The sequence below is a fragment of the Triticum urartu genome, chromosome 4A, assembly GCF_056163025.1.
Source record: "Triticum urartu cultivar PI428250 chromosome 4A, HENAU_Tu73, whole genome shotgun sequence".
Taxonomy (NCBI): Eukaryota; Viridiplantae; Streptophyta; class Magnoliopsida; order Poales; family Poaceae; genus Triticum; species Triticum urartu.
Genome location: NC_141876.1, coordinates 296,286,846 through 296,358,934, shown reverse-complemented (window position 1 = coordinate 296,358,934; position 72,089 = coordinate 296,286,846). Strand labels below are relative to the sequence as shown.

At 41.0% G+C, this 72,089-nt stretch overlaps 3 long non-coding RNA genes, 2 other non-coding genes and 1 pseudogene across 20 annotated transcripts in view; 3 read left to right on the top strand and 3 right to left on the bottom strand.

The window, feature by feature from the left end:
* LOC125551250 (uncharacterized) overlaps positions 1-17 on the top strand; it is a 4,735-nt gene extending 4,718 nt beyond the window's left edge. For all 12 annotated transcript variants that reach the window (XR_015600996.1, XR_007302324.2, XR_007302327.2 and 9 more), the window contains one exon: positions 1-17. This exon is cut by the window's left edge. This is a non-coding gene — a transcript (uncharacterized LOC125551250).
* A 5,597-nt stretch (positions 18-5,614) lies between these two features.
* On the bottom strand, positions 5,615-10,191 carry LOC125551253 (uncharacterized). Of its 3 annotated transcripts, XR_015600989.1 has the most exons (4): positions 6,780-7,983; positions 6,342-6,444; positions 6,095-6,179; positions 5,615-5,994 (listed from the first exon to the last, which is right to left on the bottom strand). It is a non-coding gene; the product is annotated as an uncharacterized LOC125551253 (long non-coding RNA). The 3 variants fall into 3 exon arrangements; XR_015600990.1 differs by having other exon boundaries at positions 5,615-6,479; positions 6,780-10,191; XR_007302328.2 differs by having other exon boundaries at positions 5,615-6,444; positions 6,780-10,191.
* Positions 8,964-9,037, bottom strand: TRNAP-UGG (transfer RNA proline (anticodon UGG)). The gene has a single exon. It is a non-coding gene; the product is annotated as a tRNA-Pro (tRNA).
* A 34,461-nt stretch (positions 10,192-44,652) lies between the features above and the next one.
* Positions 44,653-45,479, top strand: LOC147975641 (uncharacterized; annotated as a pseudogene).
* Positions 45,480-45,629: 150 nt separating this feature from the next.
* On the top strand, positions 45,630-48,875 carry LOC147975640 (uncharacterized). Of its 3 annotated transcripts, none has more exons than XR_015600988.1 (3): positions 45,735-46,594; positions 47,497-48,286; positions 48,462-48,875. It is a non-coding gene; the product is annotated as an uncharacterized LOC147975640 (long non-coding RNA). The 3 variants fall into 3 exon arrangements; XR_015600987.1 differs by having other exon boundaries at positions 45,741-46,594; positions 47,632-48,286; XR_015600986.1 differs by having other exon boundaries at positions 45,630-48,286.
* A 7,790-nt stretch (positions 48,876-56,665) lies between these two features.
* On the bottom strand, positions 56,666-57,866 carry LOC125553741 (uncharacterized). Its single transcript, XR_007304177.2, has 2 exons — positions 57,015-57,866; positions 56,666-56,910 (listed from the first exon to the last, which is right to left on the bottom strand). It is a non-coding gene; the product is annotated as an uncharacterized LOC125553741 (long non-coding RNA).
* Between the last annotated feature and the right edge of the window lie 14,223 nt (positions 57,867-72,089).

Here is a 72,089-nt window from a genome sequence, read left to right as displayed (position 1 = left end):
GCATTAGATTCAGTTCTTATTCGGGTAAAAGTTTATTTTAGTTCAGCTACAGAAACCATGCAGGTTCAGTGATGATGATACCATAAGTTCGGACAAGAAAACAAATAAGAATTAAAACAAAAAACTTTAAATTCTATATTGGCATTAGATTCAGTTCTTGTACAAATGTCCCAGTGTTCACATTTATTCGGGTAAAAATTGATTTTAGTTCAGCTACAGAAACCATGCAGGTTCAGTGATGATGATACCATAAGTTCGGACAAGAAAACAAATAAGAATTAAAACAAAAAACTTTAAATTCTATAAGTTCAAGTGCTCATCCACACGGTAATTCAAGATGGTAAAAGTTAAGTTGCAAAACAAGAGAAGTCTAGAACATCGTTGCAAAAGAAATTTGTCTTCCAAAAAAATTAAGAAACACATAAAAACATTTTTCTTAGAAAAAATAGCATTCAGTTCAACGATATAAACCATGCAAAGTTCGGGGTGGGGTGCGAAGGTGCTAGCTAGCCTCTGCTTCCATTTTTCTTTAAAAGCTTTCGTAACCCATTAGCCACTCAGAAGATGACTTTGCTTCCAATTAGCCACTGAAAGTTGTGGCCATTTAATGAAAAATATTTTCTATAGAACCAGTTTCTAAAGTCGTCGCCGCATGGACGCGTCCAACTCCAACGGCATGGCTTATGCTTCAGTGGAAAATGGTGAAACCTGCTGGAGGAGTCACAGGGTTGAGGACCTCCTTCTGAACAGTATAACTTCTTGTTTTGTGGCCGGTCGCTCAAGAAGCTAAGTGTAGGCTGTAGTAAGTACATGAGTACTAATATTAGGATATGTGTGGTCCCAGTAAGTACATGAGTACTCTACTAATGGAAATGTTCACGAATGTCCATGAATAGGTAAACATGAATGGACAAAAATTGTAATGGAGATGTTCTATTATTAGTAGCATATAAGTACAAAAAAAGTTGAACACGACGTCAAGTCTGGAAAAAAATCTCAAACAAAAAAACCATGGAAATTCAAAATGGTAAAAGTTCAAGTGGTAAAATGAAAGAAGTCCAGCATATCATTGCAAAACAATGTTGAGTTCAAAAGAAAACACAAAACATTTTCCTTTTATTAAAAAAATCATTCAGTTTAATTGTATAAACTATGCAAGTTCGGGCATGATGATACCATTGAGAAGTTACGAGAAAAATTATACCAAAAATACAGAGTAAAGTCTAGTATGTGAAAACACGCTCAGTACAAAACCATGCAGACATCCATTCAAGTACTCTTTTTCGGAACCATTCAAAATTATTGTGAAAAAATAGCTCAGTACAAACACACAAATAGATCAGTACGAATACTCAGTTTTTCGACCGTAAAGACAACGTGATGGGTCTCACCATATTAAGAATTACTCTTTAACGGTTGCGGATTTGAGAAAATATTCAACATGACTAAGTTTCGCATTTTCGATATCTTTCCAACGGTATATTATTTGCCCCATTTCGACAAACTTTAAAAAAATCACGTTCGAAATCAAATTTGATTGTATTCGAATTCGAGTTTAAACCGTAAGGAATTAGAAAAACATTTCTATACAAAAAAGTTGCGCATTTTCCATAGCTTTCCAGCGACGTATCATTTGCGTCAATCCAACAAACCATTTGCAAAAAAAGCAAAAATATGTTTCGCCTAGAATTTCACCTTTTCAAATTACTTTTAAATTGTATAAAATTTGAAAAAACAATAGATATATGGAAGAAGCGGATTTTCACCAGCTTTCCAATGCCATCTTATTTGCTCAATTCCAACAAACCATTTGAAAATTCAGTCCAAAATACGATTCGCGTTTTCGGTTTTGCAAAAAAAACATTGTTTTCAAAACTGCTCTTAAACCGTGATGGTTTTGCAAAAAAAAATCTGATATATTTGTAATGTAGATGTCAAGAGCTTTCCAACGATATATTACACGCCCCATTTCGATAAAAAGATGATCAGTTTGACGAGATGAAAATCATTAATACAACCGCCTGAAACCATCAGTTCAAGTAGGGTAACAGAATAATATTCTATTACGTGAAACAGAATAGCCCAGATGTATATATGTGTGTATATATATAGGTAAAAATGTGTCTACCATAGCTTGCCACAGAACTTGTTTAGGCTCGCTAAAATTTTAACGGTTAAAAGTTATAAAAAAAATATGAAATAAATATGGAGCATCGTCTCTCTAATGTAATAAGATGATCCAACGAAGGGATTGTGAAAATATGCAATTATGTGTCTTCGGCAAAAATAACAACCATTTCAACTCACTACCACATAAATATATACTGAACTATTTGTTTTCTTTGTCCAGGACACATGCAGTCGTATTTTTATAATCCATCCGTTGGATCTTGTTATATTATAGATGTGATGTTTCAGTATATTTTTGGGATTTTTGAGAATATTTACACCGTCGAAACCCTTAACTAGTTATGTGGCAAGCTATTGTAGAAAATTCTGCTCATATATATATATATATATATATATATATATATATATATATATATATATATATATATATATATATATATATACACATAAACACTATTTTGATCACGGGATGAGAATAATATTCTGATCACAACCTGACCTGCCCCGCTAGTAGTACGTTGAACTTCCCTGTGAACTAGGTTGAACTTCCGTCAACATTAACCAAATGGGGCTTGCGATATACCGTCGGAAAGCTATGGACACCAGTATCATGACCCAACTTAAATTTTTGGCAAAATGCAAGCGGTTTAAGAGCAGTTTTGAAAACCGTTTTTTCTTCACACAAAAAACGTGAATCATATTTTCGATCGCATTTCAAAACCGTTTATCGGAATGAGGCATATAATATGGCGTTGGAAAGCTTCTGAAAAACCGCTCCTTCCACAATTGAAAGTTTTCTCTAATTCCCTATGGTTAAAGAGTGATTTGAAAAAACGTAAAATTTCACAAAACGAACACCCGAGTCCGTATTTTCGATGCCATTTCTAAACGGCTAAACCAATTGAGGCAAATAATATGGCGTTGGAAAGCTTATGAAAATGCGCTACTTTTTTATGTTAAATGTTTTTTCTAATATTAAACGGTTTAAAAGTAATTTAGAAAACGGTACAAGACCTACCAAGTTCGTATTTTCGAGCTTGTTTTTTTATCGTGCGCCCGAATGCAGCAAATGATATGGCGTTGGAAAGCTTGAACAAATGCGAAACTTTTTTGTATGTATTGTTTCTCCCAATTCCTTACGGTTTTAAGTCAGTTTTGAAAATGGATAAAAACGTATTTTCCCCGTAATTTCTACAAACTTTATCGGAATGAGGCATATAATATACCGCTGAAAAGCTACGCAAAATGCGAAACTTTTTCATGTTGATGGTTTTCTCTGATTCCTAGCCGTTTTCATGTAATTTCAAAAACGGCGAGATCATTTGTTCTGCCTTTATCGCGAAACAGATTTTTCAAAAATGCACCGCGTGAAGAACCTGAACTTCTCGTCGCGTGTACCTGAACTTCACTCTGCTTTTCACGTGCTTTTTTTGCTCGTAGATCTCCATCCACTACTTGTAGCTCTCCATCCACTCATCAAAATTTAGCAAGTGATATACCGGTGGAAAGCTGATGTAAACATGCAACTTTCCCGTGTTGATCGTTTTTTCGTACTCGCGACGATTTTAAAAGTTTTTCATCTCAAATTCATTCACTATAGTAGTCGAACTTCCTGCTATTTTCACATTGAACTTCTGTGGCATATCTTCGTTTGTAATTTTCTTATCCATTTCGTTAGTGTTACACAAATGATATTCTTGTTGTACAAACCTCTCACAATATTTTTTTTAACTTTCTCCGACCGAGGACTTTAACTTACACAAATGATTTTCCTGCTGTTTTGAAATAAATTAGAAAATGACGAGATCATGATTTCTGCCTTCATCGCAAATGGAAATGCATTATGTGAAGTAGATGAACTTCTCGGGCATGTCTGTTTGAACTTCACTTTATTTTTTACGTGCTGTTTTTTGCACTTCGTGAAGTAGTTGAACTTCTGGGGCAAGTCTGTCTGAACTTCACTCTGTTTCACTTTATTGTATTTTTCTTATATGAAATACGCACCATGTAGTACGTGAACTTCTGGCTGTTATCACTTTGAACTTCTCTCTGGTTTGAGATAATTATTCTAAAACACAAAAATAACATTTTTTATGTATTTTGGACATCTAAATACACGGTGAACCTCTCTCACAAGATTTTTTTAACTTTTCCTCGCCGAGTACTTGAATGTCTAGCAACCATTTTTCCGTTTATGAGTTGTTTTTAAAAGTGCAAAAAATGGTGTTGTGTTTTTTATTTTTTGAATAGGTAAATCCTAGGTTTTAATAAACTCCAAACTTCTCTGTTATTTCAATTTGAACTTCACCTTTTCATATTTTTGAGTAAAGAATTGTATTCAATTTTTATACAGAAAAATCAAACATGGAAATATGAGGTGAACCTTTCTCGCAAGAATTTTTGAACTTCCCTGGATAGAGCACTTGAACTTCTTTCAACAAACTTTTTATGCTTTTATTTTTCTATATTTTTATTCTCACCTGAAATGCATTCCTTGCAGTACTTGAACTTCTCGCTGTTTTCACTATGAACTTTTATCACATTTATGTGTATATGTCGAATTACACACAATTGAAGGTCGAACGTCATTTTTTGCCATTTTAAAACATGTAATTAGAGAGGTCGAACGTCCCGCAATATAAATTCTGAACCGTGAGGTGCACATGTACTTCTTGCAACTAGTCTGAGTTTTTTATATACTTTGAACTTCTATGTTATTTTAAATTAAACTTCTTAGTCTTATTTCTTTGCAAAAATATGTTTTTGAATAAGCATCAAACATTTTTTAAAATTGAACCTCACACTTTTATTTTCCCTAGAAATGGAAAGAATTTTAGATTTTCCATATACATTGATATTTTATTTCTTGATTTAAATTTAACTTCATGATTTTATTTCTTTGGTAGCAAGGAAATATATTTTTTATAAATACCGAACTGCTTTATTTTTATAGATTGGACTTCTTGGTTTCCTAGTTTTATAATAAGTATTAAACCGGTTTTGTTATTTAAATTTGAACTTCGAAAGTTTTTTTCTTTAGAAATGGTGAAAATCCTTTTTATGAATTTTGAACTGTTCTATTTTAAGATTTTGAAATACTGCGTTATTTTATTTTAAACTTCTTGTTTTCATTCTTTAATAAGCAGGAAATTTTGAATTTTGTATAAACATCGTACTACTCCATTTTTTCAACCGAACTTCTAGGGTTTTATCTAACGGAGAATATCCCGTCTTTATTTAAAAAAATGAGATGCTTTTTTCATTCTACCTTCTTGGGTTTCTAATAAACTTTGAACTTCTTTGTCTTCTAAATTTGAACCCCAAGGTTTTTTCTTGAAATGGGGAAATCCTTCTTTTTATAGTTTTTGAAACGATCATTTTTTAATTCGAAATTCTAGGTTTTTCACTCGTGTGCCCACATTTTCTAGAGAGAGAATAAAGTATGCGTACATTTTTATGAAGTAAATAGCAAGAGAGAAAAATATAAGGAGTATAACTGTAGGCCAACACACGTCCAGCAATCCTACAAGCGCACACACACGCACACACATGTCCTGTAACCACATAGGAGTATAACTGTAGTACAACTTGGCATGCATCTATAGTAGAATTTTCATGGTCGCGGACATACAACTGTAGTAGAACTTAGCGTATAGCCGTAATAGAACTTCACCACCACCGGCGACTTGCTACTGCAGAAGCAGTCAGCAGAAGGAGGGCTGACTCGGCAACAGAAGGCTTGCGCGTGCGGATTCAGATTGCTTGCGCTGGATACTAAACAAAAGAATTCTGCCAGCGACCGCGTTGGTCCAGCGACGCGAGGTGAGTGGCATCGCGAAGGGAGTCAGAGGAGCCAATCAACACCTGCCAGTTCAGATCAATAATTTTTTGTCAGTTCAAAATTAAGAGTAGATAAGCAGCAAGATTAGCATATTTTCCCTTTTTTTGTTTGTAGAAGATGTACATTGGTGCTGCTGTTTGAAAACGACCTCTGCTGCTGTGTGAAGACTAACACATCTGGTTGAGTATTCTACAAACCTGTCCATCCGCTTCAATAATTCATGGCATTGACCATACAAATTCAGAGTGCATTCAATAGTAGGAATGACATGACACCATCAACTATCGACTAAATCTAACATCCTACCATCAAATTATGAACAAGTGAGGTCGTGATGTAAAACATTGTTGATCTAGAATTATTTTTTCACCTGCTAGTAGCTTTTGCCTGCAGCTGCTCGTTGATGCTTGCTTGCCCGCCAAAACCAGCACCCACGTGCCAAGAAATATTGCTGCTGCCGGCCAAATCGTCAACTGCACAGGCATGTGGCACAAAGGTGTTGGTTTTCCTAAAAAGAGATACAGTGAACGGTCTATACATAGAGGCTCAAAAAGGAATGTACTGAGGAAATATTGTTGAACAATTTGATTGATTACTTCACTACAAATGTTCATCTACAAAAAAAGAAGGATCGATGACTGAGAATTGCTAATCATGGAGCTTTGTTATTGCATTTGTATTCTCACTTATGGCTCTGACATTGCTGTCAATCAATCAACCACACATTTATGCTAGCAGTTTAAACACCTAACACATGGATTTCCTCCTTGTATGTAGCAGTGGCAGGAGCAGACTCCACGTTTCTTACCAGATTCCTCAAGGGGCGCTCCAAAAAGCGTTGAGATGGCGATGTTCGCAACTGTGAACCTCCCTCGGCTCCATTCCTCGTTGATGCCATCTTCTTCTCAAACTTGAAGCCTGAAAAATGCTTCATATTTCACCGATGTACATGCCTTACAGTCCACATGCCTCCTCCGAGGTCTCTGACTTCTTTGGTTACACAGAAAGTGCATGCATGTTGTAGGCATGAAGCAAGCAAGTAAGTAAGCAAAGCTCTCTATTATGAAGATGACGAAGCTTTGCATTTGTTGGGCCTTAGCCACGAAATTGCTTTTGTTCATGGTAGTTCAGGCTTTTCCTAGTGAGCAACCTAGTTGCCTGAACTTCTGAAGAACAAAAACAAGTACGGTGTCAAGTTAGATTTTCTGAGTAGCTAGTTCCTCAAAATTGTCAGCTGAAGGTCGGTGCCTCCTCCAGCTGTAGGTTGACGTCTCCTACAGCTGAAGGTCATGGCCTCCTCCAGCTGCAGGTCGGGGCCAATCCATGCATGGGTTGGTAGTCAACCATTTGGCTTGCTAGACTGAATGTATTCCTTTTGGACTTGTCGTGGCTGGAGGATGGAGGAGCTGGATCGAGGCATCACTCGTCAGCGTGTACGCAACCAGGACGATAAATGACATGGGCCGCCATCGCGCACACGACCTTGGGCAGCAGGGGAGCCAGAGGTAGACAAAGGCCAACGTGTCGTGGAGGCGGTCGGATAGGAAGGCTACAGCAGCAGGTGGAGGATGGCCGCGGCGGTCGCTTGCTGTGGTAGGAGGCCGGTGGCTGCAGGTGGAAGAAGGTGGAGGTGGCCGGCGCCGTCGTCGAAGCAGGTGGAGGAAGGTAGCAGGAGGCGCGTCGGGGCCGGAAGGGCGGCGGCGGGAGGCGCGTCGGGGGTCGGCGGATGGAGGCGCTTCGGGGCCAGGGTGGGCGGAGCAGTGGCGAAGCGCGTCGTGGCCAGGGTGAGCGGCGGCGGGGGCGCACCGGGGCCGAGGAAGCAACGACGGGAAGCACGCCGGGGCCGTGGGGCTAGCGGCGGGAGGCGCGCCGGAGCCAGGGAGGCGGCTGCAGGAGGTTGGCCGGGGAGGATCGTGGGAGGACGCGGGGGGAGTGGATAAGGTGGCCGCCGAGGGAATTTTTTTCTTTTACGGGAAGTTCGGGTGGGCTGGCTTTTTCAGATCCAGGAACATCTCCGCGCCCTCTTATATGCCCGATGGTGATCCGAATAGTTATTCTGATCTTGAGATTAGAATAGTGTAAAATAACTTGGGCATCTAGGTGCCTGGACACCTAATTCGGATCCAAACCATTCATGCATTTCCTATTTAGAAATAATTACTACTATCCTTTTCAAAAATTTATTTTCCTTTTCTGCGTGATGCACATGTATCCTTCATGGCCATTGATTGTAGATTGATTCCCACATGATTTATTCTAGGTATTATAACCTATACCTACAAATGTATATACCCTATGATTTATTCTAGGTATTTTTAGATACCTACAAACATATGCATCGTCGAAAGCCTTAACTAGTTATGTGCCAAGCAATTGTAGGAAATTCTACTCGTATATATATATTTTTTACCTAAGTAGGAAATGCATTAGCAGGTTGGATCCGAACTAGGTGCCCAAGATATTTTACCTATATATATATAGAGAGAGAGAGTACTATTTAGGGATAGATCGTACCTCTTTTTTTTGTCCCCTCGAACAAATCGAAATGATTGAAGTTTTTCTATTTGGAATCGCCTTAGGCCTAATTCCTATTACTTTAGCGGGATTATTCGTGACTGCGTGTTTGCAATACAGGCGTGGGGATCAGTTGGATCTTTGATTGAGTCATTTTTTTTTGATTGACCTCCTCCAGACCAGAGAGGAGGTCAAATTGAAATTAGAGTTACAATTCAATTTTGTTAAGTTATTTTACTCTGCTTTGACATAAAATAGATGGAATTACGCTCTGTAGGACTTGAACCTACGACATCGGGTTTTGGAGACCCGCGTTTTACCGAACTGAACTAAGAGCGCTTTCATTCATTCAAAAAGAAAATCTTTTTCTGTTCCTAATGTATCTCACGTACATATAGTCTCCACAAATTCAAGTTATACCCACTTTACTTTAATTGATCTCGTCGCTACTGCCTATAAAGAAGAAAGAAGTAATAGGTAGGGATGACAGGATTTGAACCTGTGACATTTTGTATCCAAAACAAACGCGCTACCAAGCTGCGCTACATCCCTTTTCCAAATTAAATTGTTGTACAATGTCATTGTACACAATTCCTGTCTTCTTTTCCACATCATAATTTTCTTCTTCTTTCTTTCTCTATCTATATATAGAACCCTCATGTCATTTCTTCTTTTTGGTCTCATATAATTAAGGAATTATATACATATAAAATCCAATATAATTTCGCCTATAAAAGAAGGATTACTTTTCCTTGGTAATATATAGGAAGAAGGGGCCATCTTTTTCTTTTTTAGGGATAGGAAAATTTCGTCGATATGGTTCATTTTATATATAGCATAACAATCTTGGGCAAGAGTTTATGATCATATATGTATTCCAACAAGGAAGGAGGATTTTCAATGCGGGATATAAAAACATATCTCTCTGTAGCACCCGTGCTAAGTACTCTATGGTTTGGTGCTTTAGCAGTTTTATTGATAGAAATTAATCGTTTATTCCCAGATGCTTTGTCATTCCCTTTGTTTTAATTCTAGTTATTGCTATGGGAGGGATAGATTTCTTCGTGATATGACAAAATTTGATCCTTTTCAATCTTTTCTTAGTATCAGAAGGAAAAAGAAAGAAAAGATGGATTGGGTTGAACCTCAGAGTCATTAAAAATTTGGTAAACCCCATTTTTGAAAATAGAAATTCAATTTAAAGGGGTACCCAAGCTAAATAAGGCCTCAGAAATCAGAGCATAGAAAAGGCGGGGCTGGCTAATTAAATGAAAGGATTTCGAACCAAAATCTTTGCTAATTCAACAAGGATTGTATTCTTTAATTATTTCTCTATTTTTTATTACTTAATTAAAGAATAAAAAAATTATTCTAATGAATTTTATTCTTCTTCTTCGGATTCAAAATAGAAGAATAAAAGAATAAGTAGAAGAATTAAGTTAAGTCAATCCAAAAAGAAAAGGAGGTTCATGGCCAAGGGAAAAGATGTTAGAATCAGAGTTATTTTGGAATGCATCAGTTGTGTTCGAAAAGGTGCCAATGAGGAATCGACGGGGATTTCTAGATATAGTACTCAAAAGAATTGCCACAATACACCCGGACAATTAGAATTCAAAATTTTTTGCCGTTATTGTCGCAAGCATATGACTCATCACGAAATAAAGAAATAGGAACATCGTGTGTTTGATCTTTCCAAACAACAGAAAAAGTAAAATAACTTGGGCACCTAGGTGCCTGGGCACTTTGCCTACAAACCGTCAGATTACACTAAGATGCGTGCACCTGTATTAGTACTAGAACTAATGGGCTAAACGTTGCCACTTTAATCAGGAAAGAATTATTGCTTGATCTGGACACTTAATGCCCTCATTAAACAAGAAAGAGAAAATTAACAATTAATGGTCCATGCATGGTACGTGTATTTTATTGATGTGTTATTTTTTTACATACCTGGTCACGTACTAATTCATATACCTATAAAAATTCACATACTAATTCATATACCTATAAAAATTCATATACCTCGTCATGTACTAATTTATATACCTATAAAAATCGTATACCTAGTCACGTACTAACTCATAAACCTAGTCACATACTAATTTATATACCTATAAAAATCGTATACCTAGTCACGTGCTAATTCATATACCTATAAAAATTGTATACCTAATCACGTACTAACTTTTTCATATACCTAGTCAATATCTGTCGTATATGTAAATTGTACCATTTCTGGGTATATCTCCAATATCATTTGCGGGTATGTCTCAAAGTAATTTACATGTATTAAAAATGATGTATCATTTTTTGGGTTATGTATCGTTCAAAGTATATCAGTTTTATGTATATCTTCAAAGCATGCATGTATTGAAAAAGGGTATGCGGGTATGATATGTTAGGTCCATGTACGTACGAAAAATCACGCATGGGTATTGGCATGCAACGTACATTCCTAAAACTAAAAGAATTGTGTGTTGGTATATGTACGTACGAAAAAAATCATTTGTAGATATTCAGCATGCATCATATATATTTCTAAAAGTAAAAAATAATTAGGAATGCATTTTATATTATCTGATGGCCTTATTTTGAATAGAAATATTAGTCGCCAGAAGGTGTGACCCGGCCCTAATTTTTTTAACACTACATACCTTGAAAAATAAAACATCAGAATAATGCATAATATGCTTCGTAATTACACATACAAACATTTGCGACAATATTTCGTATTATTGAGTCATATCTGATACCTTAAAAAATCAGAGTGTATATATACCCTTTTTGTTTGGAAAGGAATATACATACCCTATTTTTTTGGAAAGAAATCATTGCAAGGAAAGTAGTAGCATATTGTTTTTGGAAAGTAATAATTGCCTATTAGAGCTGATAGTGCATGCAAACAAAGTTTGAAAAGTCATATGTCGTGGATTGTACATCATGCATAATGAATAACACTTACTATAACGGGCACCTACGTGTCCCATATATATATCGCAGGATTAGAATAGCTATTTGCATCACGGCACGCTATATAGGGCCGAGGAGGTCCTCCCGAACTTGCCCACTATGCACCTCCTGAACGGCCCATTAGAAAATCCACGACCTTCTCTCCCTGCCTCGACCAAAACAGAAAACACGACCGTGACTGGCCTTCCTCCTGCCGCCGCAGCCAGCCTACAACCCGCCGCCGCCACGCCCAGCCTCCACCCGCCGCCGCGTCCTGCCTCCACCCACCGCCGCGCCCTGCCTCCCCCCTGCCGCCGCCGCTCCCTGCCTCCACCTGCACCTTCAACCTCTTCCCCCGACTCCCCCGCAACCTTCCACATTCGGCAGGAGCTCCGGTCGCCGCGCTGCCCCCGCCCCAAGAACCGGCAGCCGCGCCGCCCCCGCCTAGGGATCTTGCTGCCGCACCGCACCCACCCAGGGATCCATGGTGGGCTGCTGGATCTCGTCCCATCCTCTCCGTGGAGCCCTGCTGGAGGCCCTCCTCCTCGACAGGATGTCGTCCACCTAGGGCCAGTGGGAGCAAGCCGACGTGGCTCTCCGATGCTCCGGTGAGGTACTCCCAATTATCTCTACTGCTCTGGTGAGGCCACCCTCCTCTCCCTACAGTAGCCTCAAACTTTCCCTTGTCACAGAAGAAGTTGGGTAATGTGGTGCTGTTGTTTATTGTCTAGGTTGTAGTCCAGAAAAGTTTTGGACAAAAGTTCAAGTGGTTCTACTTCCTGTAATTTAGAGATATTGATGTTGATGATTATGTAAAAAAATTAACAAAAGTTCAAAGTTTGAATGAAAAGGAAAAAAAGAGCTCCATTTTCAGAAGAAAACTGAAAAAGCCATTGTCACAGGGCCGACCATGAAGGTCTGGTGTTGAGAAGGTCAGGTGCATGATGCATCTCCGGCCATCCCCTTCCCACCTTGGCCTTAGACCAAAAGATCAACTTCTTAGTTGATGATGTTGACCTTCATCATAATTTTTTTTGCTCTCTTGTGCGGTGGAAAATTTAATTTTGTTGTTCTATGAGCAGCAACTTGAGACTCCCAAGCTCTGCAGATGTCTCTTGGATGTGGCGTTCTTCTATGTGTAGCTGATGGGAACTCTCTGCTACTGGAACAATGAAATTAACCACGCAGCTAGATCCCAACCTTTTGCTCATCCCATGCGCGTGAGTACATCTGATCGAAGTTTGCCTTGTTGTTTCTCTGAGACGTTTAAGTATAATTGTTTAAAAGGTTCAGTTATGACCGCAACTATGGGTTCAGATATACTCAACGACTAGGCTACCGCTACCTATAGCAGAACCTTGACTTGTTGCACATGGGCTGCACTTCATGTTCACTTCAAAGACAGGATACCATATGTGCAGTGCCTCATGTGTGTATCAGCTAGCTAATGTTTCTGCAAAAAATAGTTTTTGTATATAGCTTGCATGTACAAACATAGATTTAACCCATTTTGGCACTACAAATACATAGTTTTGGTAGTTCTACTTGTACATAGTTCATAAAATTTGTTTGCTTGTCTACTGGTGGCTGTGGCAGATACGATGCTACATGGGAAATTGTGACACACTTTCGCTTGGTGCCGCCACAGGACCAGTGTGCCCTGCCGTCCTCTGCTTTTATCTGTGCGCAGCTATGTGTCTTGCACCGTGGCTTGCCCCTGCTGCTGCTGGGAACAAGTAGAAAATTCTGTTAAAGTTTGTTCATGGCTTCAATTCGGGTGTTAGAAGTTCAGTTCAACCTTGTGCATAACTGTTGTTCTTGACAATCAAATTTGTGCTTGGCTTCGGAGACGTTCCATGAAGTCCCACTACATCTATACGCCATGTTCTTTGGAGATGTTCCATGAAGTTCTACTACTGTTGTGCGACACTGTGGGCTCGTGTGTGCGGGTGCCAGTATGGTGTGCTTGGTTCATGCGTGCCTTGCAAGATGCATGTTTGCCATGCTGGATGCTGGCCAGCTCGCTCTTCATGTGCATCACTGCTGCTCTAACCACAATTGTAAGCAGCTGCTGGTTCTCTCTTCGTGTGTTTATTAAAAAAAGGAAGACCCCAAGTCAATAAAAGAGCATCATGTCCTAGGGCATGCATGTTGGGTCTGGTGTCTCGTGTGTGTGCGCCCTCACCTTGTGGGAGCTTGTGTTTTGTGCTCCTGTTCCGGTCTGCACGAGGAAGTTTAGCCTTGTCCTTTGTAAAGGTTCAATTTGTATGTATGGGAATGCACATGCAGCACTGTGTTTGCATGAAGGTCACTGAGCACCAGTATGTATATATGTTAACAGTTGGTGTCTAGTGGTTGTTAATTACCACTTTGGCCTCAACATTGCTTCTATGTGTTGTTCTTGACAGAGATCAAAATGCTTGGTATCTAGTGGTTGTTAATTACCACTTTGGCCTCAACATTGCTTCTATGTGTTGTTCTTGACAGAGATCAAAATGCTTCTCTGTAAAATATAAATTAGAAATCCTAGTATATGTGTTCTCTTGAAAAAATATATGGATACACACAAAAAATAGTGGAAGAGAAATACATAGTTTGTGCCGCACAAAGTTCAAAATGTTTGCTTTCGAAAAAAATATACATCTTTGGGGTGCGAATATAAAGAAGCATTTCGAATATAAATTTCTCCGTCACTAAAGATTAAATCGAGAAGTTCATATTAAAAAATAGAGAGGTTTGATGTTATATTGATACGTCTCCAACGTATCTATAATTTTTGATTGCTCCATGCTATATTATCTACTGTTTTGGACTATATTGGGCTTTATTTTCCACTTTTATATTATTTTTGGGACTACCCTATTAACCGGAGGCCCAGCCCAGAATTGCTGTTTTTTTGCCTATTTCAGTGTTTCGAAGAAACAGAATATTAAACGGAGTCCAAACAGAAAAATCCTTTTTGGAACGTGATTTTCTTCTCGGATAAGACCCAGGAGACTTGAACCCTACTCCAAGAAGAACCGGAGGCGGTCACGAGGGTAGGGCCCCCCCCCTACAGGGCGCGCCCCCTGCCTCGTGGGCCCATCGGTGCTCCACCGACGTACTCCTTCCTCCTATATATACCCACGTACCCCCAAACGATCAGAACAAGAGCCAAAAACCTAATTCCACCACCGCAACTTTCTGTATCCATGAGATCCCATCTTGGGGCCTGTTCCGGAGCTCCGCCGGAGAGGGCCGTTATCACGGAGGGCTTCTACATCATCATAGCCTCTCCGATGAAGTGTGAGTAGTTTACCTCAGACCTTCGGGTCCATAGTTAGTAGCTAGATGGCTTCTTCTCTCTTTTTGGATCTCAATACAATGTTCTCCCCCTCTCTTGTGGAGATCTATTCGATGTAATCTTCTTCTTTTGCGGTGTGTTTGTTGAGACCGATGAATTGTGGGTTTATGATCAAGTCTATCTATGAAAAATATTTGAATCTTCTCTGAATTCTTTTATGTATGATTGGTTATCTTTGCAAGTCTCTTCGAATTATCCGTTTGGTTTGGCCAACTAGATTGGTAGTTCTTGTCATGGGAGAAGTGCTTAGCTTTGGGTTCGATCTTGCGGTGTTCTTTCCCAGTGACAGAAGGGGCAGCAAGACACGTATTGTATCGTTGTCATCGAGGATAACAAGATGGGGTTTATTTCATATTGCATGAATTTATCTCTCTACATCATGTCATCTTGCTTAAAGCGTTACTCTATTTTTAACTTAATACTCTAGATGCATGCTGGATAGCGGTCGATGAGTGGAGTAATAGTAGTAGATGCAAAATCGTTTCGATCTACTTGTCACGGACGTGATGCCTATATACATGATCATGCCTAGATATTCTCATAACTATGCTCAATTCTATCAATTGCTCAACAGTAATTTGTTCACCCACCGTAGAAAACTTATACTCTCGAGAGAAGCCACTAGTGAAACCTATGGCCCCCAGGTCTATTCTCATCATATCAATCTCCATCACTTTAATCTTGTTTTGCTATTTACTTTGCTTTTACTTTTTACTTTGCATCTTTATATCAAAAATACCAAAAATATTCTATCGATCAGATCTCACTCTCGTAAGTGACCCTGAAGGGCTTGACAACCCCTAATCGCGTTGGTTGCGGGTAGCTATCGCTTTGTGCAGGTACGAGGGACTTGAGCGTGGGCTCCTACTGGATTGATACCTTGGTTCTCAAAAACTGAGGGAAATACTTATGTTACTCTGCTGCATCATCCCTTCCTCTTCGGGGAAAACCAACGCAAGCTCAAGACCTAGCAAGAAGGATTTCTGGCACCGTTGCCGGGGAGTCTACGCAAAAAGTCAACATACCAAGTACCCATCACAATCCCTATCTCCCGCATTACATTATTTGCCATTTGCCTCTCGTTTTCCTCTCCCCCCCCCAATTCACCCTTGCCGTTTTATTCGCCCTCTCTCTCTATCCCCCTCTCTATTTGCCTCTTTTGCCCATTTCTTGTTTGCTCGTATGGTTGGAATAGTTGTTTATTTATTACTAAACAGAGAACTTAAGATCTATGGATCCTCATCCGCTTGCCAATCTTTTTAAGGGATCCAATTATGATGAACCAATTCCTAGTGATTTGGATGCACTAGATCATCTTTATAAGCTTTTGCCTGAAATCCGTAAATCTGAAAATCGTGATGAAGTGCTTTATGAAGTGACTCATGATAGATCTTTGAATAAAAAGCATGATTGCAATGATTTTATTATAAATTCTCTTGATGTCAATTGTGCTAATAAGATGCAAAACCCTAAGCTTGGGGATGCTAGTTTTGCTATGTCTACTACTTGTTGCAATGACTATGATTGGGATGATTCTTCTTATGATCTTGAAAATTTATTTAAACCCCATGATGAATATGAGATTGATAATAGTGTTTGCAATATTATTGAAAGTGGGTTTGGAGAATTCATGACTTTAGTTAATGTTAATCCCACTATTTTGGAAGAGTGTCAACTTTGCATGCATGTGGATCATGTTGAAAATATTGTATGTGATAGCTATTTTGTTGAATTTGCTTATGATCCTACATGTAATTACCATGAGAGAGGAAAATATGGTTGTAGAAATCTTCATGTTACTAAATTACCTCTCATTATGTTGAGATTGCTATTGTTTCTTTCCGCTTCCTTGCATATGCTAGTTTTTGCTTGCCTTGAAAATTTGTTTGCCTATAAGATGCCTATGCATAGGAAGTATGTTAGACTTAGATGTGTTTGTCACATGTTTTATGATGCCCTCTTTGTGCTTCAATTCTTGTCTTTCATGTGAGCATCATTAAAATTATCAATGCCTTGCTAAGAAGGCTTTAAAGAAAAGCGCTTATTGGGAGACAACCCAATCTTTTTCCTTGCTGTTATTTAATAAATAAATTATTTAGCCACTGTTTGGATGTGGTTTTGTGTTTTAATTAGTGTTTGTGCCAAGCTAGACCTATTGGATCTTCTTGGATGATAGTTATTTGATCTTGCTGTAATTTCCAGAAACTTTGCGTTCAGTGCCCGAATTACTAAAAATCATCAGAACGTGATAAAATACTGATTCCAATTGCTGCTGATCAATAAACAAATTATCTAGGTCGTATAATTTTGGTATATGTTTTGGAGTTCCAGGAGTTTACGTTAGTTACAGATTACTACAGACTGTTCTGTTTTTGAAAGATTCTGTTTTTCGTGTGTTGTTTGCTTATTTTGATGAATCTATGGTTAGTAAAATAGTTTATAATCCATAGAGAAGTTGGAATACAATAGGTTTAACACCAAAATAAATAAATAATGAGTTCATTACAGTACCTTGAAGTGGTTTTATGTTTTCTTTCTCTAACGGAGCTCACGAGATTTCTATTGAGTTTTGTGTTGTGAAGTTTTCAAGTTTTGGGTGAGTTCTTTTGATGGATTATGGAACAAGGAGTGGCAAGAGCCTCAGCTTGGGGATGCCCATGGCACCCCCAAGATAATCCAAGGACACCAAAAATTCAAAGCTTGGGGATGCCCCGGAAGGCATCCCCTCTTTCGTCCACTTCCATCGGTAATTTACTTGGAGCTATATTTTTATTCACCAACATGATATGTGTTTTGCTTGGAGCGTCTTGTATTATTTGTGTCTTTGTTTGTTAGTGTGCCACAATCATCCTTGTTGTACACACCTTTTGAGAGATTTATCTATGAATTAAAATTTGATAGAATACTCTATGTGCTTCACTTATATCTTTTGAGCTATGTAGTTTTGCTCTACGTGCTTCACTTATATCTTTTGAGCGTTATAATTTTGCTCTATGTGCTTCACTTAGATCTTTTAGAGCACGGTGGTGGTTTTTTTAGAGAAACTATTGATCTCTTATGCCTCACTTAAATTATTTTGAGAGTCTTAATAGCATGGTAATTTGCTTAATATAAATATGCTTGGTGTTCAAGATATGTGAAATTTTCTTTTGAGTGCGTTGAATACTAAGAGAATATTGAAGCATGATAATTGTTTTGAGATATGGAGGTGATAATATTAGAGTTATGCTAGTTTAGTAGTTGTGAATTTAAAGAATACTTGTGTTAAAGTTTGTGATTCCCGTAGCATGCACGTATGGTGAACCGTTATGTGATGAAGTCGGAGCATAATTTATTTATTGATTGTCTTCCTTATGAGTGGCGTTCGGGGACGAGCGATGGTCTTTTCCTACCAATCTATCCCCCTAGGAACATGCGCATAATACTTTGCTTTGATAACTTCTAGATTTTTGCAATAAGTATATGAGTTCTTTATGACTAATGTTGAGTCCATGGATTATATGCACTTTTTCCCATCCTTCCACCATTGCTAGCCTCTCTAATACCGCGCACCTTTCGCCGGTATCATACACCCACCATATACCTTCCTCAAAACAGCCACCATACCTACCTATCATGGCATTTCCATAGCCATTCCGAGATATATTGCCATGCAACTTTCCACTGTTCCGTTTATTATGACACACTCCATCATTGTCATATAGCTAGCATGATCATGTAGTTGACATCGTATTTGTGGCAAAGCCACCATTCATAATTCTTTCATACATGTCACTCTTGATTCATTGCATATCCCGGTACACCGCCAGAGGCATTCATTTAGAGTCATATTTGTTCTAAGTATCGAGTTGTAAGAAAAATAAAAGTGTGATGATCATCATTTTCTAGAGCATTGTCCCAAGTGAGGAATGATGATGGAGACTATGATTCCCCATAAGTCGGGATGAGACTCCGGACGAAAAAAAGAGGCCATAAAAAAAGAGAAAAGGCCCAAATAAAAAAAATGAGAGAAAAAGAGAGAAGGGACAATGTTACTATCCTTTTACCACACTTGTGCTTCAAAGTAGCACCATGATCTTCATGATAGAGAGTCTCTCGTTATGTCACTTTCATATACTAGTGGGAATTTTTCATTATAGAACTTGGCTTGTATATTCCAATGATGGGCTTCCTCAAATTGCCCTAGGTCTTCGTGAGCAAGCGAGTTGGATGCACACCCACTTAGTTTCTTTTGATGAGCTTTCATATACTTATAGCTCTAGTGCATCCGTTGCATGGCAATCCCTACTCACTCACATTGATATCTATTGATGGGCCTCTCCATAGCCCGTTGATACGCCTAGTTGATGTGAGACTATCTTCCCCTCTTTTTGTCTTCTCCACAACCACCCTTCTATTCCACATAGTGCTATGTCCATGGCTCACGCTCATGTATTGCGTGAAGATTGAAAAAGTTTTGAAAAAGTTAGAGTGTGAAACAATTGCTTGGCTTGTCATCGGGGTCGTGCATGATTTAAATACTTTGTGTGGTGAAGATAGAACATAGCCAGACTATATGATTTTGTAGGGATAACTTTATTTGGCCATGTTATTTTGAGAAGACATAATTACTTTATTAGTATGCTTGAAGTGTTATTATTCTTTATGTCAATATGAACTTTTGTCTTGAATCTTTCTAATCTGAATATCCATACCACAATTAAGAAATTTTGCATTGAAATTATGCCAAGTAGCACTCCGCATCAAAGATTCTCTTTTTATCATTTACCTACTCGAGGGCGAGCAGGAATTAAGCTTGGGGATGCCTGATACGTCTCCGACGTATCTATAATTTTTGATTGTTCCATGCTATATTATCTACTGTTTTGGACTATATTGGGCTTTATTTTCCACTTTTATATTATTTTTGGGACTAACCTATTAACCGGAGGCCCAGCCCAGAACTGCTGTTTTTTTGCCTATTTCAGTGTTTCGAAGAAACAGAATATCAAACGGAGTCCAAACAGAAAAATCCTTTTTAGAGCGTGATTTTCTTCTCGGATAAGACCCAGGAGACTTGGACCCTACTCCAAGAAGTACCGGAGGCGGTCACGAGGGTAGGGGGCGCCCCCCCCCCCCTACAGGGCGCGCCCCCTGCCTCGTGGGCCCCTCGGTGCTCCACCGACGTACTCCTTCCTCCTATATATACCCACGTACCCCCAAACAATCAGAACACGAGCCAAAAACCTAATTCCACCGCCGCAACTTTCTGTATCCACGAGATCGCATCTTGGGGCCTGTTCCGGAACTCCGCCGGAGAGGGCCGTCATCACGGAGGGCTTCTACATCATCATAGCCTCTCCAATGAAGTGTGAGTACTTTACCTCAGACCTTCGGGTCCATAGTTAGTAGCTAGATGGCTTCTTCTATCTTTTTGGATCTCAATACAATGTTCTCCCCCTCTCTTGTGGAGATCTATTTGATGTAATCTTCTTCTTTTGCCGTGTGTTTGTTGAGACCGATGAATTGTGGTTTTATTATCAAGTCTATCTATGAACAATATTTGAATCTTCTCTGAATTCTTTTATGTATGATTGGTTATCTTTGCAAGTCTCTTCGAATTATCCGTTTGGTTTGGCCAACTAGATTGGTAGTTCTTACCATGGGAGAAGTGCTTAGCATTGGGTTCGATCTTGCGGTGTTCTTTCCCAGTGACAGAAGGGGCAGCAAGACACGTGTTGTATCGTTGCCATCGAGGATAACAAGATGGGGTTTATTTCATATTGCATGAATTCATCTCTCTACATCATGTCATCTTGCTTAAAGCGTTACTCTGTTTTTAAATTAATACTCTAGATGCATGCTGGATAGCGGTCGATGAGTGGAGTAATAGTAGTAGATGCAGAATCGTTTCGATCTACTTGTCACGGACGTGATGCCTATATACATGATCATGCCTAGATATTCTCATAACTGTGCTCAATTCTCTCAATTGCTCAACAGTAATTTGTTCACCCACCATAGAAAACTTATGCTCTCGAGAGAAGCCACTAGTGAAACCTATGGCCCCCGGGTCTATTCTCATCATATCAATCTCCATCACTTTAATCTTGTCTTGCTATTTACTTTGCTTTTACTTTTTACTTTGCATCTTTATATCAAAAATACCAAAAATATTCTGTCTATCAGATCTCACTCTCGTAAGTGACCGTGAAGGGCTTGACAACCCCTAATCGCGTTGGTTGTGGGTAGCTATCGCTTTGTGCAGGTACGAGGGACTTGAGCGTGGGCTCCTACTGGATTGATACCTTGGTTCTCAAGAACTGAGGGAAATACTTACGCTACTCTGCTGCATCATCCCTTCCTCTTCGGGGAAAACCAACGCAAGCTCAAGACGTAGCATATACCAAGGAAGAAATCAAAGTGTAACAAAGAAAAATTGTTAACTCTTGAAGTTCAAATTTAATAAATTGGAGAGTTCAAAGAAAATGTTATGGGTGTTCAAAAAAATTCTCCCATGGATTTTCCCATTATTGAAAAGCGATGACAAAAAAAATTAAAATTATATCACAGATAAACTCAAAAAATGTAACAAAAACATACTTTACATGTTAGAAAAAATCAAAGGTCATATTAAAATAACAGAGCACTTGAAAACTCTATAAAATACATATGACCCCATTTTTTCCATTACAAATGAATAACATCAAGAAGTCCAAATTGTAAAAACCAAGAAGTTCACTTTTTGAAAATAGAATAGTTCAATGTATATGAAGAACCCAGATTTTCCTCGTTACTAAATGATAAACCAACAAATTGAAAAAACTCAGATATTTTCACGTAACCGAGAGAAGTTCAGATTGATAACTACCAGAACTTCACGTACTACACGGTGTGCATTTTGTATTAAAAAATAATGAAAAAGCAAAGGCTAAAAACTTTTTGCTAGAAGTTCAAGTGCTCTGTCCGGAGAAGTTCAAAAATTCTTGCGAGAGAGGTTCACCTTGTATTTCCATGTTCGATTTTTTCCGTATAAAAATCGAATACAATTATTTACTCAAAAATATAAAAAGGTGAAGTTCAAATTGAAATAACAGAGAAGTTAAGAGTGTATTAAAACCTAGGATTTACCTATTCAAAAAATAAAAAAACACAATGCCATTTTTGCACTTCTAAAAACAACTCATAACTGGAAAAATAGTTGCTAGAAGTTCAAGTGCTCGGCAAGGAAAAGTTCAAAAAATTACTGTGAGAGAGGATCACCGTGTATTTAGATGTCCAAAAATACATAAAAAAATATGTTGTTTTTGTGTTTTAAAATAATTCTCTCAAACCAGAGAGAAGTTCAAAGTGATAACAACCGGAAGTTCACGTACTACATGGTGTGTATTTCATATAAAAACAATAAAGTGAAACAAAGTGAAACAAAGTGAAGTTCAAACAGAGATGCCCTAGAAGTTCAACTACTTCACGCAGTGCAAAAAACAACACGTCAAAAATAGAGTAAGGTTCAAAGAGACATGTCCGAGAAGTTCAACTACTTCACGCAGTGCGTTTCCATTCGCAATGAAGGCAGAAATCATGATCTCGTCATTTCTCTAATTTACTTCAAAATGACAGGAATATCATTTGTGTAAGTTTCAAGTCCTCGGTCCGAGAAAGTTAAAAAATATATTGTGAGAGAGGTTTGTATAAAAAGAATATCATTTGTGTAACACTGACAAAAATGGATGAGAAAATTACAAATGAAAATAAGTCACGGAAGTTCAACTACTACACTAAATGAATTTCAGATGAAAAACTTTTAAAACCATCGTGAGTATGAGAAAATAATCAACACGGGAAAGTTGCGTGTTTACAACAGCTTTCCATCGGTATATCACTTGTTGAATTCCGGGGAGTGGATGGAGAACTACGAGTAGTGGATGGAGATCTGTGAGCAAAAAAAAGCACGTTGAAAACAGAGTGAAGTTCAGGTAGAAATGCTGAGAAGTTCAGGTTCTTCACGCGGTGCATTTTTGAAGAATCTGTTTCGCGATAGAGGCAGAACGAATGATCCCGTCGTTTTCGAAATTACTTGAAAACGACTAAGAATCAGAGAAAACCATCAACATGAAAAAGTTTCGAATTTTCTGTAGCTTTTCAACGATATATTAGTTGCCCAATTCCGATAAAGTTTGTAGAAATTACGGTGAAAATATGTTTTTCGCCATTTTCGAAACTGACTTAAAACTGTAAAGAATTGGGAGAAACAATACATACCAAAAAGTTTCGCATATGTTCAAGCTTTCCAACGCCATATCATTTGCTGCATTCGGACGCACAATTAAAAAATTAGCTCGAAAATACGAACTCGGTAGGACTTGGACCATTTTCTAAATTACTCTTAAACCATTCAAAATTAGAAAAAAAAACTTTCAAGATGAAAAAGTAGCGCATTTTCATAAGATTTCCAACGCCATATCACATGCCTCCATTGGATTAGCCGTTTAGAAATGACATCGAAAAAACAAACTCAGCTGTTCGGTTTACGAAATTTTACGTTTTTTTCAAATTACTCTTTAACCATAGGGAATTAGAGAAAACTTTCAACATGTGGAAGGAGCGGTTTTGCAGCAGCTTTCCAACGCCATATTATATGCCTCATTCCGATAAACTGTTTAGAAATGCGATCAAAAATACAATTCACATTTTTTGTGTGAAGAAAAAACGGTTTTCAAAACTGCTCTTAAAACGGCTTATATTTTGCCAAAAAATTAAGTTGGGTCATGATATTGGTGTCCATAGCTTTCCAACAGTATATCGCAAGCTCCATTTGGGCAATGTTGGCGGAAGTTCAACCTAGTTCACAGGGAAGTTCAACATACTACTAGCGGGGCAGGTCAGGTTGTGATCAGAATATTATTCTGATCCCGTGATCAGAATAGTGTATATATACAGTTCGTCTATTCTGATAATATTATCATAATAGTTATTTTGATAACACTTCCGCACTGCATACTCAACGCGAGGGCACTGCACTTTCTTTAGCAAGAGCACTGCATTACAGAGACTAGTGAACTTCGTGTCGGAAAAAACTGCGCGTAGTGTTTTTCGGTACTGTTTTCGCTCAAATTTTTTAACCGTTTATCAGAACGAGGCGTGTAATATGTAGTTGGAAATCTACAGATTATGCGCAACTTCGCCATGTTGAACACTTTTCGAGATTCCTCGCGGTTTAAGAGCAGTTTTAAAAATGGTGCGACCCACGAATAGGGGCAGCGAGCGTATTTTCGTGATTTTTTTAAACCGCTCGTTGGAATGAGGCAAATGATACACCGTTGGATAGATATCATCGAGGCGCATCTTTTTCATAACTATTGTTTTCTCTAATTCGTTATGGTTTAAGAGCAGCTTCAAATTTACTAAATCGCGGAATTCTGTTTTTCAAAAAAATTCAAATTTTCGATACTGTTTTCGCTCCAGTTTTTTAACCGTTTGTCGAAACAAGGCGTGTAATATACCGTTGAGAAGCTATGGACGAGGCGCAACTTTCATATTTTGAAATATTTTTGAGATTCCTTATGGTTTTAAGTTAATTTTGAAAATCGTGCGGTGGAAGACGAGTGGCAGTGGCCGTTTTTCGCGAAATTTTTACAAACCGCTGATCGGAATGATTCATACGATACGCTGTTGGAAAGATATCGACGAGGCGCAACTTTTTCATGTAGAACACTATGTAATTCTTTACGGTTTAAGAGGATTTTCAAATTTACCGAAATGCGGACACTCTGTTTTTCTCGCACCCAAATCGATGTGGGTACTTCATCCGACTGCAAACCGCACTGCATCGAACGAAAAACCGCACTGCATCAGACGGGTAAGAGAACTGCATGGTTTCTTTTATTCAAACGTAATTTTTTCAAGGACGAGAAAGTAGAGTGCACGTCACATCGAGTGTAAATGAACCACAACACTATCAAGAAGTGAACCACATTACTTTTTTTCGCTTCCGTAACAAATTTTTTTGCACTTACGGGATGAACAACATCATACGGCCGACTACACTGCTTCACACTGAAAACCGCACTGCATCGGACGTGCAAGCGACTTGCATAACTTTTTTGTCAGACGTAAATTTTCCATGACGAGGAAGTGGACCACGCTTCACGTCGAGGCGTAAGTGAGCCGCAACACTACCGAAAGTGAACCTCGACACTACGAAAAGTAAACTACATGAGATTTTATTGCTTTTTTCATACTTATTACTTTTCATGCGCATAGACTAGGCAAGTGGACCGCATGGGCTGACCAAGTGAACTACATCTAATAAGAAGTGAGCTTCTTTTGAGAAGTTTTTCGTTTCTGTTTACCGAGTGAACCACATATAGGTTTTATAGCGAACTGCGTGAGAGATCAAAGTGAGCTTCAAAACATGCATAGCCATTTATTATTTTCACACAACCACACTCACACATCCACACTCTCATTAGTCAACCGCATTAGGCTTTATTTTTCAAAGTGTGCATTGCTGTTGCACGCCGTTTGAACCTCTTTTTTTCATATCCCTTTGAAAAATACCATAAGGAAAAGTGTACCATTAAACACGATGAGATCAATTGCATTTTTGTTTTTTCTTCATTGTTTTTGGTTGTTGTCCTTTTACTACGTACGACAAGAAAAACTTCAAACAACCAGATCCTGAAAGGTACTTCTAATGAACTAGAAAAACTTCAAACAACCAGATCCTGAAAGGTACTTCTAATGAACTGCATCTTTTTTGCGCCACTTTCTATGGTCGCTGATGATGTTCATGGGCACAATACATCCATCAATTGTTTTACACAGCCACACACACATACATACACACAAAATCAGCACTAGCACCTGCCAGAGCTGCAATAGAGGATCAGCATAACTGTATTTGGGGACCAACCGAGCTGCACTAAATCAGAAACCTGCAAATGTAGCTAAAGATGACACTGGCGCACCACCACCGAAATGCAATGGGGGAACATCTCGTAGGAAAACGGGGGTTCCTGGGGTGATATGGTTGCTATTTTCATAGGAGTCAACGTCGTCGTCCTGTAGTCACGTCCGCGCATACTGCACTGACGACCCAACTGAGCTGCAACAAGAGCAACATGCACTGCTTTGCGCTGGAGCTTCTAAACTGCAAGGCGTCGGCGTCCCAGACTAAATGCAAAAAAACAAAATGTAAAGCACACAAAAAAACCATTACACAGCGAGCACCTCGAATCCCAGCCAAATCGTCACCCTCCTTCCCATAGCTCAAACAACGAGCTCTCCACAAACTGACCTATGGTGCCCATGGTGCCTATGGGTGCACTGCACGTCCACCCCCACAGCACTGCAACTGTGGTGCCCATGGTACTGCAACCAAGCCTTAATCTACAAACTGATCCATGGAAATTTACAGAAGACTCCTAAAAATGAAAATACAAAGCAATCGGGGTACTGCTTGTGGAAGGAGGGACACAGAGGATCAGACGCCGTTGCCAACATGCATGCTTGGGAGTGGAGCATCTTCGTTATCTTGTTGTAATTCGGGAAGGGCGCTTGGGGAGGAGTCGATGCAGCGAGAGCTCGATGCAGCGGGGAGCTCGATGCAGTGCAGATCTTGTAGCGGAAGTCGTCGATCCGCCGACCCCGTCGCCCAGCCGTAGCCCAGCGCCACCACGGCCCTACCGCGCCCTCGGACTGCACACATGCATGCCCCGCACTGCACCACACTCACCGGAAACCGCGAGGGCCCATAAGGCGAACTGCATAGGAGCTGGAGAGAAGAGGGCCACGATAACGTCAACACGGGGTAGGGGTGCTGCTGCCCCCAGCGGCGAAGACGACGCAGATCCAGCCACCTGCAGGAAGACGACACGGCATAGCAGGAGGTCACCAGGGTCGAGGGTTGTGGATCCGGCCACCGCAACGCAAAAGGAGGTCATCGGGGCCGCGGAGGTCAAAGGTGGTCGACGCCCATGGTGCTCGCGGGTAGGGGCGTGGCGGCAACCTGGGGAGGGGCGGCGCGCGGTGATTTGGGGAAAGGCGGCTGTGACAGATTGGCTGCCGGCGCGCTGCGCGGTGGGAGGTGGTGGCCGTGTTGTGGGCGGCGATGGGAGGCGGCGGCTTGGGGTGGGGGGATCGGGGGAGGGTGGGTGGGTGACTGGGCCGATGTGTGCGGCCGCCGGGGGGTGGTGGTGGGGGGGGGAGGTGCTGCTCGGGGCAGGGGGTGCGGTTGCCGGCGGCGGTGTGCCTCGGGCGCGCGGCAGAAGCTGGTTGCAGGGGGCGGCACGCGGTGGTCGGTGGGGGTCATGGGGGAGGGAGAAAGCACAACCGGGTGTGTGTGTGTTTGACGTGGGTGGGTGGGGTGCTCCTTTTTCTGCTTGCGTTGCGGCTCGGTTGACTGGATCAGGGTGTTATCAGAATAAGCACAGGCGTTATTAGAATAAGGTCTTAAGGAGTGTTATTAGAATAGACCCATCCTATATATATATCGCGATATTCATCACCTTGGGTGACGAATAGTTATTCTTCACCCCCCTCTATTTTACCATTAATGCACCGTAATTTTACGTTCCGTAAGTTTTGTCTTATTTTCGACGCAAAAAGAGACCGTAAGAAAATATATAATCGTCGTAAAAAATATTTTATAATATGTAAAATTACAAACGTAAAGCCATGGTCTAAAATACACATAAACTGCAAATTTTCTTGTCTTATGACCTATATTTTTATTTTTTCTTATGTCAAATTTTACGTAGTGAATCAATAGAAATGTAACTATTTGAATTTCAAACGTAATAGATTACCTCGGGTGAACAATAATGACCATTTGAGACACCTAGGTGCCCAAGCTCCTTATTTGTCTACCTTTGGATTGCATTAGGATGTGTGCCGTTGTAACAGGTATAGACACTAACGGGTATAACCATTAACCGTTTGCAGTATTTCATTTGGAAAGTTATTGCAACGTACTAATTAATTCCATTTAGCTATATGTTAATTAGCGGTTACTTGCTCTAATTTGGATGTAGGCATTAATTAGGATGCATGCACCAACACATCCTTTAGAAGATCCATGTACGTGTGAAACACTAGACGCTGTACACTTTACGCATATTGCCATTGTGTCGTTTAAAAAGATGTGTGGATTTTGCCACTTTCTTTCTCCGTTGTGAATATATGAAAAATGGTTTCTCTTTCTATGATACCTAGTTGTGTTTACGGTATATACCCACAAATTATGTTAGGATAATACATATTATTTTTCGTATGTAGCCATATTTTTTTTGGGTATGATTCCTCTATTATCATACATCAGATACATCACCATCAGGTATGTTGTATGGATGATTTTAACGATATGAATGTAAGTATCATTTGTCGAGGTATTTAGTTTACGTACATGAATTCACTCATAAAAAGGACATAACACTTATGGGTATATACCAACAAATTTCACATTGAGTATTTACAGATATATCTTGAGTATGCACTGTTTGTTTTTGGCGAAAACTTAAGTATCCACTTACAAATATATCGGATACGCTTGTAGGTATCAAATACCTACAATAAATCATAGCGTATATACTATAGTATTTAAGGAAAGACATCTAATACCTAGAATAAATCAGAGTATCCGCAAAAAAATCATAGGGTATATATATACGTACCCAAATAAAAATCATAGTATTTAAGGGAAATCATAGGGTATATATACACGTACCCAAATGAAAAAATCACAGGGTATATATTTACGTACCCAAATATGAGTTTTTCGCCATTTTTTAACGATACTATAGTATTTAAGGAAAGAAATTGTTTATGAGGGAATTAATAACATGCCATTTTCTGGAAACCAATCGACAACCAATGGCAATGCATGCAAGTACAAAAAGAAAGTGAATTATTTAAAAGGTAGTATTGATTATTTGTAAGCAAAAAATGAATTAGCGGGTCAGATCCAAACTGGTGACCCAAACATTGGGCACCTAGTTCGGATCCAACCTTCTAATGCATTTCCTACTTAGAAATAATCACTACTATCCTTTCCAAAAATTTGTTTTCCTTTTCTGCGTGATGCACATGTATCCTTCATGGCCATTGATTGTAGATTGATTCCCACATGATTTATTCTAGGTATTACAACCTATACCTACAAACATATATACCCTATGATTTATTCTAGATATTTTTAGATACCTACAAACATATATACCCTATAATTTATTTCAAATAATTTGCATGCATGAATATACTTTATGATTTATTCTAGGTATTAGATACATACAGACATATATACCCTACAATTTATTCCAAATAATCTGCATGCACGTATATACTCTATGAGTTATTTTAGGTATTATATACCTACAAACGTAGTCCGATATATTTTTATGTGGATACTCAAGTTTTTAAAAAATAGTGTATACTCAAGATATTGTTGTAAATACCTCGATGTGAAATTTATTGGTACATGCCCATAAATGTCACTACCTTTTTTTAAAATGGATATATATATACATAAATAAATACCTCGATAGATGATATGTTACGTTCAGATAAATATTAACTAGGTTTTTCTTATACCCATAGCAATTATACGCACACCTCTGCTTAAAAGGCATGTCAGCAATACTAATATGTACAGAAAAAATTAGACAATTTTGAATGATTTCCTTCTATGCATTAATTACTATAGAATTTTTCTAGTGCTTCACATGCACATGCGTGACTAAATTAGGCAGTGTTTGGTAGTACGTGCATGCTAATTAATGCCTACCTGCAAATTAGAGCAAGTGGTCGCTAATTAACATGCGGTCAATGGAATTAATTAGTAAATTGCAATAAATGTCCAAATTTAATGCTGCAAACGGGTATACCCGTTAGCGTCTATACCTAACACAACGCACACATCCTAAAGCAATCCAAAGGTAGACAAGCAAGGAACCTGGACACCTAGGTGTTCCAAATGGTCGTTCTGGGCGCTAAAATAAGCCTGAGCGTAAAACTGCTAATCCTACGTGTCGGTCAGGCTGCGGGTGCGCATCCGCCAAAGTAGCACCAGTGAAACTATCGTAAAAGAATTACCGTAGTGGATGCGCCACCCCACCAAACCAGCCAACCAACTTTTTTTTCCATCGTAACAACTTTACTAAATATAGTAAGAACTAGCAAATGATTACTACTCTTCCCTTGCTCTAGCAATTAGCCAACTCAAACACCCCCCACGTGAGGCAAACATAGTAACGGAAACTCTCGTCTGCAAATTGAGCGTAATAAGGGACTGAATGTAGTAATGGAAGCCACATGCATCAGATAACCACTTTAATTTGCATTACTATGTTTGCTAGGAATTTTACTATAAGGAATTAGGTGAACAACTATATTACTGGGCATGGCGGGTCTAGTGCATGTAACCGGTAACCAATTTAATTTTGTTACTATGTTTGATTTAGGATTTTACTATAGGGAATTATGTGAACAACAACTACAAGACGATAATAAAGTTAATTTTGTTACTGTGTTTCCCATGTATTTTACTATAAGGTATTAAGGAGAATAGCTAGTACGGGAAGGGGTGTGGGTATGGTGCAGTAACGAATTTAATTTTTTACTATGTTTTGCATGGGAATTTACTAGGAGAAATTTGGTGAATAGACAGTATGACGCGACGCGGAGGATTGATGCATGCAGCCTGTAACAAATTTAATACCATTACTTTATTTTGCTAGGGAGTTTACGAGGAGTTGGTAGATGATTAGTTTGTTAGGCCAATCGACGCGCTTTGTCCAGCCAGAGCGTAGAATTAGCACTTCTGCTATATATATATATATATATATATATATATATATATATATATATATATATATATATATATATTATATCCCAGCTATTCTGCAACCCATTCCTGAATAAGCTATTCAGGAATCCTTCCTAACTGCGCGAGAACAAACAGCTAACTGTGCGACCTATACTAGTTAACTGCCGGGCGGACTTTTTCTGAGACTATTTTTTGCATTGTTTTTTGGTCGTAATTATTAAACCATTCTTCGGAATGATGCAAATGATATACCGTTGGATAGCTATTGAAAAAGAGCAAAAAAACTCATGTTGATCATTTTCCCAAAGTCAATTCGGTTTTTAAACAAAATTTAAAAAACTAGAAATCCATCAAACAAGTTTTCAATGTTTTTGTGAAAGAAATTTTGATGCTGCTCGACGCCTGAAGTGAGGCCGGCTAGTTTAGGGAAATTAAATTCACCATTTTTTAGGTAAAGCTACCTGCATAGGCCGGCTAGGTTAACTTCTATTTTTTAGTTAAGCTAAGTGCATAAGGCCGTCTAAGCAGAGATATGGAAGCCATGGATCTAGAGGCAGGGGAGGAGCTAAAGGAAATATGCCCTAGAGGCAATAATAAAGTTGTTATTTATATTTCCTTATATCATGATAAATGTTTATTATTCATGCTAGAATTGTATTAACCAGAAACTTAATACATGTGTGAATACATAGACAAACAGATCGTCACTACTATGCCTCTACTTGACTAGCTCATTGAATCAATGATGGTTATGTTTCCTAACCATAGACATGAGTTGTCATTTGATTAACAGGATCACATCATTAGAGAATGATGTGATTGACTTGACGCATCCGTTAGCTTAGCACGATGATCGTTTAGTTTGTTGCTATTGCTTTGTTCATGACTTATACATGTTCCTATGACTATGAGATTATGCAACTCCCGAATACCGGAGGAACACTTTGTGTGCTACCAAACGTCACAACGTAACTGGGTGATTATAAAGGTGCTCTAAAGGTGTCTCCCATGGTACTTGTTGAGTTGGCATAGATCAAGATTAGGATTTGTCACTCCGATTGTCGGAGAGGTATCTCTGGGCCCTCTCGGTAATGCACATCACTTTAAGCCTTGCAAGCAATGCAACTAATGAGTTAGTTGCGGGATGATGTATTATGGAACGAGTAAAGAGACTTGCCGGTAACGAGATTGAACTAGGTATTGAGATACCGACGATCGAATCTCGGGCAAGTAACATATCGATGACAAAGGGAACAACGTATGTTGTTATGCAGTTTGACCGATGAAGATCTTCGTAGAATATGTAGGAACAAATATGAGCATCCAGGTTACGCTATTGGTTATTGACCGGAGACGTGTCTCGGTCAAGTCTACATAGTTCTCGAACCTGTAGGGTCCGCACGCTTAAAGTTCTATGACGATCAGTATTATGAGTTTATATGTTTTGATGTACCAAAGGTAGTTTGAAGTCCCGGATATGATCACGGACATGACGATGAGTCTCGAAATGGTCGAGACATAAAGATTGATATATTGGAAGCCTACATTTGGACATCGGAAGAGTTCCGGGTGAAATCAGGATTTTACCGAAGTGCCGGAGGGGTTATCGGAACCCCTCGGGGGTTAATGGGCCTTATTGGGCCCTAGTGTAGAGAGAGAGGGGCCGGCCAGGGCAGGCCGCGTGCCCCTCCCGTCTGGTCCGAATTGGACTAGGAAGGAGGGCGCCCCTTTCCTTTTCCTTCTCCCCCTTCCTTTCCCCCTCCTAGTAGGAGTAGGAAAGAGGGGAGTCCTACTCCTACTAGGAGGAGGACTCCTCCACCTGGCGCGCCCTACAGGGCCAGCCGGCCTCCCCCTTGATCCTTTATATACGGGGACATGGGGCACCCTAGGACACACAAGTTGATCATTGATCTCTCCCAGCCGTGTGCGATGCCCCCCTCCACCATAATCCACCTCGGTTATACTGTAGCGGTGCTTAGGTGAAGCCCTGCGACGGTAGCTTCATCAACATCGTCAGCACGCCGTCGTGCTGATGAAACTCTCCCTCGAGCTCTACTGGATCGTGAGTTCGCGGGACATCACCGAGCTGAACGTGTGCTGAACACGGAGGTGCCGTACGTTCGGTACTGAGGATCGGTCGATCGTGAAGACGTACGACTACATCAGCTGTGTTGTCATAACGCTTCCGCTTAACGGTCTGGGTACGTGGACGACTCTCCCCTCTCGTTGCTATGCATCACCATGATCTTGCGTGTGTGTAGGATTTTTTTTGAAATTACTACGTTCCCCAATAGTGGCATCCGAGCCAGGTTTATGCGTAGATGTTATATGCACGAGTAGAACACAAGTGAGTTGTGGGCGATACAAGTTATACTGCTTACCAGCATGTCATACTTTGCTTCGGCGGTATTGTTGGATGAAGCGGCCCGAACCGACATTACGCGTACGCTTACGCGAGACTGGTTCTATCGACGTGCTTCGCACACAGGTGACTGGCGGGTGTCAGTTTATCCAACTTTAGTTGAACCGAGTGTGGCTACGCCCGGTCCTTATTGAAGGTTAAAACAACACTAACTTGACGAACTATCATTATGGTTTTGATGCGTAGGTAAGAATGGTTCTTGCTCAGCCTGTAGCAGCCACGTAAAACTTGCAACAACAAAGTAGAGGACGTCTAACTTGTTTTTGCAGGGCATGTTGTGATGTGATATGGTCAAGACATGATGCTATATTTATTGTATGAGATGATCATGTTTTGTAACGGAGTTATCGGCAACTGGCAGGACCCATATGGTTGTCGCTTTATTATATGCAATGCAATCGCCCTGTAATTGCTTTACTTTATCACTAAGCGGTAGCGATAGTCATAGAAGCAATAGATGGCAAGATGACAAGGATGCTACGATGGAGATCAAGGTGTCGCGCCAGTGACGATGGTGATCATGACGGTGCTTTGGAGATGGAGATCAAAGGCACAAGATGATGATGGCCATATCATATCACTTATATTGATTGCATGTGATGTTTATCCTTTATGCATCTTATTTTGCTTTGTTTGACGGTAGCATTATAAGATGATCTCTCACTGAATTTCAAGGTAAAAGTGTTCTCCCTGAGTATGCACCGTTGCCAAAGTTCATCGTGCCGAGACACCACGTGATGATCGGGTGTGATAAGCTCAACGTTCATCTACAACGGGTGTAAGACAGTTTTGCACACGCAGAATACTCAGGTTAAACTTGACGAGCCTAGCATATGCAGATATGGCCTCAGAACACTGAGACCGAAAGGTCGAGCATGAATCATATAGTAGATATGATCAACATAGAGATGTTCACCATTGAAAACTACTCCATCTCACGTGATGATCGGTTATGGTTTAGTTGATATGGATCACGTGATCACTTAGATGATTAGAGGGATATCTATCTAAGTGGGAGTTCTTAAGTAATATGATTAATTGAACTTTAATTTATCATGAACTTAGTCCTGATAGTATTTATATATCTATGTTGTAGATCAATTGCTCGCGTATAGCTTCCCCGTTTTATTTATGATATGTTCCTAGAGAAAACTATATTGAAAGATGATAGTAGCAATGATGCGGATTGGATCCATGATCTGAGGATTATCCTTGTTGCTGCACAGAAGAATTATGTCCTTGATGCACCGCTATGCGACGGACCTATTGCAGGAGCAGATGCAGACATTATGAACGTTTGGCAAAGCTCGGTATGATGACTACTTGATAGTTTAGTGCACCATGCTTTACGGCTTAGAACCGGGACTTCAAAATGTTTTGAACGCCACGGAACATATAAGATATTCCAAGAGTTGAAACTATTATTTCAGACTCATGCCCGTGTCGAGAAGTATGAGACCCCCTGACAGTACTTTGCCTACAAGATGGAGGAGAATAGCTCAACCAATGAGCATGTGCTCAGATTGTCTGGGTACTACAATTGCTTGAATCAAGTGGGAGTTAATCTTCCAGATAAGATAGTAATTGACAAAGTTCTCTAGTCACTATCAACAAGTTACTAGAACTTTGTGATGAACTATAATATGCAAGGGATGACGAAAGTAATTCCCAAGCTCTTCGCAATGCTGAAATCAGCGAAGGTAGAAATCAAGAAAGAGCATCAAGTGTTGATGGTTGACAAGACCCCTAGTTTCAAGAAAAGGGCAAAGGGATAGAAAGGGAACTTCAATAAGAATGAAAAGCAAGTTGTCACTCCCGTGAAAAAGCCCAAAGCTAGACCCAAGCCTGGAACTGAGTGCTTCTACTGCAAAGGAAATGGTCACTGGAAGTGGAACTACCCTAGATACTTGGCGGATAAGAAGGATGGCAAAGTGACAAAGGTATATTTGATATACATGATGTGTACTTTACTAATGTTTATAGCAAACCCCTCGGTATTTGATACTGGTTCAATTGCTAAAAGTAGTAACTCAAAACGGGAGTTGCAAAATAAACAAAAGACTAGTTGAGGGCGAGGTGACGATGTGTGTTGGAAGTAATTCCAAAGGTTGATAAGATCACCATCGCACACTCTCTTTACCTTCGGGATTAGTGTTGAACCTAAAATAAATGTTATTTGGTGTTTGCGTTGAGCATAATATGACTGGATCATGTTTATTGCAATACGGTTATTCATTTAAGTCAAAGAATAATTGTTATTCTGTTTACATGAATAAAACCTTCTATGGTCATACGCCCAAGGTGAATGGTTTATTGAATCTCGATCGTAGTGATACACATATTTATAATATTGAAGCCAAAATATGCAAAGTTAATAATTATAGTGCAACTTATTTGTGGCACTGCCGTTTAAGTCATATTGGTGTAAAGCGCATGAAGAAACTCCATGTCAATGGGCTTTTGGAATCACTTGATTATGAATCACTTGATGCTTGCGAACCATGCCTCATGGGCAAGATGACTAAGACTCCGTTCTCTGGAACAATGGAGCGAGCAACTGACTTATTGGAAATAATACATACTGATGTATGGGGTCCGATGAGTGTTGAGGCTCGCGACGGGTATCGTTATTTTCTGACGTTCACAGATGATTTGAGCAGATACGGGTATATCTACTTGATGAAACATAAGTCTGAAACATTTGAAAAGTTCAAAAAAATTAGAGTGAAGTGGAAAATCATCGTAACAAGAAAATAAAGTTTATACGATTTGATCGTGGAGGAGAATAGTTAAGTTATGAGTTTGGTCTTCATTTGAAACAATGCGGAATAGTTTCGTAACTCACGCCACCTGGAACACCACAGCGTAATGGTGTGTCCGAACATCGTAATCACACTACTAGATATGGTGCGATCTATGATGTCTCTTACTGATTTACCATTATTGTTTTGGGGTTATGCATTAGAGACAACTGCATTCACGTTAAATAGGGCACCATCTAAATCCATTGAGATGACATCGTATGAACTATAGTTTGGCAAGAAACCAAAGCTGTCATTTCTTAAAGTTTGGGGTTGCGATGCTTATGTGAAAAGGTTTCAAACTGATAAGCTCGAACCCAAATTGGAGTAGTGCGTCTTCATAGGATACCCAAAAGGAAACTGTTGGGTACACCTTCTATCACAGATCCGAAGGCAAGATATTTTGTTGCTAAGAATGGATCCTTTCTAGAGAAGAAGTTTCTCTCGAAAGAAGTGAGTGGGAAGAATGTAGAACTTGATAAGGTAATTGTACCTTCTCCCGAATTGGAAAGTAGTTCATCACAGAATTCAGTTCTAGTGATCTCTACACCAATTAGTGAGGAAGATAATGATGACAATCATGAAACTTCAGATCAAGTTACTACCGAACCTCGTAGGACAACCAGATTATGGTCCGTACCAGAGTGGTACGGTAATCCTTTCTGGAAGTCATGTTACTAGACCATGACGAACCTACGAACTATGAGGAAGCGATGATGAGCCCAGATTCCGTGAAAATGGCGTGAGCCCATGAAATCTGAGATGGGATCCATGTATGAAAACAAAAAATGGACTTTGATTGACTTGCCCGATGATCGGTGAGTCATTAAGAATAAATGGATCTTCAAGAGGAAGACGGACACTGATAGTAGTGTTACTATCAACAAAGCTCGAATTGTCGCAAACATGTTTTTGACAAGTTCAAGGTGTTGACTATGATGAGATTTTCTCACTCATATTGATTCTTAAAAGTCTGTCTGAATTATGTTAGCAGTTGCCGCATTTTATGAAATCTGAAAAATGGATGTCAAAACTATATCCCTTAATGGATTTCTTAAAGAAGAGTTATATATGGTGCAACCAGAAGGTTTTGTCAATCCTAAAGGTGCTAACAAAGTGTGCAAGCTCCAGCGATCCATCTATGGACTGGTGCAAGCATCTCGGAGTTGGAATATATACTTTGATAAAGTGATCAAAGCATACGGTTTTATACAGACTTGCGGTGAAGCCTGTATTTACAAGAAAGTGAGTGGGAGCACTACAACATTCCTGATAAGTATATGTAAATGACATATTGTTGATCGGAAATAATGTAGAATTTTCTGGAAAGCATAAAGGAGTGTTTGAAAGGAGTTTTTCAAAGAAAGACCTCGGTGAAGCTACTTACATATTGAGCATCAAGATCTATAGAGATAGATCAAGACGCTTGATATATTTTCAATGAGTACATACCTTGACAAGATTTTAAAGTAGTTCAAAATGGAATAGTCAAATAAGGAGTTCTTGCCTGTGTTACAAGGTGTGAAGTTTAGTAAAGACTCAAAACCCGACCATGGCAGAAAATAGAAAGAGAATGAAAAGTCATTCACTATGCCTCAGTCATAGGTTCTATAAAGTATGTCATGCTATGTACCAGACCTATTGTATACCCTGCCCTGAGTTTGACAAAGGAGTACGATAGTGATCTAGGAGTAGATCACTGGACAGCGGTTAAAATTATCCTTAGAGGACTAAGGAAATATTTCTCGGTTATGGAGGTGATAAAAGAGTTCATCGTAAAGAGTTACGTCGATACAAGATTTTTACACGATCTAGATGACTCTAAGTCTCGATCTAGATACATATTGAAAGTGGGAGCAATTAGCTAGAGTAGCTCCGTGCAAAGCATTGCAGACATAGAAAATTTGCAAAATACATACGGCTCTGAATGTGGCAGACCCGTTGACTAAATTTCTCTCACAAGCAAAACATGATCACTCTTTGGGTGTTAATCACATAGCGATGTGAACTAGATTATTGACTCTAATAAATCCTTTGGGTATTAGTCACATGGAGATGTGAACTAATCACATAAAGATGTGAACTAGATTATTGACTCTAGTGCAAGTGGGAGACTGAAGGAAATATGACCTAGAGGCAATAATAAAGTTGTTATTTATATTTACTTATATCATGATAAATGTTTATTATTCATGCTAGAATTGTATTACCGAAAACTTAATACATGTGTGAATACATAGACAAACAGATTGTCACTAGTATGCCTCTACTTGACTAGCTCGTTGAACCAATGATGGTTATGTTTCCTAACCATAGACATGAGTTGTCATTTGATTAATGGGATCACATCATTAGAGAATGATGTGATTGACTTGACCCATCCGTTATCTTAGCACGATGATTGTTTAGTTTGTTGCTATTGCTTTGTTCATGACTTATACATGTTCCTATGACTATGAGATTATGCAACTCCTGAATACCGAAGGAACACTTTGTGTGCTACCAAACGTCACAACGTAACTGGGTGATTATAAAGGTGCTCTACAGGTGTCTCCCATGGTACTTGCTGAGTTGGCATAGATCAAGATTAGGATTTGTCACTCCGATTGTCAGAGAGGTATCTCTGGGCCCTCTCGGTAATGCACATCACTTTAAGCCTTGCAAGCAATGCAACTAATGAGTTATTTGCGGGATGATGTATTACGGAACGAGTCAAGAGACTTGCCGGTAACGAGATTGAACTAGGTATTGAGATACCGACGATCGAATCTCGGGCAAGTAACATACCGATGACAAAGGGAACAACGTATGTTGTTATGCGGTTTGACCGATAAAGATCTTCGTAGAATATGTAGGAACCAATATGAGCATCCAGGTTCCGCTATTGGTTATTGACCGGAGACGTGTCTCGGTCATGTCTACATAGTTCTCGAACCCGTAGGGTCCGCACGCTTAAAGTTCTATGACGATCAGTATTACGAGTTTATATGTTCTGATGTACCGAAGGTAGTTCGGAGTCCCGGATATGATCACGGACATGACGAGGAGTCTCGAAATGGTTGAGACATAAAGATTGATATATTGGAAGCCTACATTTGGACATCAGAAGAGTTTCGGGTGAAATCGGGATTTTACCGGTGTGTCGGAGGGGTTACCAGAACCCCCCGAGGGTTAATGGGCCTTATTGGGCCCTAGTGGAGAGGGAGAGAGAGGGGCCGGCCAGGGCAGGCCGCTCGCCCCCTCCCCTCTGGTCTGAATTGGACTAGAAAGGGGGGGCCCCTTTCCTTCTCCTTCTCCTTCCTTTCCCCCTTCTAGTAGGAGTAGGAAAGAGGGGAGTCCTACTCCTACTAGGAGGAGGAATCCTCCTCCTGGCGCGCCCTACAGGGACGGCCGGCCTCCCCCCTTGCTCCTTTATATACGGGGACAGGGGCACCCTAGGACACACAAGTTGATCATTGATCTCTCCCAGCCATGTGCGGTGCCCCCCTCCACCATAATCCACCTCGGTTATACTGTTGCGGTGCTTAGGCGAAGCCCTGCGGCGGTAGCTTCATCAACATCGTCACCACGCCGTCGTGCTGACGAAACTCTCCCTCGAGCTCTACTGGATCGTGAGTTCGCGGGACGTCACCGAGCTGAACATGTGCTGAACGCGGAGGTGCCGTACGTTCGGTACTGACGATCGGTCGATCGTGAAGACGTACGACTACATCAACCGCGTTGTCATAACGCTTCCACTTAACGGTCTACAAGGGTACGTGGACGACTCTACCCTCTTGTTGCTATGCATCACCATGATCTTGCGTGTGCGTATGAATTTTTTTGAAATTACTACGTTCCCCAATAGGAGCCACGTCGGAGTCGTGTGCCAGACTAGGAGGTAGAGGGAAGCAGCAGCCGGCAATTTGGAGAGCAATGGAAGAGGGGAGGCTTCCTCGGTCTCCATGGCCATGGCCAACCGAGCATGAGGTCGGGGGAGTGGTGGCACTAGAGGCAAGGGTGGAGGGGGTTGGCTGGGTGGTGATGGCGAGAATGAGGCCACCGTGGGAGGAGAAAGGCGGAGGCCACCGTGTGGCGACGACGAGTCCATCGGTCAGATCTCGTGGATGGGAACCAGGCCAGAGAGAGGATGCTGGTGAAGAGGCGCGCCGACCAGTGGCTATAGGTGGAGCAGGAGATGTGCACGACAGTGGCAGGCAGGTCCACTGCTGGGGAGCATGGTCAGGCTCGTGGTGGTCATCACCGGAGAAGCAGGGGTAGCTGCCATACAGTCATCATGGCGCCCGTGCTCCCGCGTGGCTCCACGAAGACAGCGAGGGCGAGCCCGGCTTGCGTGGCCCGGCGGCGAGGGGACGAGCGCACCGGGGGCTATGAACCGGGGAAGGTGGCCGGTCGGGATGAGACATGGCGCATGAAGGCAGAGAGGTGGGGCACGAACCGGCGCTAGGAGGGAGAGAGGTGGGGTACGGGGAGGTGCACGGAGGCGATAAGCTCGAGGCGGGCGAGGCAGGCAGCCGGAGTAGGAGGGGAACGGGCTCAGGCGATAGGGCACGATCCCGATCCTGACCGGGTTGACAGAGGAAAGTGAGGAGGTGGTCGTTGGTGGTGCCTTTTTTCACTTGTTCCGCTCGCTGCGCGCCTGAGGAAGGAACATGTAAGAGGTGTTGGCGCTGCAGCCGGCGGCAGACCGGAGCTCGCTCGCTCGCTCCCTTCAAGAAAAGAAACAGGTAGGAGTGGGGTGGTTGCTGAATAACCTTATTTAGGAAATCTAGAGGGGGTTGCAGAATAGTCTCACTCTTTATATATACTAGCAAAAAATCCCGTGCGTTGCAACGGGAGAGAAAACATAAAACACGCTCTTAACTCAACAACCATCACTCAAGACCACAATAGGTCCATCTCTTTTATTTTTTTGAGGCATCATATTTGTGTTGCTGCTTATCCTCCTTCTCACCCTCGCCGATGATGGCCTCGGTGTTCACACAAAACAACAAAAAACATGTGTTGAATATGGTTAATCTTAAGGCGTCTCTCTCTCTCTCTCTCTCGCTTTCTCTCACTCTCGTGATGAGAAATCTGTTGTTTTCACCCGCGACATTTTTCAGAGGTATGCATGTGTAGTTATTGATATTTTATTTTCCGTATATGGTTATAGTGGGGTGTTTATTTGAAATCCGGATCGCCGCCGGTATGAAAAAAATGAATCTTGCGCTATAAAATTATAAGTTTGCTTCCAAAAAATATTTAATAGGTAAAATTAGCATCATGTTTAGATTCCACACATTTTTCTAATAAAATTTCATATATAATATGTTAAAATCGAAGTTACTGTTTAAAAGATACAGATAATTTAGAAAATCATTTGGTTTGACTCAAATATATTCCAAAATAATATTTAGAAATAATTAACAGGTAAAAATAATCTTATATTCATATTCTACAAATTTTTCTAATCAAATTTCATATATAACATGTTCAAATCGGAGTTACGGTTTAAAAGATATGGATGATTTTAAAGAACATTTGTTTGACTTTAATATAATCCGCGGATGAATTATCTAAAACATCAGAGGGTTTTTCGAAAAATGTAAAATAGCGGTTCGGGTGTGACTTAAATCCGAATGGCGGGTTGATTTCAAGAAAAGACAGGGACTTTTGTATAAAATACGAAAATAACGATTCGTTTTAACTTAAAACAGGACTGCGGGTTGAATTCTCTGAAATAGAGGGACTTTTCTGAAAAATGCCATGACGGACGAAAAAAACCCAATTTGCTTTATTTATTACTAGTACAAATATCCGTGCGTTGCACCAGGCGATAAATGTGGCAGAACTTGCTTCATGGTTTTTTTGCCATTTTCTATATCTAATTTAAATAAATTTTGAAAGTGAAAATTTCCTTATTTTTATTAAAATTAATGTTTCCATTTAAAATGTAAAACCTTGTGAAGAGTAGTTTAAAAACTTATGTAAATAGGAACATTTCTCTATATAATATTTTTATGTAAATTAAATATTTCTGTTGTATATTTTGAAATGGTTTTTGTAGTTTTTAAAAGTACGAACATATTTTGTTCAAATATTTTAAACTATTTTTATGTATTGGAAACATTAGAAATAAGGTTGCATTGAGTATTTCTTTTTGGACTTTGTAATTTAGACGTACCCTAACAATGTTTGTTATGACCTATTTGAGCTCCTCATTCTCATTTCATCCTATTAAAAAGTATCAATTTTATTTTTTTATTGTTTAGTAAAACATGATTATTATTTTACTTTGAGTAGTTGTTTTTAGATTTTTGAGAATATTTTTAGAAATGGAATATGTTTATGGTGACTCACATTTTTTTGAATATTATATTTCATGTCTTATTTATTTTGCACCATTTTTTGTGTTTGGTCCATTGAGAGTGGATGTGTTATTTTGATAGCAGCCAGCTCAGAGTCGTTTGCTAAAAAAAAGCTAGTTCAGAGTGGCCGCTCTGCCTCTTGCTTAGTCCTACTGGATGTTAGTCATTGCTTCAGACACCTGCGCATTTATCCAACAATCAAAGGAAAAAAACGTGGTCTCTTACCTCTCCCTACTCATCAGATTCTAATCCCCATTCTCCAACCATGGCGGGTGCTCACCTTCTCGCTCCCCCCCCTCCACCGCCGAGCGCCTCACCCAGCGGTTCCTCAACAGCCCGCAGCTATCGCTCAAGTCGCTTCCGCTTCTCTCCTCCTGCCCCCCTGCTGCCGTCCGCCGACGACTGGACCTGGATGGACGAGCACCTCCTCAAGGCCAAGCAGGCGCGGTGCTCCGGCAGTCTGGCCTCCTCGGCATCGACGCAGTCTGCATCCATCTAGTACTGCATCCACTAAGGTATTCATCTAATTAGTTCTATATCTTCTGAAATCTGACTGGTTTTCTTCCTTCACATCTAATTAGTTTCACATGGATTTGTATGTTGCAGAGTTCTAAAGAACAGGGGAAGATTCCCGTGCTTGGAGTTGAGTCATGTGAATATTCAGATTTTTAAACACATGTAGGTTTCCTTTGGTCAAGTATGTCGTAGCTGTAGGAGAACTTTGTATGACCATTGTCTTAAACATTCAGTTAAAAACAAACAAGCAGATCCTGTCAATTTTTTTAAAGCATAGGGCTACAATAACCTGCAATAAAGTTAATATCTGCTTGCAAAACTATGTGGTTTCCTTTAGTCAGGTATGTTGTCGCTGGAATATGCCCTGAATTGCGTACTTATAACCAATGACGCATATAGTCTTGTGTATTAATGCCTTGAAATTGCCCTGTATCGCCCCTCTTCTCCTCTTTGTGCCGCTGCCCCTTGTTCGGTTTGGTTCGATTTGCTTTTCTTCCCGTTTCTCTAGTGCGGTTTCCTCATGTAGGTGCTGCTGCGTGATGTGCACCGGGGATAAGGAAAAAAAGAGAAGGCTGTTCAGGTGATGAGGAAACCAAATGGGACGCGAGGTTAGGCCTCAAATGAATCCAAAAGAGCTTGATGGTATGCTGTTTATTCCTCTGTTGTTTGAGATAGACTTGTGAATTTCCAGTGCTAGTATGTGAAGAACACTCTACATTTTGAGGTTTAGAGCACTTGTTTGCACTTGGCTCGCACCATGTGGTGGTGATTGTGGTTGCCTACATTCAGCCAATGTGTCAGTCTTGCTGTAGTGAGTAATCGGACTGAGTTCTGGAGCAATATGCAACTGTAGGAACAGGCTTCATTCTGCTCGTATGTGAGTCTCAATGCTGGTGTTGGTTTTTGAGTTCATGAAGCTAGGTAGCTATTATGTCTAGTATCTCCTGGTCTGATTTGTTTAGTCTCAATTCTAGCGTCGGTTTCAAAATGACTAGTGCACATTTGCGGTTGTGTAGTATGGCCTCGGCTACAATTCTCTGTACGTCATGTGGTTATTCCTTGGCGTCTTACATTTCGTTCCATTGATTTGTTGCAGATATTGCGTAGGAGGTTGATGCACATGAGGGCCGTCGGTGAGCTTAAAGCTCTGTTGCTATTTAACGGTCTCAGAAATCTCTTCAAATAAACAGATGAGGTATATGTTCTGCCTACCTCAATATGCTTAGCAGAATAGTAAATTTGTGAGATCTTACTGTGTTAATGGGAAACCTTAGTTAACTCATCAGGCCGCTAATAGATGGATGGTGAATTTGCTTTAATGTGGCATGATATTTTACATATAGGTAGTTATGACTTGTTTTTTCATTTCTGAATTATCTCCCACATTGGGAATCGGACTATGCCACGTCTGCTGGCCCTTCCCTTCCTTCCACCTCTCCCTCTTGCGCTCCTTCTCCTCCATACTGTACCTCCTCCGGCTGCCGGCGCCCATAGCCAGCACAACAGTTAAAATTCTTCTTCTCAATGTTTTAATGTTCGTATATCTTTTAGTTTTGTTTCTCTGGTAGTGTTGCCGCTTCAGAGTTGAATTATAGGTGTAGTAACTATCAGTAGTCTAGGTTTGAGCATTAGAATCGTTTTAGAATTAGATAAAAGAATTAATTTGATGTGATCCTGTTTTCCTATTGTCTAATCTTGGAGTAAGTTTCTCTTGAATATATGTGGTTTGTTTTGTCACTTTGTGGTAATCTTTGGTTAATATAAACATGGTGGTGCAATTATGATTGAAATCACATCAACAGAAAGTCTATGCCTAATTATTATTGGAATTACCTTTACGCTTGTTTCACTATACATGGCAATCTCACGGCTCCTCCTGAACCCAAAACCGTCCATCCACTTAATTACCTATATCAAACCATGGCAAGAAGTTGTTGATTTTGTCGAAAGCAGCAATCAAATGCATGCCTGGCTACCCCGATGAATGCCAAGGGATTTAGAGATATGGGGACGCAGACCATGTCCATCACCACTGGTGCATTCTCTGGCAAGTGCACCCCGCTTCCACTTGGACAGTAACTGCTTCTCCTCGACGCCCATCACCGCTATGGGCTGCCGCTGCTACTGCTCTTGCTCGTCGGCGCCGCATGCTGCTGCTCGCCGAAGCCTCGTGCTGCCGTCGCCCTGGACCTGGTTGCGAGTCGCGACCCACACCATGGTTGCCGTCACAAACTGCCGTGTTCCGTGAAGAACACAACAGTGCTACCCCGACATTGTTGGTCATCCTCTTGGAGCCGCTTTAGACAGGGATGGGTGTACTCCCGCCCGGCGACGTCAATGGCGATGGAGGTGTCGAAAGAGTTGGAGGCGGCGAGCAAGGCGGGCGAAGAGCAGGCTGAGGCCAAGGCGGCACAGGATTGCCAGCCATGAGGCCCTTCTCCACATGCAAGGACTTCGCGTCGTAGCGCTGGATCCCTCTGTCTCCCGCGCCCGTCCTCCGTCGCCTGGCTCCGGCGAGCTCCTGCCTAGGTCGCCCCACCGCCCCTCCTATCTCCCTTCTTCTCTCCCTCACGGCCTCACCTCCCTGTCTTCTTTCTCCCCAGGACCCGCTGATGCCATGGATACGCCCGGGAAGCCTCGCCGCCAGTCTTCCTCGTCGTCACCGGTGACCCCCGCATCACTGCCGGCCTCTGAATCCGCCTCCCAAGCACCTTCCGCGCATGGATCCGGCCCCTTCAAGCTCCATCCACCGCCGCCCTTCTGCATCGAGCCGCTCCGCCGCCCTCAGCCGCTCGTGCCACCGCGCGTTGACCCGATCCTGAACCAGACATATGGACTGCGGGTTGAATATACCAAATTCCAGGGCCCTTTTGTAAAAATGAAGCGTTTTCTTGGATCCACTTATAAAGGGACTGCGGGTTGCATTGCCAAAAAGATAATAACACTCGCGACGACGGATGATCAGAAGCACTCGGCGCTTTATTATTAGGAAGAGATAGGTAAAGATAATAACACTATTCTGATTAGAGCGCCGCGAACCGATAGAAATAGTAAAAGGAAAAAGAAAAACTCAGCCACCATACGATCTCTCTATTCCCTAACCTCCCGACTCTCTCCCCACCAGTGCATCGCCGCCGGCCCCTCCACCTGTTTCCACCGCCCAACCCCCAACCGGCGTCAGCGCCACCACCCCGTCCCCAAGCAGGACGCTGCCTCCGCCCCACCCCCAATCGCGCCCGACACCCCAACCCCGCCCCTAATCGGCGCCGCCAACACCACCCTGCCCCCAACCGGCGCCGCCGTCTCCGCCCCGCCCCCAACAGGCGACGACGCCGCCGTCCCCGCCCCACCCTCAATAGGCGACGATGCCGCAGTCTCGCCCCGTACCCTCACCTTCCACCGCGCGCCGACGGCTGCCGGCATCCCCGCCGTAGGATGACAGCGCCGCCACCCAGATGCGGCCAGCGCCAGCGGGGGTTCCCTCGATCTCGGTGACCACCACCACCCATCGCCGGCCATCGAGGTATGGGACTATGGGAGGATTTGAGCTGAGTCCCTCCTCTACAGTGGTGTTTGAACTGCAGCATTGGAAGATTTGAGCCGCGACGGCCATCGAGGTACAAAGGGGCGTCCAGCCCCAAGCTTCATGCCACGGCCACTGTGTGTTGTGCACCCACGAGCCCCAACGCCACCACCACTGCCCTCCTGCTGCTACATCGGCCGCCCCACCATTGCTGGTTACTCTAGCACCGGCCGCCCCTGGGTAGCTGCTCCAGCGGAAGAAGAAAACGAGCCGTCCCAGGGAGAGGTAGAGCATGAGCACGAGCAGCTGGATGTAGCAGGTGCACCTCTTGTTGATTTCCACAGGGAGAGGTCGCTACACCCTTGCTTATTTCCCCTTCTCTCCTAGCTACAGGTAGCAGCAGGTGCATCTCTCTCAACACAACTCTTTGTTCTCTCTTTATGTTTCAGTTAGCAATATGAATAAAAGGATGATTATCTACTGATTTTAGGGAAAAAAATTAGCAAAAAAAGGAAGTTCAACAACATACAACCAGGGGATGTTTCTATCAGGAACCTTAGTAATCAGTGGACAGATTCACACAGATTTTAGTTTAGTGAGATGTTGCAAGATAGTATGAGCCATTTTCAGTCAGGGATATGTTCAACACCACTGAATTTTACTCCAGGCTTTTGGATTCTGCCCTTTCTGCGGCACCATTAATTTCCATACATATGTGGGCAAAAGTTATATCTTCTTGCACGTTCGAAAAGAAGAAGAAATGTAGTTCAGCGCGTTCTAGGGAAAAAATATTTGAATGCTAACAAAGTTCACTCCAGTTTGAAAACAGAATGGTCGATAGGGAGGGCCTGCTTAACAGGCATGATAATTTGCATTATACAAAAATACTTCTCGATTGTGCCACTGTAGAGTAGTTGCCACTAGATGCCCATAGCCACCGGCACTGGATAATTAGCACTGAACGACTTGCAATCCAGAAGAAAGTTGTGCCCAGAGCCCGTGGAGATCAATAGCACGTTGTGCAGTTGGTCGTGATGTCTCCTGGAGCTTCAAATTTGTGACCCTGATGCATTTTCTTCTTTTTTGATGTGCAATTTGATGCATAAAGTATCAGTGGATGCCCATGGCGTGTGCACAGTATGTGTTTGTGTTAATTCCTGATAGGTTCCTTCATGTACTTCATGGTAATGGATAGAGAGATCCATTATTCATTTTTATAGAAGTTCAAATTTAAATAAAATAGCGGTTCAATGTTTATGAAAGCCACTTTAGTAATTCTTTATTAAAAGTGTACTAGCATTGCAGGTAGCAGCTGCGACATTTGTGCGTGTGTGAATTGCATACGGTAGTTGTGAATTGCATGCAGCCTCCTACACACTGCTGCTGCTTCCCTGTACTTTTTTGGATGACTTTGGTGATGTAGTTGGCTTTGGAGTGCAGCAACCTCCCCTCCTCCCCAACGGCCGGCGTGTGACCCTCCTCCGCCACAGCCGGCGAGCCTCCTCCAGGCACTACCCTCGGATCCAGCTGCCGCAGGGCCCTTGGACCACTCGTGTGCTATCGCCAGGCCATGGATCCCACCGGTCGCCGCTCATCCAGTGCCATGCGGAGGCTTCTCGTCCCGAGCTCTGCGCGGTCCCTGGCTCTGACCACCATCCACCGCCATCGTTGGATCTCGGAGTTGAGCTAGTTAAGGTTGCAAGCTGTACAACAAAGAAATCAACTATTCCCTGCGTACCGTACCAAAATATACGACGTTTTTGTAGTTTAACAGGAACTGCAAAAATATGTTATATTTTGATACATAGTAAATACAGAAGTGGCACACCCGACCCAGTACGTGGCGGTGCATGGTTGGAGGACGACAGAGCAAGTAAGGTGCCGCCTGTCGGGGCACACGCCGTCCATGCCGTGCCGGAGCAGCACGCAGAAGCAGTGGTGCGATGTACTCCAGGGACAGGGTCGATGCCGCTGTGCAACACCTCGGTCCAGCTTCGGACCTGCCGAAAGAAACTGCATGCCACTAACGCAAGAAGTTTACTACGACCAGCTGCAGGGCCTGCATTCTCTAAGGCAATGATATTGTTTGATTCAGGTAATCTTTTTTGGTGAACAAGTGCAGTAGTACACGAGCGCTTATATCCCTACAATATACATGCATGCAGCTTTATTATTGTGGAAAAGATTGCTTCCACCCTTCATTCTGTACTGAAATTGTAAATAAATATTAAACATGCATGATATACCCATGGGGCGTTGTTATCATGCAGATCCCCGTGTTTTTACTCCAAGTTGAAGGAAAGACCACAACCTCTGAAGCTTGGCGTTTCTCCGAGAGGAAAGGAACTAGCAGAGCTCTCGTTTGGATTAGACAAGAAGGAAAACAGGACAACTTACAGGGGAATGCCAAGGCAAAAAAGAAAACACAAAAACCACCGTTGGCGAGTTTGCCTCATGTTTGCTGATCACTGCTGCGAGTTAACCTTGCCATTTTCAAGTGGATGTAAGTGAGAAACACCATTTTATTTCCAAAGGGAGCAGCGAGAGACCGAGCAATGCGCGCGCGCGCCGAGGTCCAAAGGAAAACCGATCCATCCATCGACGCGACGCATTAACGTACCGTACGCGTGTGTTTGTTGTATTTACGACTCGATCGATCGTGAACAAGCTTGTGCGTACGTTCATCTCTCGTGACTTAGTAACTTTCTTATTTCTTTTTGGTAACTTTAGTTATTTCTTAAAAAAGGACATGTAAGAAGTTCAGATTTAGAAAACTAAGCAGTTCAAAAATAATTAAAAAAAATGAATTTTCTCTCTTTTTTTTAAAAAAACTAGAGGTTCAAAACTAAATAACAGAGAAGTACCAATGTTTATAAAAAAGGAACGCCAAATGAAAAAATAATAAAGCAGATTAAAAAGTTTATAAAAAAATGGGTTTCCCCATTTTTGAAAAAACTTTAAATAAAACTAGAGAAGTTCAAATTTAAAAAACAGAAAAGTTCAATGTTTCGTACAAAGCCAGAAAGGTCAAAATTAAAAACACAGAGTAGTTAATGTTTTATAGGAAAAAAATGGGGATGCATTGTTTAAAAAAACTAAAAGTTCAAATTTAAATAATAGAAAAGCGGTTAGATGTTTATTACAAAACCACAAAATTCACTAAACAAAAAACCCAAGTTCAAATTAAAAACATAGAGCAGTTTAAAATTCATAAAAACACCATGTCAAATGGATGGGATCGATGGACATAGACGGCGACCACCGGTGCACTCGCAACCGACTTTGGACTACAGCGACGACCGAATCAGACTTTCCCCTGGCATCAGCAATCTTCCTTCTCTTCCTGTTCATCAACGCGCGTCGCCGTCCACTTGTGACGCTCCACCCGCTAGTGTTAAAGACAAATAGTATTCTACATGAGAAGTTCATGTATTACTGCCCATGGGAAACTTGCTTATGAGAATTGACCCCAATTTTCCTATTGTTTTTGCAGACCTTGGATTCAAGAGAAAAATGTGTATAAAAAGGGGTTATTTCGAAAGTTCAGGTGTAACGAACATCGAAGTTCAAACAAAAAAATGTAAACAAAAAAACATGGAATTCAAAGAATAAAAACTATGGATTTTCAAAAAAAAATAATAGCGCGTGAAGTTCATGTTTCAGAAATTCCGAAGTTCACGTGTAGTACATAAAGAAGAAAAATCATCAAATGAAAAAAAGAGACCATCGAGACCATTTCACTGAAAAGCAAAAAAAAGCATAAAAATGTCACGACAAAATTCTATAAGAAGTTCAAACTTAAAAACCGAAGCAGGTCCACGTTAAGAAAATGAAGTTTTTAATATCTAAAAGCCAAATTTGGAAGGTCAAAAATTTGAGCAAGAAGTTCAAATAAAAAAAGCTACTTCAAAAATCTTTATAACGGATTTTCCCCGTTTATAAAAAAATCAGAGAAGTCCAAATTAAAAAAGAGTAGCATTTTAAAAGATTTTATAAAGACAGATTTCCTCCATTCTATAAAAACTAGAAGTTCAAATTAAAATAACGGTGCGGTTTCATTATTTATATCAAAAAGGATTTTCCCCGTTACTAACCAATAAACTAAGGAGTTCAATTTTAAAAAATGGTGAACTTCGATGTCTATAAAAATTATGATTTTTCACATTATTAAAAATAAAACCAAGAAATTCAAAATTTTAAAACAAGAAAGTTCAAAAAACTTGATTTTCCTCGTTATTAAAGAATAAAACTAAGAAGTTCAAAGTTTGTAAAAACCTCACATTCTCGTTACTAAAGAATGAAACTAATAAGTCTGAATTAAAATAAGGGAACAACTAAAAAAGTTTAAAAAGATTTTCCTCATTTTTTCAATAACTAGGATTTTCCCCGATACTAAAGATTAAACCATGGAGTTCAAAAATAGAAAAAAAGACAAATTCGATGTTTATATTAAAATCGAACACAATTCTTTACTCAAAAAATAAAATATGTGAAGTTCAAATTAAAATAACTGAGAAGTTCAAAGTATATTAAATCCTAGGATTTATAATCTCAAAAAACAAAAACAAAAAAACAATGCCATTTTGGGCATTTTTTGCCCAATACTAAAGATTGAAATCAAGAAGTTCAATTCCAAAAAACAGAGTAGTTAAATGTATGTAAAAAACTCCGGTTTTCTAGTTTCTAGAGAATAAAACCAAGAAGTTCAATTGGAAAAAGCAGAAAAGTTTGATATTTATTTGAAAAAAGTCAGATTTTTCTAGTTACTAAAGAAAAAAACCAATAAGTTCAATTCCAAATAACAAAGAAGTTCGATGTTTTTAAAAAACCTCCAATTTTCACATTTCTAAAAATACACCGCCAGAAGTTACACAACCTTTTAACTTCTCCGCGTTTTGATGTCTATAAATTCAAATATTTTCATGTAATCGAGAGAATTTCGGATTGATAGCTGCCAGAAGTTCAAGTACTACACTGTGTGCATTTTGTATGAAAAAAAGAATGAAAAAGCAAAGGCTAAAAGTTTTATTGCTAGAAGTTCAAGTGCTCGGCCCGAGAAAGTTCAAAAAGTCTTGTGAGAGAGGTTGAACAAAAATACGAGACAGAAGTTCAAGGGGAAAACAACGGGAAATTCAACTACTACACGGACTGCGTTTCAAGTGAGAATAAAAAGAATATAAAACTAAAATCCTAAAACGTTTGTTGCAAGAAGTTCACGTGCTCCTCCTAGTGAAGTTCAAGAACTCTAGTGCGAGACGTCCGACCTTCAATTACATGTAAAGAATAGACAAAAACGATTTTGTTTTTGCCATTTTAAGAACTGCTCTCAAATGACAATGAATTTGTAACGCCTATCTACATGAAAAATATGCTCCTATTCATAAGCTTTCCAACGGTATATTATATGCTATAATCTGATGGATGGTTTAAAAGTTTTATATATACTGTTTAAAACACATTTTTGTGTATTCAAAAAATTCTTTTGAACCATCAAGAGTATGGAAAACTTATCAACACAGGAAAGTTGCGAGTATTCAACAGCTTTCCATTGGTATATCATTTGCTCAATTTCGGTAAGTGGTTTGGGAGTTACGGGCAAAAAACAGCACGGCAAAAACAGAGTGAAGTTCAAATAGACATGCCCCAGAAATTCAACTACTTCACGCAGTGCATTTCCATTCACGATGAACGCATAAATCATGATCTCGCCATTTTCTAATTTACTTCAAAACGACAGGAATATCATTTGTGTAAGTTCAAGTCCTCGATTAGAGAAAGTTAAAAAAATTATTGTGAGAGAGGTTTGTACAAAAGGAATATCATTTGTGTAACACTGACAAATGGATGAGAAAATTACAAATGGAAATACGTCATAGAAGTTCAACGTGAAAACTACAAGAAGTTCAACTACTGCGCTGAATGAATTTCAGATGAAAAACTTTTAAAATTGCCGCAAGTATGAAAAAATGATCAACACAGGAAAGTTGCGTGTTTACAATAGCTTTCCATCGGTATATCACTTGCTCAATTCCGATGAGTGGATGGAGAGCCAAGAGCAAAAAAACACGTGAAAAACAGAGTGAAGTTCAAGTAGACATGCTGAGAGGTTCAAGTTCTTCACGGGGTGCATTTTCGAAGAATCTGTTTCGTGATAAAGGCAGAACGCATGTTCTTGTTGTTTTCAAAATTACTTGAAAACAACTAGGAATCAGAGAAAAAACTATCTACATGAAAAAGTTCCGCATTTTCCGTAGCTTTTCAACGGTATATTATTTGCCTATTCCGATAAAGTTTGTAAAAATCATGGCCAAAAAATGTTTTTAGCTGTTTTCCAAATTGACTTAAAACATTAAGGAATTGGGAGAAACAATATATACAAAAAAGTTTCGCATTTCCTTAAGCTTTCCAACGCTGTATCATTTGCTACATTCGGACCTACGGTTAAAAAATTAGCTTGAAAAAACAAACTCGGAGGAACTTGAACCGTTTTCTAAATTAATTTTAAACCGTTCAAAATTATAAAAAACTTTCAACATGAAAAAGTAGTGCATTTTCATAAGCTTTCCAATGTCATATTATTTGCCTCAATTGGATTAGCCGTTTAGAAATGTCATTGAAAATACGAACTCGGCTGTTCGGTCTGCGAAATAGTACAATTTTTCAAATTACTCTGTAACCATAGGGAATTAGAGAAAACTTTCAACATGTGGAAGGAGCGGTTTTGCAGCAGATTTCAACGCCATATTATTTGCCTCATTCCGATAAACAGTTTAGAAATGCGACCGAAAATATGATTCATGTTTTTTGTATGAAGAAAATACGGTTTTCAAAACTGCTCTTAAATCACTTACATTTTACCAAAAATTTAACTTGGGTCATGATACTCGTGTCCATAGCTTTCCAACGGTATATCGCAAGCCTCATTTGGGCAATGTTTGCCGAAATTCAACCTAGCACTGGGGGAAGTTCAGGTCGAACAACTCAGGCAGTAAAATTGCAGCAGACGCATGTTCATCACGACCCTAGAGCAAAATCCGCCAACGAGCAAGATTCCTATTTAAAACAGACATTTAGTTGCTAAAAATCGTTAGTAGATTACACTTACATCAAATAGAACATGACTGACCAAAATAATTCGTGAGACACGGTTACGAAGATAGCCTGAAGGTCGGGTTCCTACAAGGGAAGTTCAGGCTGTGTAACTCAGAAAGTTCAGGTTGTGATCAGAATAGTATATATATATGCTAATATTAGCAGAATAATTATTCTATAACACTTCTGCACTGCACACTCAATGCAAAGGCATTGCAATTTCTATCGCAAGGGTACTGCAATTAGGGATGTAAACGGATCGGATCGGATCGGATAATGCTTGTACCATATCCTTTACCATATTTTTGGCCGGATTCGAAGCGGAGCGGATAATGACCGGATGCGGATTCGAATGCAGATTATGTCGGACTACGGATTCGGAGGGAAGGTGGAGTAAATTCGGACCGGAAACGGACAAAAATTATCGGATGATACGTGCAAATACATGATTTATTTCTAGTAAGCAAACAATATGAAAACATGTTTTCATCCAAGCGCATAACACTAGAGAGTGGCGTTTTAAAGTTATAAATCACCAGTATAGCAACAATATGCAGTACCGATAATATGCTCATAGCATTACACATAGTGTCCAAGACGAAGGTCGTACTTAAGAAATATTTAATTCAATCAAAGTTTTTATTTATTATGAAAGGCAAGTATCCGATCAAGTACGTAGAAGCCGGTAATCATCCTTGATTTCTCTTCAACATGGTGTTCTTCCAATCCACTGGCATCACCCTGTGAGAATGATAAGAGATATTAGATCATTAGATGCTACACTTGACAATAAGAGAAATAATTGATACTTGGCTGTGGACAATTAAGTAGTTCGAACACACATGCATCAGTTCTGAGGTGTATATATCCACATGATTAATTTGTAACTTCTTAGAGTACGTGTATATAGTGAGAAGAAAAACATCAAGCATCAGATATTGAATGCATCGATGCACGTACTATACATAGATGACTAATTCAAGATGCACGTACTATACATAGATGACTAATTCAAGATGCACGTACTGTACAAGATTTTGTATAAATGTTCAGGAATAAGTGTTGGCCGAAACCAAATACTACTGTCTCTGTCTGTCTCCTCTGTTTTTCAGTTACTCTGTTTTTGTCTGAAAGTCTGAAGCATACGTCTTTCTAAAACACAGCATGTGTGTGAGTCCACAAAAAGAAGACAGAGACGAGAGAGATTGTGAGGGTCTGACCATAGATACATTGATTCAGCAAGACATGTAGGTGCAAGAAGCTAACCCAAGGCCCAAGCAAGCAAGCAATCGGATTGATTTCTAGAGCTAGCTACTGGATTCATTGCTTTCAACCTGGTGAGTTTAGAGGAGTATGTGCGTACGTGCTACTGGTCAAGTTCTATCGGCGTGTTACCAACGGCGAGCTGCGTCGATGCGAACCCACGTCGGATCCATGCAGATCGCCATCAAGGCGACGGACGTTTCCCATCGTCGCTTCCAGGCTGCCGATCATGGCCGTGACTCATGAGAAGCGTCGGCCATGCCCGTCGAGGCTCTATGATGTTGGAGTGCCTTTTGCCGTGGTGTGGGCGTGCTGCTGCTCACGGCGTCCATTGACAGCCGGACATGATCATAGATCATCGTTGCTCTAACTTGCGCAAGACTATGTGCATCTACGAATTCACTTACCTCCATTGTTGGCACCAACTGATTGGCCACGGGCATATTTGACCATCGTTCAACCACCAGACTATCGAGAGATCAAAGATGCAGCTGGCGGCCGGGGAGAAGCAACAATGCAAGATGACGATGTAGAGAGGGATATGATATGATGCGCTATCGCCGTCGGCCGATGTGCTACCAATTTTACAAGCGGTGATTGCGTACGAGATTATGGTAGAGTATATGGGGTGACTGCAAATCAACAATTATTAACTTAAATGGGTGGGCATATGGACCACAGGACCAGCTCGTCTGGGCTTATTTTATCGGATATAATCTGGTTTTATTACCTCGGATAATCCGCAAAAAATAGCGGATAATCCACATCCGTCGGATACTAGTGATACCATATCCGCTACCATATCCGCCGGATATCCGATTGACCGAAATCCGTATCCGCATCCATATCCGGCGGATTCACATAATTGCATACCATATCCTCAAAAACGGATGCGGATGCGGATTCGGCGCGGAAATTATCCGTACCATTTACATCCCTAACTGCAATACAGAGAATAGTGAACTTTGCGTCGAAAAAACTGCACACAGTATTTTTCGGTACATTTTTTGCTCTAGTTTTTGAACTGTTTATCAGAATGAAGCGTGTAATATACGGTTGGAAAGCTATGGATTAGGCGCAACTTCGTCATGTTGAACACTTTTTGAAATTCCACACGTTTTAAGAGCAGTTTTGAAAATGATGCGGCGCACGACTAGTGACAGTGAGCGTTTTTTCATGTTTTTTCTAAACCACTCGCTGAAATGAAACAAATGATACATCGTTGGAAAGTTATCGTCGAGGCGCATCTTTTTGATATCTATTATTTTTTCTAACTCGTTACGGTTTAAGAGCAGTTTTAAATTTACTAAATCGCGTAATTCAGTTTTTTGAAATTTTTGCAATTTTTGGCATTGTTTTCTCTCCTGTTTTTGAACTGATTGTCGAAACGAGGCATATGATGCTCCATCGGAAAGCTACGGACGAGGCGCAACTTTCATGTGCCGAAATGTTTTTGATATTCCTTACAGTTTTAAGTTCATTTTGAAAATCGTTCGACTGACGACGAGAGCCAGGAGCCGTTTTCGCGAAATTTTTACAAACCACTGGTCGAAATGATTCAAGTGATACGCCATTGGAAAGATATCGATGAGGGGCAACTTTTTCATGTAGGACATTCTCTCTGATTCCTTACGGTTTAAGAGCAATTTTGATTTTAACGAAATGCGGACACTCTGTTTTTTCGTGACACCAAAATCGTCGTACTGCATTAGACAGCAAACCCTAAAAACCGCACTTCATAAGACGGATAAGTGGACTGCATGATTTCTTTTTTGTGGGACGCAAATTTTCACAAACAAGGTGGAGTGCACTTCACGCCGAGCATTGGTGAACCGCAATACTACGAATAGTGAACCTCAAGACTACCAAATTTCCCGAAACAAAGCGAAGTGCAGTTCACGCCGAGCGTTGGTGAACTGCAATACTACGAATAATGAACCTCAAGACTACCAAATTTTCCGAAACGAGGTGAAGTGCACATCACGTTGAGCATTGGGCTTGGAAGTGGACCGTAGGGACAGAGCGAACTACATCTAATAAGAAGTGAGCTGCTTTGAGATGTTCTTGTTTGTTTTTGCCAAGTGGACCACTGAAAAGTTATATAGTGAACAACGCAAGAGAACAAAGTGTGCTACAAAGCATACACAAGTACTGATAGTTTTACACAACCACACACCCATACAATATCTGCACTCTCCACCGGTCGAACTGCACATAATTCTACGGGTTAAGCTTTCACTAAGACAAAACTAACCATCGTGGTAATGAACTGCAGTTTTTACAATGAACTAATGAAGTGTAGTTTTCAACAACAACAAAATTAAGGAACGAGCCATCCAGCCGAACTGCATCACTTCACCTTTCCTGCAAAAATAAGTAAAATGAACCTCAATAGCAAACCACAGCGGACTTCATTTGCACTTTTTTTGTTCAGAAAAGCAGAAAATCAATGAAGTGCAGAAGAGCACCATGAGGCTCCTGATGCTCTACTCGCCATGCTTGCAGTAGGCCGCGGGGAAGGGCGATGCAGTGGGGAGAGGAGGCCCAGGGGAACCTCCAGATTGGTCCAGCGAGCTACACACGATGCGCCCGCGAGCTACACCTACACGCGCACGCGAGCTGCATGCCGCGAGTCACTGGTGCGACGGCTACCAGAGAAGAAGACAACCTCGCATAGGTTGGCTGCCAGAGAGAGTAATTTGGGGAAGGGGTTGAGCTCATGAGGAGGGAGAAGGTCGCGTGGGGGATAGGCAGTGGCCGTGCCACGCACCATTCAGGCGGATCCAACCGTCCATGGAGGCGGATCTGGGCTGGGGATGGGAGGCATAGGAGCGGCGGTTCGCCCAGTGCGGTGGTCATGTAAGGCACACATGGGATGGTGCGAGGACGTAGGCACATGAGTTGAGGAGGTCGCTCCCCATGTGGCGCATGGCCGGGTGCGTGGCGGCGCCGACGATGGAAGAAGCCAGATGCGGGCGCGGCGACACCGGCAGGGAAGAAGCCGGATGCGGGTGGTGCGGCACCGGCGCTGGAAGAAGCCGGATGCTGGTAGGGCGGCGCCAGCGGGGGAAGAAGCCGGATGCGGGTGCGCCGCCGCCGACGGGGGTAGAAGCTGGGTGGGGTGGTGCAGCGTCGATTGTGCTGGTTAGAACCGGAGGGAGGTGGTGGGGCTTGGTGGGGCACCGGGGGGTGGCGGGGTACGGGCTAGGTGGGTGGTGGTGGGCGCGGGGTAGGTGGGGGTTGGGAGTGCGGCCGCGGGTGGGAGCATGGATGTAGTACAGGGAAGAATAAGGTGGGGGTCGGGGGTTAGTGGGGAAGTAGGCTGCATGCTGGAAGAAGGTGGGAAGGGCGCGGTGGCTCGTGGGTGGATGGTGGGTAGGTTGGGCACGAGCGTGGGGGGAGGAAGAGGTGTTAGCAGAATAAGAGATACTGTTAGCAGAATAAGTCTTAAGGGGTGTTATTAGAATAGACCCACCCTATATATCTATCTATCTATCTATCTATCTATATATATAGAGAGTAACACTATTCTGATCCCAGGATCAGAATAGTTATTTGGATCACGGCGTCCTGTATAGGCCCGACAGACATGTTCCTGAACTCTGGAGAAAGCAATGACTGGTGCGGTCGAAAAGAAAAATCGCCCCGTCAACCTCCCAGTCCCACCCCACGCCAACCACGCCTGCACCTCCCACCTTCTACTGCAGCGCCGTCCACCTCCCGCAGACCCGCCACCGGGCTCCTCCCGCGGCCCCGCCGCTGGCCTCATCCCGGGCCTCCGCAGCCGCGCCCCGTCCTCCTCCCGTGCGCCCCCTCCCCCCTCCCCTGCGGTGTGATCCAGAATCGCCGACGGCCACCCACTGCCCACCTTCTCCCGAAACGACCCGCCTTCCGATCCGAAACCACCGGAGGCCACCCCCATGCTCTGCTCCCACCTTCCATCTTGCCCCCCGGTCCAGAATTGCTGCCGGCAAACCACCTTTGCCCGCGGCGCCGTCCCGGACTCCATCAACGTGGCATGCAGTCCTCGGCCGCCTGCCCATGCAGTCCACTGCTTACCGCTGACGCGGATGCTGTCAACCCCGCATGCCTTCGCTCTGGTGAGCCTCCTCCTTCACTCTGCCTCCCTCCTCTCCTTTTCTACCTCCGGCGAGGACCCTTGAAATCCTCCCGCTCGGGAACTTCCAGTCACATCTGGGAGGTCGGCCGCCTCCGGCGGAGGTGCTCGCGACCAGAAGGGTCGGCGCTGCGTCTAGCCTCGACCTAGAGCTCGCCTCCATGGAGTTTCGCCATGGGACCTCCAGCTCGATTCATGGTCGCCGTCGTCTGGGCTGTTCTCGTCGTCCAGCCCGGTTCATGGTCGTCGCCGTCTGCCTCGCGACGTGGTCGCGGCCAGGCACCGGTTGCTACCTCGTGCGGCCCAGGCGGGCTGCCTGCGGGTGCCCACGACTGCCCAGATCTGGGCAGGGCGGGGGCTGTCAACCTGGATGGACGACCGTGGCCACGGGTGCATGGCCGCCATCTTCAGCTCGTGCTTGTGTTCCCGTCGTTGGACAGTTTCCCCTTGCTAGGTCTTGTTGCTGACAAGATCATGCAATAGTTCTACCTGTGCTCCTGGATTGTGCCAGAACTCTACTGGAATCCTGCAGGTGATTCCATCTTCAGGCATCAATCTTGTTTTCAATTCCCATCGCCGTGCATTGGGAAGGATCAGAAGCTGGCATTCACAAGTACGGCCTCTACTCTGGACTGTTGTTGGTCTCCACCCATGAGGCGATGCTGTCAAGGAAATCTAGGAGTTCTTGCTCCCATGTATTTGGGGATGAATTGCTGCTCTGTTAATCCTTTTGCTTGCCTGCGTGCAACACTTCATGTGGTGTTGGTGGAAGATTAATCTTGTTGAGCACATCTTTGTAGATCCTAGATTTTAGTTTTTCTATTTTTAAGTCTTGCAAGATTTGATAGCCTTAGGCTAAGACCTTTGTATCAAGCTGGTTTCGTTTTTCTATGAGAAATGGAGCCGGGGAGGTTGCCTCCTTGTTCATCTAAAAAAACCTCCCGCTCGTCGCCACCCCTTGCGCCCTGGATCCTAGTGTGCGGCACCCTCGCCCACCCTCCCTCCCGAAACCTTAGGCCGCTCGCGCGACGTCAGCTGGCTGCCCAGCGCCCTCGCCCCTTGCTCTTCCTGCAACAAGAGATACTGATGATTTTGCTGCTCTTCAAAAGCAGTATTTGTCTTAAAAAAAGAATCAGCAGCGTCCATATTTTACAACCGTGAAAAATGCAAACATATGTTACTGTATGTTAACCTACTCATGTCTGCCAGTACACCGCCAGCCACCACGGGAGCATCGGCGCCCCTTCCTCCATCGCATCCCCGCTCACCATCCTGAAGTCCACCTCTGACGACGCTGCCGTTCACGTACTCATTCCAATCCAAAGTTACTTGTTTGATACATCTCATGCATGCACTATAAAATGTAACACATGCCACTTGTTATTGTCTGCATTACTATCTAATTCCATCCATCCATTATGTTGTTGCGGCAAGCCATCCTCAAGAAGCAGAACAATGCACCTTCAATGTTGATCAGCAAACTCCACAAGGTACACACTCGATTTAAATTACTTGCAACTTTCTTCATGAGTCAACTATCTTGAACCAAACTACATGATGGATTCTGTTACAGATGACTTAGCTGAAGAATGAAGATGTGAATGCTATTCCGAATTCATATGTATATCTTCGAGAATGTATGTATGCTCTATGTAGGCCAGTACATCCAAGTGGAGGTGGAGGGCGGCTTCAGACTGTTTGTGTGCCCTTCATTTAATAATTGCAGACCTTGGATTCAAGGGGAAATGTGTATAAAAATGTGTTATTTCTAAAGTTCAGGTGTAACGAACATCGAAGTTCAAACCAAAAAAATGTAAACAAAAAAAATCATGGAATTCAAAGAATAAAAACTATGGAGTTTCACGAAAAAAATTAATAGCACGCAAAGTTCATGTTTCATAAATTCTGAAGTTCACGTGTGTCACGTACAGAAGAAAAATCATCGATGAAAAAAGGGACCGCCTAGGCCATTTCACCGAAACGCAAAAAATGCATTAAAATAAGAATGGAAACAAAGAAGTTCAAAAATAAAATAACAAGAAGTTCAACTTTTTTAAAAATAGAGCGCTTCAAAATTTCATAAAAAAGATTAAGAAAGAAAATCAGGAAGTCCACATTAAAAAGATAGAGAAGTTCGATGATTATAGAAAACTCAGATTTTCCTCGTTATTAAAAGAATGGAAACAAGAAGTTCAAAAATAAGATAACAAGAAATTCAACTTTCCTTTAAAAATAGAGCGCTTCAAAATTTCATCAAAAGATTAAGAAATAAAACTAGGAAGTCCATATTAAAAAGATGGAGAAGTTCGATAATTATAGAAAACTAAGATTTTCCTCGTTATTAAAGAATGGAAACAAAGAAGTTCAAAAATAAATTAACAAGAAGCCCAACTTTAAAAAAATAGAGCGCTTCAAAATTTCATAAAAAATGATTAAGAAAGAAAACCAGGAAGTCCATATTAAAAAGATGGAGAAGTTCGATGATTATAGAAAACTCAGATTTTCCTCGTTATTAAAGAATTGGAACAAAGAAGTTCAAAAATAAAATAACAAGAAGTTCAACTTCTTAAAAATAGAGCGCTTCAAAATTCATAAAAAAAGATTAAGAAAAATAAGATTAAAAATTCATAAAAAAACTTAAATATTTTCATGTAACCGAGAGAAGTTCAGATTGATAACCGCTAGAAGTTCATGTAATACACGGCGTGCATTTTGTATTAAAAAAAGAACAAAAAAGAAAAGGCAAAAAGTTTTGTTGTTATAAGTTCAAGTCCTTCGTCGAAGAAAGTCAAAAAAATTATTGTGAGAGAGATTTGTACAAAAGGAAATAACATTTGTGTAACACTAACGAATGGATGAGAAAAATACAAACGAAAATACGTCACAAAAGTTCAACTGAAAACAGCAGGAAGTTCACCTACTACACTGAATGAATTTCAGATGAAAAACTTTTAAAATCGTCGCGAGTATGAAACAACGATCAACACGGGAAAGTTAAGTGCTTACAGCAGCTTTCCACTGGTATATCACTTGCTCAATTCCGGTGAGTGGATGGAGAGCTACGAGCAGTGGATGGAGACCTACGAGCAAAAAAATTACGTGAAAAACAGAGTGAAGTTCAGGTACACGCGCCGAGAAGTCCAGGTTCTTCACGCGGTGCATTTTCGAAGAATCTGTTTCGCGATAAAGGCAAAACGCATGATCCCGCCGTTTTCGAAATTACTTGAAAAAGGCTAGGAATCAGAGAAAACCATCAACATGAATTTTTTTCGCATTTTCCTTAGCTTTTCAGCGGTATATTATTTGCCCCATTCCGATAAAGTTTGTAGAAATTACGGCAAAAATACGTTTTTAACCATTTTTAAAACTGACATAAAACCGTAGTGAATTAGGAGAAACAATATTTACAAAAAAGTTTCAGATTTCTCCAAGCTTTCCAACGCCATATCATTTGCTGCATTTGGACGTACGGTTAAAAAATTAGCTCAAAAATACGAACTCGGTGGAACTTGTACCATTTTCTAAATTACTTTTAAACCATTCAAAATTAGAAAACACTTTAAACATAAAAAAGTAGCGCATTTTCATAAGCTTTCCAACGCCATATTATTTGCCTCAATTGGATTAGCCGTTTAGAAATGGTGTCAAAAATACGAACTCGGGTGTTCGGTTTACGAAATTTTATGATTTTCCGAATTACTCTTTAACCGTAGGGAATTAGAGAAAACTTTCAACATGTGGAAGGAGCGGTTTTGCAGCAGCTTTCCAACGCCATATTATTTGCCTCATTCTGATAAACGGTTTAAAAATGCGATCGAAAATACGATTCACGTTTTTTGTATGAAGAAAAAACGATTTTCAAAACTGCTCTTAAACCGCTTACATTTTGCCAAAATTTTAACTTGGGTCATGATACTGATGTCCATAGCTATCCAACGGTATATCGCAAGCCCCATTTGGACACCTTTTAGCCGAAGTTCAACCTAGTACTCGGGGAAGGTCAGGCGCGTTACTCGGGAAGTTCATGTTGTGATCAGAATATTATTCTGATCCCGTGATCAGAATAGTGTTTATGTGTATATATATATATAGTGGCACTATTCTAATCCTGGGATTAGAATAACTATTTGGATCACAACACCCCTATATAGGGCCCGATCGGGATGTTCTCGAACCCACCTCGCTACCGTACATCCCCACGCCCCCACTCCCTCCCGGATCTAGCGAACCTTCCCACGCCCCCACTCCATCTCCATACAGCCACCCACCCTCGCCGGCGCCGGCCCGCCCCCGCCCCAGGAACCAGCCGCCCTCGCCCCGGAAATTGGCCGCTGCGCCATCTGTCGCCCTGAGGATCAACCCCCGTGTCGCCCTACCCTGTATTGTGTCGCCGCCGCCGGGGATCGCGCCGCCGCTGCCGCTACTTTCGCCCTCCACGGATCATGCCACCGCCGCTGCCACCCTTCCCGGACCGCGCCACCACCGTCCGCCGCTAGCTACTGCTGCCTCCGTGGTCCTTCACTAGCTGTTGCTGCAGTCCACTGCTAGCTCAGGCGGCGGAGGCGGTGCTTCTCCGGCTACCCCTGCATCACCTGCTGCCGCCCTGAACAGCGTCCGGACACCACCACGGATTGCCCCAGGTGCCGCTGGAACTTCTCCACACGGGCGACTAGTCGCCCGAACTTCCCCTTGCCAGCCATGGTGGACCTCTGTAAACTCTCATGGCGGCTCCTCCTCCGTTGTAGTACAAGCGAGGTCAACTGCGGCATGATGGAGACGCAAAAAATGGTGGTATGCACTTAAACAAATCCTCCAGGCTGCTTGTATCTTTAGTGGCAGAAGGTAGTTCAGTTACGAGTTCTTACATATGCTAGAGGAATTTCCTTCAATCCAAACTGAGCAGAGCTTGTGGCATCTCTTCCTTATTTTTTCCGTGTGAAAATTTATGAAAAGGAAGGAATTGTCTCGCTAGATGAGCAGCTCCAGTTTAGTTCTCCCTACAGATTCTTTAATTTTTATTTCCCACGTATTAAGTTCTCTTCGATATTAGATTAGTACTCTGTCTTGCAAGCAAGGATGCTTTGAAAAATCAAACACGTGATGTTTGATACACCATGGCTCAAGTTCTCTGCAATTTTTGTTGAAGTTCATCAGCCTGTCCTACTGCACGGACGTGTTGTACGCCTTGGCCGTCCCTGTGCTGATGATGAGTGTGACGGTGATGCCGCATTCCGCACTACAACCAGGCGCCACCCTCTGCCCCAACTATGCCGGTAGTGCGTCCGACGACCTCGTCCGTCCTTGAGCACCTCTTCCACGCAATCAGCCGCACATATACAGACACACCTGTACCCGTGTACTTGAGCTTCGGAGCTTCTGAACTCTCTGAATTTGTGTGCATGTTTTCTTTATTGTGTCATTGCATAGCTCCACCACTGAATTTGGAAATTCAGTCAATGCTTATACTTGATAAAAAGAGCAAGAAACAACGACATATTATGTGTGTTTTTCATGAAAGTGAGATGGGAATTTAGATGTTCCTTGTCATAATATTGACGACATCGATCATTCCACTATTTATGTTATCCTTCGTGCTCTGACTTGAGTGAAGTTATGTGAACTAGCATAGTATATTGTTATTTTCTAATTTTGAGTCGTGGCATATAGTCCACACACAAAGTAGTTGCAATATATTGGAGCATATTATGCACATAGTTATCCAGCCTTATGCATAAAGTGATACCTTTTCAATCTTTGTGCTGACTACTAAACATAACTATTGTAGGTCTTACCTAGACCATGGTCCCCTGCCACCACGCACCCTCCTCCCAGTGGGGCCCCATCGGCACAGCACTCAGCGTGTTTCGCCGCTGCCAGCTCCGGCCGTTAAACCGCGGAGCCCCAAGAAGTTCGGCTCAGCCACCCATTTCCCACTACAGTAGCTCCCGGACGAGGCCCAGGTCCTTCCTCTTTCGGGCTCATACTTTTGTAGGTATTTGAGTTCAGGAAAACATTTGGCGAGAGACAGTGTGAGCGATTTTCAACACTGCTTATTATTCCGATTCAAATTGGCGAATCCTCACATTGCCGGACATCGACCATGCCGCTCTTGTACTGATGAAATTTGGCACGGGTTAATTGTGTATGGATCATGTGTCTATCATCGATACTTTGATTGTGTATATGTGAACGCATCTTCTTTGTATCAAAAACAGTTGTGTTGTTTATCATGTGGTATGTTCCAAAAAAATTCTTTTGGCCCTTGTTTGATCTGTACAATAGTTCAATCTTGAAAATGTAAAATTACACATTCTGCGGCAAAAGGTGTGGCATGGGAAATGTTAAATCATCCATCAGAAAAAGTTTCACAGATTCTCTCTTGAAAAAGAAATGTAGGAAATGTTAAATATCTGGAATTCACATAAAAAATACAGGAAGTTCAATTACCAAACTTCATTCAGTACATAATATATAGTATAAAACAAAAATAGGAAAGGAACAAAATACAGAAGTTCAACTACCAAACTTCATGAAAAAATACGCAATTTTAGTTACCAAACTGTTTGTGTTCTATAAGTTGAAAGGAAAGTAATCAAAAAAGTTAACATGACAAAACGAAAAGAAGCCAGGAACTTAAAAACAATAAAATGCCATGACAAAATGTTCCTGTATCATAATCGGCTTATATTTCATGCTTTTTGGAAAACCATATTTTTCTCTAAGAATAAAACTAATAAGTTCAAATTTAAATAATGGAGAAGTTCGATGTTTATAAAAAACTCAAATTTTTATAAACCAATAAAAACCAACAAAATTGAATTAAATTAACATACCAATTCAAAAAGTCTATAAAAAGAACGGAACACTCATGTTTTTACTATAGTTTTCATCTTCCTGTACACGTACATAACTGATGTAGGGAAGAACATTATATGGAGGACAGGTTCCATTCAGTCAATTTTTCAAAGATACCATATGTACACGCAGAAGTTCGGCCTGGACAAACCGCTTCAGTTCGATGTCGCTGCACAGTGCAGCTTTGTTATGCTCTTTTCATGATATGACAAAACATGTTGTTGTTTTTGTAGATTTGTGCGCATAAAGGTCAGAAATATAATGGATAAGGAGCACGTATGCGTGTGTGTGTGTGGTGGTGAGGTTAACGTTCAGAAAATGTGTGGTGAGGTTCAGAAAAACATGTGTGTGATGGAGAAATTCACTAGATTTTTTAATTGGGACACCAGTAATAGCTTCTTTTGTGCAAACACAAGGCAAAAAATGCATGTGTCTTTTAGTAAGAAAAATAAAACAAATGTTCAAGGATCTTCCCATGAAAGTTAATGCATATGAAAAAGGAATTTCGGAAGGTCAGGGGTGACGAATAGAGAAGTTCATGCGTGAGTGTTGAGGAAATGCTAAAGAAAAAGGATAACACTGAAACACACACGGAAAAAAGAAATAAAACCAAAAAGAAGGTTAGATTAAATTAATTGAGATGTTTGATTTTTATGTAGCTAGAAGAAAACGTAAAAAATGGTAACTTTGAAAGTTCAGATTTAAATAAAATTTAAAGTTCGAAAATTTTGAGAAACAAAGAGACAGATATTTGTACAAGGATTTTCCCCTTTTTGAAAAAAAACAAAAGGTTTAAATTAAATTAACACAACAATTCGATGTTTGTAAGAAAAAAGATATTTTGTACGAGTACTTCGAAAAGAGTTAAAAATGAATCCCCCCCATTTAAAAAACACTAAAGTTCAAATTTAAATAATGTAGCGGTTGTTATTTTTGAAACAAAAACGCTTACAAAAGATCTCCTTCTCTCTCCTTACGTGTGACCATTGTAGAGATCTCCAATTGTCTTTGTTCTTGTGTATGAGTTCATGTTATCTACCTGTTTGACGTTATACTTATGAGAACTGGGTGTGCGCGCGTGCATTTTGTGTGTACTAGATAACACCCCGCGCGTTGCTGCGGGAAATTTTTAGCAGGCATGGGTTTAACTTAAATTCGAAAAACTCATGCGGTTTACATGTTCAATAGTAGTAATAATAACCCAAAAAGAAATAGTAGAAATAAATTTAACTATAAAAAATGGAAATAAACAAATCAACAATGGTGAAATCTGACAAAAAGAAATTCAGATATGTACTCTGAAGCTCTGATTAGAGGAGGCAAGAATTTTACACATTGTTCTAAACTTCTAATGTGCTCTGTTTAGAGTATAGGAATTGGGATTGTAGATAATGTGGTCTGATATGTGTATCTTAGCAAGGATCTAATCTGGTCTAATGTGCTCTGACTGGCGGCTCTCACCTAGTGCGAGGCTCCCTTGGCTGCTGCTCCTGCTCTCGCTTGCGCTGTTGATGCTGGTACATAGGCTGCTATAACTACACAAGTTGATGCTATGACTCTACTTCACACTACTGCCCCAAGCGTTGCTGCTCCGGCTGCTATCTGCTAGTGTGTTCTCTATCGATCACCTGCTGATTTAGATCACTGTTTCTCTACTACTAGTGCTCGAGCGGCCTAAACTACATGTGAAGTGCTTCTCTGCTACTAGTGCATTCAATTTCGACAGTGACATTCAAATCTGACAGTAAATTTCAGTTTCGATAGTTAAGTTCAGAATCAACAGTTTTTACCTCATCTGTTGGAGTCAGGTCTTTTTTGGTGATGTAAATTCTACGTCTACCACTTTTTGGTAATGTTTTTTAAATTATCTATTGGAGATGCTATTAGAATCCCAGTCGAGATTAACTATGTTTGTCCTCTACTGCTTCAGCATCGATGTCGTACAGCTCACCGGAGCTGCTCCAACGATGGAACCATCCATCCCAATAGAGCAGTACCCTCCACGCCATCTACAGATGCCTCAAATCTTCTTCCACACCTCCGACAGCCACCTATATCGCAAGTTCTTTAGCGACCAACCCAATGATGCTGAGGTTGACACGGCTACACCAAAGAGGTTGTACACTTGTCGCCTCATTTCTTACTCTAGTTTCATGTTGATCCATTAGGGCTATTTTGGTTCAAAGGAAAAAAGTGAAGGAAATACATAACAATAGGAAATTTTCCTATGGTACTCTAATAGTCAATTATTCATGCATTTGGTTGAAACGAATGGAGCAAAACATCCACCTGGACCTACTTTTTCAAAATCCTATGCATGAAAACAAGACTAGGTGCATTAGTGGCGGAATAACATTCTAACTGTACACATCTTCATATAGTTTCACTTTAATTTGGCCACGTTTCTTTGCATTCCTATGCTCTTCCAATTCCTATGAACCAAATACCCAAGTTGACAGAAATCATGTGTTTACAAATGCTATGCTTCCCACCTGCATTTCTATCCTATTCTGATGTTTTTCTTATCCTTGCATTTGTAGAATCTTGCAAGCCAAAGGGCCCTGTACAGAATTACTTCAGTTACAGATAGGCGTCGAAGAAAACTTTCTGTGGTTTGTCCTGCTTCTCTCGCGACGTTGTCGACCTCACCTATTTTGCTCCATCGACAGAAGCGTCCACCATACCAGACATCCTGACTCCTGACCATCTTTCATCGCCTCACATCTGCTTCCCTGCCTCCAGCACCCATCGCAACTACATCACCATCATCGACTCAACAGATGAACCTGAGGAGTATGCAGGACCGCAAGAGAGGCCGCACACTTTTGTTTCTTCTTATGCTACACATTGCTTAATATTACCTGCTACTTTATCGTCATGTTCACCTCTTAGACTCCAAGTTAGGTCCAAATTAATGTTAAAACTTCAGTTTTAAAATTCTTGTGGGGCACATATCGAGGCAACCATGAATAGTATCTCTGTCTATTATCTAGTTGACCTATGGTATGTCTATATTGCTCATCTTGGGTGGGAAACAAAACAGTAAAGCAATTATCATATGTCTTTTTATTAAATTAAAGCCATCATCAACCTGCTATCATTATTCTTGAATCTATCCACTGGTTGTTACCATCACTCTAGATTTCTACTTCCTCTCCTTACATAATCTCACTATATTTTTTCGTATGCACGTTAGATATTGTACATAGTCATGCTGAATATATAGAGAAAAAGAGAAGAGTTTTGCACGGCAATACAATGTCATGTAGACATCGCTCCATGGTGGGTGTAATGGAACCCCCACCTCTTGTAGATTGTAATCCAGAGGAAGACATTTGTTAAAAGGCAGATTCAGAGGGAGCTGACCTCTTGATACGTCTCCAACGTATTTATAATTTATGAAGTATTCATGCTGTTATTTTATCATTCTTGGGTGTTTTACAATCATTTTATAGCAACTTTATATCATTTTTTGGGACTAACCTATTGACCCAGTGCCCAATGCCAGTTACTATTTTTTGCTTGTTTTTTACATCACCGAAAATCAATATCAAACGGAGTCCAAACACTGTGAAACTTTATGGAGATTTTTTTGGACCAGAAGGAACCCAATGGGCCAGAGCTGCACCTGGGGGTGCCCCGAGGGGGGCACAACCCACCAGGGTGCGCCAGGCCCCCCTGGCGCGCCCAGGTGGGTTGTGCCCACCTCGGTGGCCTCCCGCACCCCCTCTTTGAACTATAAATTCCAAAATATTCCAAAACCCTTCGGGGTTAAACTAGATCAGAACTTTAGCCGCCGCAGGGCTCCGTAGCCACCGAAAACTAATCTAGACCCGGTCCGGCACCCTGCCGGAGGGGGGAATCATCTCCTGTGGCCATCTTCATCATCCCGACGGCCACCACGATGAGGAGGGAGTAGTCCACCCTCGGGGCTGAGGGTTTGTACCAGTAGCTATGTGTTTAATCTCTCTCTCTCTCATGATCTATATTATGAGGTTTGTTAATATAGTCGGATCATATGATGTTTCTCCCCTCTATACTCTCGTTATAATGAATTGAATCATTACCCTTTGCAGTTTTATCTTGTCAGATTGAATATTAAGAGATGAGAACACATGATATATGTCTTGCGGTATGAATACTTGAGGTGACAATTGGGGTATCTTATTGATTCACTTGATATATGTTATGGCATTCAACTCGTGGCTTCCCGCGGTGATATTGGGGTAATCTATGCATAGGGGTTGATGCACGTTTTTCTCCGACAGAAACTCGGGGTCTCTTTATAGTTCTTTGTGTGGATTGAGTATTATGAATATGAATATGCTTTGGTGTTATTCTAGTATGAGCTCTAGGATAGATCGAACGGAAACAATAGCTTTGTGTTATTTTAGTACGAACTCTTGAATAGATCGATTAGAAAGAATAGCTTTGAGGTGGCTTCACACCCTACAAACAATTCCTACCTTTTGTTCTCCGCTAATAGGAACTCGGGAGTGATTCTTTGCTGTACTTTGAGGGACAATCATATGATCCAACTATGTTAGCATTGTTGAGAGATTGCACTAGCGAAAGTACGGACCCTAGGCCTTGTTTTTATGCATTGAAATACCGTTTTTGTGCCCGTTTACTATTTGCTACCTTGCTGTTTTTATTTATTCAGATTATAAAAATATATTTCTACCATCCATATTACACTTTTATCACCATCTCTTCGCTGAACTAGTGCACCTATACAAGTTTCCATTGTATTGGGTGTGTTGGGGACACAAGGGATTTCTTGTATTTGGTTGCAGGGTCGTTTGAGAGAGACCATATTCATCCTACACCTCTCATGGATTGATAAACCTTAGGTCATCCACTTGAGGGAAAATTGCCACTGTCCTACAGAACTCTGCGCTTGGAGGCCCAACACGTGTCTACAAGAATAAAGTTGCATAGTAGACATCATGCTCTTTTCTGGCGCCGTTGCCGGGGAGGTGAGTGCTTGAAGGTATATCTTTTTTAGATCTTGCAATTGAATCTTTTAGTTTCTTGTTTTATCACTAGTTTGGTTTATAAAAGAAAACTAAAAAAATGGAATTGAGGTTGCATCATATTATTGATCATATTTATAATATATTTCTTGAAAATGATGGATCGGAAAATTGTGCTCAATTGTTAGAAGAAGTCAATAAAATGTTTGGCACAAAATATTTGAATCATGAGCGTGACTGAAGTGTTGTTAGTATGAATTCTTTGAATATCCATGATGCTAATGATATGCAAAACCATAAGCTTGGGGATGCTATGTTTGATGAAGATGATATTTTTAGTCCCCCAAGATTTGATGTGCAAATTTTTTATAATGATTGCATGCCTCCTATTTATGATGATTATAATGATGAAAGTGGATTTGGAGAGGTCATGACTTTATTTAGTGATGAATCCACCATTTTGGATGAGGCTTCAATTTACTATGAGGACAAGGTTGATATCTATGATGATTATGGTGGTGACATGTATGCTATATTGAATAATGATAACCGTGAAACTTTTTATCATGATTTTAATTTTCAATCACATGAGAGTTATTTTGTTGAGTTTGCTCCCACAATTATTGAAGAGAATACATTTGCTTATGTGGAGAGTAATAAAATTTCTATGCTTGTGAACCATGAAAAGAATTCTTTATGTGATAGCTATATTATTGAATTCATTCATGATGCTACTGAAAATTATTATGAGAGAGGAACATATGCTTGTAGGTATTGCAATAATATCAAGTTTCCTCTCTTTATGTTGAAAGTTTTGAAGCTATGCTTATTTTGCCTTCGTATGCTAGTTGATTCTTGCTCCCATAAATTGTTTTCTCACAAAATCCCTATGCATAGGAAGTGGGTTAGACTTAAATGTGCTATTCATATGCTTCATGATGCTCTCTTTATGTTTCAATTCTTTACTTTTATGCGAGCATCATTAAAATCATCATGCCTAGCTTAAAAAGGCAATAAAGAAAAGCGCTTGTTGGGAGACAACCCAACACTTTTACCTACTGTTTTTATGTGTTCACATGATTAGGATACTGTAGTAATCATGTTTTATAGCTTTAGTTTCAATAAAGTACTAAGTAAAGCCTTTAGGATCTTGTTGGGTGATAGTTGCTTTGATCTTGCTGAAAAACAGAAACTTTTGCGCTCACTAAAATAATTCTAGTTTTTAACAGATGCATGATAAAATGACGATTATTTTTGCGGAAGATTAATAAACAAATTTCTCTAGTTTTCCTAATTTTTCAGATTTTTTGGAGTACCAGAAGTATGGTTTGAGTACAGATTACTACAGACTGTTCTGTTTTTGAAAGATTCTGTTTTCAATGCTTAGTTTGCTTCCTTCCTAGTTTCTATGGCTTATATTGCTCAATATAAATTGTGGAAATAATATGCTAAAGTAGGCATTGTTTGAGAACAATTATGAATATTGTCTTTGACAGTACCAAAAGTGAAATGGTTTGCTCCTCATCATACTAACCTATCTCACAAAGTTCTGTGAAGTTTTGTGTGATTGAAGTTTTCAAGTTTTGGGTGAGATA